At 50.2% G+C, this 70611-nt stretch overlaps 1 protein-coding gene across 1 annotated transcript; it reads right to left on the bottom strand.

Annotated features, from left to right (window-relative positions):
* Positions 1-14477: 14477 nt before the first annotated feature.
* LOC135513366 (uncharacterized) lies at positions 14478-18287 on the bottom strand. Its single transcript, XM_064936293.1, has 12 exons — positions 17776-18287; positions 17572-17665; positions 17347-17527; positions 17006-17270; positions 16695-16943; positions 16523-16635; positions 16282-16429; positions 15922-16068; positions 15614-15758; positions 15406-15569; positions 15096-15242; positions 14478-14934 (listed from the first exon to the last, which is right to left on the bottom strand). Exons 1-12 carry the CDS (start codon positions 18285-18287, stop codon positions 14478-14480), a joined length of 2622 nt encoding a protein of 873 aa, XP_064792365.1.
* Positions 18288-70611: the final 52324 nt, after the last annotated feature.

Raw genomic sequence — 70611 nt, 5'->3', positions numbered from 1 at the left:
TGGCCCAACACTCTAACCACTAGGCTACCTGCTGGTTATTGACCCAACGCTCTAACCACTAGGCTACCTGCTGGTTACTGGCCCAACACTCTAACCACTAGGATACCTGCTGGTTATTGGCCCAACACTCTAACCACTAGGCTACCTGCCACGTTTGCTAATTGAGGGGATACAGAGGACATATATTTTTCCCTTGCCCTTGTTCCTCCCCATTTGATAATGGACCATTCTAAATCAAAACTATTTTTTACACATTAGCAAAGACAAGATAAAAATGAGAATAGTCTGAAGGGTTAAGATGTGATCACTTGATGAGAGAACAGCTGTTGCAGCCTGAGGCAAGGAGCAGATCACAATCTTTTTATTTTTGCTACTTTCTCAAATCATCAATAGACTATACATCATGCAGCCCATATATGTTATGATTTCTAAGACATTCTCAGGTTTGTATCAGTCACATCTAAAGTTTCCAAATAACTCTAAATCTAGCATATAGGGCCCGTTTCAAATGATCACTTTTACACTAAACATAGACACTTCATATGCACACTGGCTCAAGAATGGAAAAATACCATTTCTATTTTATTCAGCTAAGTTCAATTATATTCTTCTTACTATAAAATGAAATAATGGCATAAAATAAAGCATATCTTGTCAACTAAACAAGCCTACAGCATATGAGATGGAGCATTGCCAGATAACTAACAGTAGGCCAAGTCATATTCTGCTCTTGGTGTTGGCCCTCAGATTCTCTAAAAGTTATACGGCTGCACCACTGAGAGCATCTTGACTGGCTGCCCCACTGAGACCATCTTGACTGGCTGCCCCACTGAGACCATCTTGACTGGCTGCCCCACTGAGACCATCTTGACTGGCTGCCCAACTGAGACCATCTTGACTGGCTGCCCCACTGAGAGCATCTTGACTGGCTGCACCACTGAGAGCATCTTGACTGGCTGCACCACTGAGAGCATCTTGACTGGCTGCCCCACTGAGAGCATCTTGACTGGCTGCACCACTGAGAGCATCTTGACTGGCTGCACCACTGAGAGCATCTTGACTGGCTGCACCACTGAGAGCATCTTGACTGGCTACATCACCGCTTGGTACGGCAACTGCAAGGCAACCGACCCGGAAGGTGCTACAGAAGGTGGTGAGCTCAGGCACCAGTACATCAAACTCTTAACAACTACTACCCCTTTTGAGATGTTGGTCAGATGGCGAGAAGCCAAACTGGTGAAACACGTCTCTCTCTCTCTCTCAAGTGGTTGAATTTGTGTCTCATACGGAACTCAGAGTTCCTGCAGATCCTTTGTTGCCACTGGTAACATCAGTGGCAAGGTAGGGTAGCCTAGTGGTTAGAGCGTTGGACTAGTAACCGGAAGGTTGCGAGTTCAAACCCCCGAGCTGACAAGGTACAAATCTGTCGTTCTGCCCCTGAACAGGCAGTTAACCCACTGTTCCCAGGCCGTCATTGAAAATAAGAATGTGTTCTTAACTGACTTGCCTGGTTAAATAAAGGTCAAATAAAAAATAAAAATAAAAACAAGGACACTGAATGCAGCATGAATACTCTGTTACCACGTGTGTGTTTACGTGGGCTGTTTAAAAAAGGAATATCCCCTCTGCCAGAAGAACAATAAAACTGCTGACCAGATGGACACCTTGGGAATATCCTCTCATAAAATTGGACATCCTTCACAGCCCTTTAAAAAAATATATCTGTCTTTGTTTATAGACCCTTATTGTTCTGTGTGTGTGAGAAGGAGACGTACCTCTACCAAGGCGTCAAATCGGGTTATGACCCTAAAGGTCCAGCCATCTACATATCCTCTGTGGTGTGAGCAGGCAGGGTCATTCCTCCTATGATCTCACAGTTGCCAGTTTATTGGGGTCTCCTTTGACTAACCGCAGGGGCCACTGAAGTGTTTCGGTTACAGCTAAGGGTGATATTCTATCTTGTAATTTGCTTTGTCAAACCATAAAACTGTATAAACACTGTATATCTTTAACGGGTTTCTCTAGCAGGAATCAACCCCCTCCTCCTGATGTTGTATATCTTTAACGGGTTTCTCTAGCAGGAATCAACCCCCTCATCCTGATGTTGTAAGCCTTTAATGGGTTTCTCTAGCAGGAATCAACCCCCTCGTCCTGATGTTGTATGTCGTTAACGGGTTTCTCTAGCAGGAATCAACCCCCAGGTTTCTCTAGCAGGAATCAACCCCCTCCTCCTGATGTTGTATGTCGTTAACGGGTTTCTCTAGCAGGAATCAACACCCTCGTCCTGATGTTGTATGTCGTTAACGGGTTTCTCTAGCAGGAATCAACCCCCAGGTTTCTCTAGCAGGAATCAACCCCCTCGTCCTGATGTTGTATGTCTTTAACGGGTTTCTCTAGCAGGAATCAACCCCCAGGTTTCTCTAGCAGGAATCAACCCCCTCGTCCTGATGTTGTATGTCTTTAACGGGTTTCTCTAGCAGGAATCAACCCCCAGGTTTCTCTAGCAGGAATCAACCCCCTCGTCCTGATGTTGTATGTCTTTAACGGGTTTCTCTAGCAGGAATCAACCCCCAGGTTTCTCTAGCAGGAATCAACCCCCTCCTCCTGATGTTGTATGTCGTTAACGGGTTTCTCTAGCAGGAATCAACCCCCAGGTTTCTCTAGCAGGAATCAACACCCTCGTCCTGATGTTGTATGTCTTTAACGGGTTTCTCTAGCAGGAATCAACCCCGTCATCCTGATGTTGTATGTCTTTAACGGGTTTCTCTAGCAGGAATCAGCACCCTCCTCCTGATGTTGTATGTCTTTAACGGGTTTCTCTAGCAGGAATCAACCCCGTCATCCTGATGTTGTATGTCTTTAACGGGTTTCTCTAGCAGGAATCAACACCCTCCTCCTGATGTTGTATGTCTTTAACGGGTTTCTCTAGCAGGAATCAACCCCGTCATCCTGATGTTGTATGTCTTTAACGGGTTTCTCTAGCAGGAATCAACACCCTCCTCCTGATGTTGTATGTCTTTAACGGGTTTCTCTAGCAGGAATCAACCCCCTCATCCTGATGTTGTAAGCCTTTAACGGGTTTAACGGGTTTCTCTAGCAGGAATCAACCCCGTCATCCTGATGTTGTATGTCTTTAACGGGTTTCTCTAGCAGGAATCAACCCCCTCATCCTGATGTTGTAAGCCTTTAACTGGTTCTCTAGCAGGAATCAACTCCCTCATCCTGATGTTGTATGTCTTTAACGGGTTTAACTGGTTCTCTAGCAGGAATCAACCTGATGTTGTAAGCACCATGCTTTACCAACTGAGCCACACAGTTGGTGTCACCCACTGAAAAAACCCATGACATCCGAGTTGAGAAATAACTGTCATTTAAAACGAATGATTCACGTTGTTTCTCAACAGTTTCTCTTACCACACCAGAGTACAGCCAGGCATGATGACCACCAGACCAAGACAGATATTTTTTTGATGTTTTTTTTTAAATATCCATATATATTTGTATTGAGCTTTTATTTGGACAGGAGGATCACCATTGAGAGCAGGGTCTAATCTGAAGGGAGCCCTTTGAACCTGAACACGCAACTTAATACGACCTAGTAGCACCCTCTACACGTTACAATAAACACAACCAGATTCATCAAATCAAACACAACTATCTCCCTCAAAATGTATCTGAACTGTTCAATGGAGACCAGGCTATCCCCCCCCAGTGGAGACCAGGCTATCCCCCCCCCAATGGAGACCAGGTTACCCCCCAATGGAGACCAGGCTACCCCCCCCCCCCCCAGTGGAGACCAGACTATCCCCCCCCCCAGTGGAGACCAGGCCACCCCCCCCCCCCAATGGAGACCAGGCTATCCCGCCACCCCCAATGGAGACCAGGCTATCCCCCTCCCCCCAATGGAGACCAGGCTATCCCCCCCCCAATGGAGACTAGGCTATCCCCCTCTCAGTGGAGACCGCGGGACCTCCAAAACCAGCAAGTCAAGAAGGCGGGTCTGAAAACTGCTGGATCTCCAGTGAATGCATGAGCTGAGGTAGTAGGAGGAGTCTCTGAAGAACCCTTCTGGTAGTCAGAGACTCCCAGCCGACAGAACCATTCAAAATGCAGTGATGTGAATGGGAATTGTCCCCAGTGATAAAGCACAGTGTTGAGTGATAGACTGTCTGAATCTAAAGGTCTCATATATGCAGATAATATCACCATAACTGGGTGAAGTGTTGCTTGTACAATCTTCCTTTCTACTTTCTGTAAAAGAAACCAATCCTAATTCTCTGTTTTTTTTTGTGTCAATTTTTCAATGTGTGTTTTAAAAGAGAGCTTGTCATCAACCCCCAAAAAAAAAAAAAAAGTACTGTTAGGTTCTAATCTTTCAGAGGAAATAACTCACGGACACTAGAGAAGCTGAACCAAGTTGAATTCATCCCAAAGGTTCGATACAGCTGTAATTTGGACACAGACAAGGCTTCCCCCGTAGTGGTATTAATACCCCACTTTGGGTGGTCTCCTTATCTCTAAACATCGCATCATCCCTGCTGAGCAGGGAACTTAGTGATATGAGCCTTCCACGGTTTCTCCACCTTATCAGTACTGTCACACATGATCATGTTCCCTGCACTCAGCCCCTCCCAAGCTTCATTATGGCCCCCTCTCATGTCTCTTTTGTAACTAATGTTCCTATACTCTGAGTATATGTCACGGCCGTCGTCGTGGAAATGACCGGACCAAGGTGCAGTGTGGTGAGCGTACATTTTCCTTTAATTCATTATAAATGTCGCCAACATAAACAAGAAACAAAGAAACGACCGTGAAGCTGACGAGGGCTATAGTCAAAGACAACTACACACAAACTACAAAAGAAAAAAGGCTGCCTAAGTATGATTCCCAATCAGAGACAACGATAGACAGCTGTCCCCGATTGAGAACCATACCTGGCCAAAACATAGAAACAGAAAACATAGAAATAAATAAACTAGAATGCCCACCCAAGTCACACCCTGGCCTACCCAAAATAGAGAATAAATGGCCAGGGCGTGATAGTATAACAATGTTCAAAGTTAACACAAGAATCCAATAGTACTTAAAATGGGGAACTTGCACAACTTGGGCTCCCTTCAATGTGCAAACGCACACGTCCTCAGAGAACAAAATACGTCTGGTTTTAATTCGCATTTAGCGCTAGTTTAAAAGATCAGTAAGTGATTTTTGAATCGAGTCAAAACCATGTTGAAGGTCCTAAATGGCCTGCTATACAGAGGGGGCACAGGAGTGAATCACTAGCCTCCACGTAGAAATGTATGTTACAGGTTTCAACAGGTAGACCAATGTTATTTATATAAATAGTGAAGAAAACAGGGTCCCAAAATCCACCCCTGCTGAAAACCTTCCCTGATATTGAGGAAACCACATTTCTACCGTCAGTAAGCACACGTTGTGTCCTGTCCGTTAGATCATCGTTGATTCCTGATCGAGGCTCATTTCAAACAACCTTTGAACAAGTAAGAAATGGTCAACTGTATCAAATGCCTTTTGACAGGTCAATAAATAAGGCAGCGCAATGATTTCTATGGTCTAAATAATATAGCACATCGTCTAAGACCTGTGTAGCTGCTGAAACGGTGTTATGTCCAGGTCTAACAACACCAGTCGAACACCAGTCGAACACCAGTCGAACACCAGTCTAACACCAGACACAACACCAGTCTAACACCAGACACAACACCAGTCTAACACCAGTCTAACACCAGTCGAACACCAGTCTAACACCAGACACAACACCAGTCTAACACCAGACACAACACCAGTCTAACACCAGTCGAACACCAGTCTAACACCAGACACAACACCAGACACAACACCAGACACAACACCAGACACAACACCAGTCTAACACCAGACACAACACCAGACACAACACCAGTCGAACACCAGTCTAACACCAGACACAACACCAGACACAACACCAGTCGAACACAAGTCTAACACCAGACACAACACCAGACACAACACCAGTCGAACACAAGTCTAACACCAGACACAACACCAGACACAACACCAGTCGAACACAAGTCTAACACCAGACACAACACCAGACACAACACCAGTCTAACACCAGACACAACACCAGTCTAACACCAGACACAACACCAGTCTAACACCAGACACAACATCAGTCTAACACCAGACACAACACCAGTCCAACACCAGACACAACACCAGTCTAACACCAGACACAACACCAGACACAACACCAGTCTAACACCAGACACAACACCAGACACAACACCAGTCTAACACCAGACACAACACCAGTCTAACACCAGACACAACACCAGTCTAACACCAGACACAACACCAGTCTAACACCAGACACAACACCAGACACAACACCAGTCTAACACCAGACACAACACCAGTCTAACACCAGACACAACACCAGTCTAACACCAGACACAACACCAGTCTAACACCAGACACAACACCAGTCGAACACCAGTCTAACACCAGACACAACACCAGACACAACACCAGTCTAACACCAGACACAACACCAGTCGAACACCAGTCTAACACCAGACACAACACCAGACACAACACCAGTCTAACACCAGACACAACACCAGTCTAACACCAGACACAACACCAGTCTAACACCAGACACAACACCAGACACAACACCAGTCTAACACCAGATACAACACCAGTCCAACACCAGACACAACACCAGTCTAACACCAAACACAACACCAGTCTAACACCAGTCTAACACCAGTCGAACACCAGACACAACACCAGTCTAACACCAAACACAACACCAGTCTAACACCAGACACAACACCAGTCTAACACCAGACACAACACCAGTCTAACACCAGACACAACACCAGTCTAACAGCAGACACAACACCAGTCTAACACCAGTCTAACACTAGACACAACACCAGTCTAACACTGGACACAACACCAGTCTAACACTAGACACAACACCAGTCTAACACCAGACACAACACCAGATTAACACTAGACACAACACCAGTCTAACACCAGTCTAACACCAGAAGTGACAAAAGTTCTCAGCTAAAAGTGATCGAGTGAGTCAGCCACAGTGGATTTGTTTCACATCAATCTTCAATAAGGCACTTAAGTACATCATAGACATCAAATGATTGAAATGTGGAAGTGGGGAGAAGAAAAGCACAGACAGAAGCAACACGACAACACAAGACGGTTGACCTTTAAACAGGACAATATGCACAAGGCCGCTGGGCTGGATGGATTACCAGGACATGTACTCCGAGCATGGCAAATATCTTCACTGACATTTCAACCTCTCCCTGTCCGAGTCTGTAATACCAACATGTTTCAAGCAGACCACCATAGTCCCTGTGCCCAAGAACACAAAGGTAACCTGACTAAATGACTACCGACCTGTAGCACTCACATCTGTAGCCATGAAGTGCTTTGAAAGGTTGGTCATGGCTTCCATCAACACCATTATCCCAGAAACCCTAGACCCACTCCAATTTCCATACAGCACCAACAGATCCACAGAGGATGAAATCTCTATTGTACTCCATACTGCCTTTTCCCACCTGAACAAAAGGAACACCTACTACAGCTCAGCATTCAACACCATAGTGCCCTCAAAGCTCATCATTAAGCTAAGGACCTTGGGACTAAACACCTCCCTCTGCAACTGGATCCTGGACTTCCGCCACGCTGGTCCTCAACATGACGGCCACTCAGGGGTGCGTGCTCAGTCCCTTCCTGTACTCCCTGCTCACTCATGACTGCACAGCCAGGCACGACTCCAACACTATCATTAAGTTTGCTCATGACACAACAGTGGTAGGCCTGATCACCGACAAGAACAAGACAGCCTATAGGGAGGAGGTCAGAGTCCTGGCCGTGTGGTGCCAGGACAACAACCTCTCCCTCAATGTGATCAAGACAAAGGAGATTATTGTGGACTACAGGAAAAAGAGGACCCGAGCACGCCCCCATTCTCATTGACGGGGCTGTAGTGGAGCAGGTTGAGAGCTTCAAATTCCTTGGTGTCCACATCACCCAAAAACGAATATGTCGTGGGTCCTCCGATCCTCAAAAGGTTTTACAGCTGCACCACCGAGAGCATCCTGACGGGTTGCATCACTGCCTGGTTTGGCAACTGTTCGGCCTCCGACCGCAAGGCACTACAGAGGGTAGTGTGACCAGCCCAGTACATCACCAGGGCTAAGTCTCTTGCCATCCAGGACCTCCATACCAGGCGGTGTCAGAGGAAGGCCCAAAAAATTGTCAAAGACTCAATCCACCCTAGTCATAGACTGTTCTCTCTGCTATCACACGGCAAGTGGTACCGGAGCGTGATGTCTAGGTCCAAGAGGTTTCTAAACAGCTTGTACCCCAAGCCATACGACTCCTGAACAGCTAATCAAATGGCTACCAGACTATTTGCATTGCCCACCCCCACTGCTACTCTCTGCTATTATCTATGCATAGCCACTTTTAGAACTCTACCTACATGTACATAATTACCTCAATTACCTCGGCACCAGTGTAACCGCACATTGACGCATTGACTCTGTACCGGTACCCTCTGCATATAGCCTCCACATTGACTCTGTACCGGTACCCCATGTATATAGCCTCCACATTGACTCTGTACCGGTACCCCCTGTATATAGCCTCCACATTGACTCTGTACCGGTACCCCCTGTATATAGCCTCCACATTGACTCTGTACCGGTACCCCCCTGTATATAGCCTCCACATTGACTCTGTACCGGTACCCCCCTGTATATAGCCTCCACATTGACTCTGTACCGGTACCCCCTGTATATAGCCTCCACATTGACTCTGTACCAGTACCCCCTGTATATAGCCTCCACATTGACTCTGTACCGGTACCCCCTGTATATAGCCTCCACATTGACTCTGTACCGGTTCCCCCTGTATATAGCCTCCACATTGACTCTGTACCGGTACCCCCTGTATATTGCCTCCACATTGACTCTGTACCAGTACCCCCTGTATATAGCCTCCACATTGACTCGGTACCGGTACCCCCTGTATATTGCCTCCACATTGACTCTGTACCGGTACCCCCCTGTATATAGCCTCCACATTGACTCTGTACCGGTACCCCCTGTATATAGCCTCCACATTGACTCTGTACCGGTACCCCCTGTATATAGCCTCCACAGTGACTCTGTACTGGTACCCCCTGTATATAGCCTCCACATTGACTCTGCACCGGTACCCCCTGTATATAGCCTCCACATTAACTCTGTACCGGTACCCCTTGTATATAACCTCCACACTGACTCTGTACCGGTACCCCCTGTATATAGCCTCCACATTGACTCTGTACCAGTACCCCCTGTATATAGCCTCCACATTGACTCTGTACCAGTACCCCCTGTATATAGCCTCCACATTGACTCTGTACCGGTACCCCCTGTATATAGCCTCCACATTAACTCTGCATTGTTGGTTTAGGGCTTGTAAGTAATCATTTCACTGTAAGGTGAAACACCTGTTGTATTCAGCATTTCACTGTAAGGTGAAACACCTGTTGTATTCAGCATTTCACTGTAAGGTGAAACACCTGTTGTATTCAGCATTTCACTGTAAGGTGAAACACCTGTTGTATTCAGCATTTCACTGTAAGGTAAAACACCTGTTGTATTCGACACATGTGACAAATAACATTTGATTTGATGCGACATGACAACACAAGACTGAAGCAACACGACAACACCAGACTGCGTCACAAGGAGACAGCGAAGAGGAACCATCGACGGATAGATAGACCCTTGACTCAGAACATTAAAACGCTCTGACAGTTAGTCAGTCACCATGTCTGGCCTATTCAGCTCTTCGGCTATAATTAAGTTCCTTGTAACAATGCAATGAGCTCTGAATTCCATGGAAAATAACGCTGTACTCAGACCAAAGTCATCAGAGGGGTGCAGCGTTACAATATGTCACTACTCAGGGTAATGATGCAGGGTATTTTTTATTTTACTAAGCAAGTCAGTTAAGAACAAATTCTTATTTTCAATGACGGCCTAGGAACAGTGGGTTAACTGCCTGTTCAGGGGAAGAACGACAGATTTGTACCTTGTCAGCTCGGGGGTTTGAACTTGCAACCTTTCGATTACTAGTCCAACACTCTAACCACTAGGCCACCCTGCCGCCCTGTAAGAGTCACAGTCTCTTGATTTGAGGGTGTGGACTGCACGGAGACCTCAAAGTGGGTTTCAAAATCGTTAAAGACAAATTATTTTAAACTGAAACATTTATCAAAGACATTTATAGTAGGATATTATGAGGACTTGGAATGACATGACTTCAGTGCTGGTCAGGCTCGTCATGGATGGATGGGGTTGGAGAACAGCTCAACTCTACCACTGAGGACTGGTCAGGCTCGTCATGGATGGATGGGGTTGGAGAACAGCTCAACTCTACCACTGAGGACTGGTCAGGCTCGTCATGGATGGATGGGGTTGGAGAACAGCTCAACTCTACCACTGAGGACTGGTCAGGCTCGTCATGGATGGATGGGGTTGTAGAACAGCTCAACTCTACCACTGAGGACTGGTCAGGCTCGTCATGGATGGATGGGGTTGTAGAACAGCTCAACTCTACCACTGAGGACTGGTCAGGCTCGTCATGGATGGATGGGGTTGGAGAACAGCTCAACTCTACCACTGAGGACTGGTCAGGCTTGTCATGGATGGATGGGGTTGGAGAACAGCTCAACTCTACCACTGAGGACTGGTCAGGCTCGTCATGGATGGATGGGGTTGGAGAACAGCTCAACTCTACCACAGAGGACTGGTCAGGCTCGTCATGGATGGATGGGGTTGGAGAACAGCTCAACTCTACCACTGAGGACTGGTCAGGCTCGTCATGGATGGATGGGGTTGGAGAACAGCTCAACTCTACCACTGAGGACTGGTCAGGCTCGTCATGGATGGATGGGGTTGGAGAACAGCTCAACTCTACCACAGAGGACTGGTCAGGCTCGTCATGGATGGATGGGGTTGGAGAACAGCTCAACTCTACCACTGAGGACTGGTCAGGCTCGTCATGGATGGATGGGGTTGGAGAATAGCTTAACTCTACCACTGAGGACTGGTCAGGCTCGTCATGGATGGATGGGGTTGGAGAACAGCTTAACTCTACCACTGAGGACTGGACAGGCTCGTCATGGATGGATGGGGTTGTAGAACAGCTCAACTCTACCACTGAGGACTGGTCAGGCTCGTCATGGATGGATGGGGTTGGAGAACAGCTCAACTCTACCACTGAGGACTGGTCAGGTTCGTCATGGATGGATGGGGTTGGAGAATAGCTTAACCATTGACAGCACTTCTCACAGTGCATTTACATTACATTTAAGTAATTTAGCAGACGCTCTTATCCAGAGCGACTTACAAATTGGTGAATTCACCTTCTGACATCCAGTGGAACAGCCACTTTACAATAGTGCATCTAAATCATTTAAGGGGGGGGGGTGAGAAGGATTACTTTATCCTATCCTAGGTATTCCTTGAAGAGGTGGAGTTTCAGGTGTCTCCGGAAGGTGGTGATTGACTCCGCTGTCCTGGCGTCGTGAGGGAGTTTGTTCCACCATTGGGGGGCCAGAGCAGCGAACAGTTTTGACTGGGCTGAGCGGGAACTGTACTTCCTCAGTGGTAGGGAGGCGAGCAGGCCAGAGGTGGATGAACGCAGTGCCCTTGTTTGGGTGTAGGGCCTGATCAGAGCCTGGAGGTACAGTGCTTGATCAACCTCTCTGATAATCTAATCAACCTCTCTGATAATCTAATCAACCTCTCTGATAATCTAATCAACTCTGATAAATGTATCAACCTCTCTGTTAATCTAACTTTTAATGGATGGTGTGACGGAAGCTATGAACATCCTTCTGAATTGATTTTGAACATCCCAGAGAAGACAATAGAGGCATCCATTTGCTCAGTAAGTAACGCATCGTAACGTGCAATTACTCTGCATACTGCTTGTAGTTACCCTTGGTAGTGGAACTTTCCCTCACATTGTGACCGCTTGCTTCGTCCCGCAACGACCCACTGCTTATTGCAATGTTCCCCCTTAAAAGCCAACTTCTTACTACATGCCCCCAAAAATGCAGAATCCCTGTTTCTTCTGACCTTCTCGTTGTGTTGCGCCGTTTGAATCGGCTTGAACCTTCGTCCATTTATGATCAATGCGACTTTTTCCCAAAAGCTTGAATCTAATGTGGGCAATGATAAGGAGCCCCCCCCCCCAACAACAAAAAAATCACTATATTGTTGTTAGCTTTAGCTAGTAATTTTGACGGAGAAAACTGCACTCTACTCAAGTTATCAGGGTGAATTTAAATAAATGTCACTAAATCGACTTAAAAATAATGTTTTAAAAACAAGAAAACATTGTGTAATCTCCCTCATGTAGTTTGAAGAAACTAATTTGACTTGAATAATATGTTCAACTATCTCAATCTATCCAACAATGTCACCAACTCACCAAGCTTCTAAATCACACATAGTGCCTGGTTCATTCCCTGATCCTTGATTGGATGGACAACATGTCAGTTCATACTGCAAAAGCTTTGAATGTTCCGGAGGAGGTCCTCCAGAAATCGTCATAATTACCAAGTGGAAGGGAGTGAGGAGCACGATCCTCGAACGGTTTGTATTTATGTGAGTGTAGCCAGAGGAGGATGGAAGCTAGCTGTCCTCCGGCTACACCATGGCGCTCCCCTAGAGGGTGCTGTTGAGGCTACTGTAGACCTTCATTGCAAAGCAGTGTGTTTTAATCTGTCACGTGTGCTCCCTGTCCGGCCTCTAGGTCACCAGGCAGCTGATTATTGCGCACAGCTGTCACCAACGTCACGAGCATCTGCTGGACTCCATCACCTCCTTGATTACCTGCCCTGTTTATGTCCCTCCCTTCGGTTCCTTCCCCAGGCGTTATTGTTTCTGTTTCAGTTTCCTGTCTGTCTGCTGTTATTGTTTCTGTTTCAGTTTCCTGTCTGTCTGCTGTTAGTGTTTCTGTTTCCTGTCTGTCTGCTGTTAGTGTTTCTGTTTCAGTTTCCTGTCTGTCTGCTGTTAGTGTTTCTGTTTCAGTTTCCTGTCTGTCTGCTGTTCGTGTTTCTGTTTCCTGTCTGTCTGCTGTTCGTGTTTCTGTTTCCTGTCTGTCTGCTGTTCGTGTTTCAGTTTCCTGTCTGTCTGCTGTTAGTGTTTCAGTTTCCTGTCTGTCTGCTGTTCGTGTTTCTGGTTTTGTATAATGTTCCGTTTATTTGTTAAATATTCCCTCCCTGTACTTGCTTCCCTGACTCTCAGTGCACATTCGTTACATCAGGTGAATATCAGGTGAATATGTTTAATTTTACAGTTTTATCTAAAAGTAAACAGCAATAATGATCTAAATCTATCTGAATTTCAACGCTTTGAGATTTCTTTACGTAATGAATAGCGCTATAAACATTGCAAAAAGTTTTTATTGTTATTGAGAAAATAACATTTTTTAATCGTTCATTATTTTACATTTTTCTGAAAATCACTGAGAAGCATGGTCCTACCCATCCTCCTCTGAGGACCCTCCACACGCACGCGCACACACACACACACACACACACACACACACACACACACACACACACACACACACACACACACACACACACACACACACACACACACACACACACACACACACACACACACACACACACACACACACACACACACACGCGCGCGCACACGCACACGCACGCACACACACACACACGCACACACACACACACACATACACATACACACACACACACGCACACACACACATACACACATGCGCACACACACACACACACATACGCACACACACACGCACACACACGCACACACACGCACACACACGCACACACACACACGCACACACACACGCACACACGCACACACACACGCACACGCACACGCACACACATACGCACACACACACACACACACACACACACACACACACACACACACACACACACACACACACACACACACACACACACACACACACACACACACACACAGGAAAAGGCCACCATCTAAGTATCAGAACATTTGGTTATAGCCCTGATGCAGATGTAAAGATGTCTGTTGATATTTGCACTGTGAAAGTCCTTTCATATGCAGGTTGGATACTCCGTTGCCAGGGAGACCGTGTGTATAGTATAGGGACACTGTCATACCGAAGTTGAGTAGTAGTTGGGGCGTCAGGGAAGGGGTTGGGGCTGAAGTGTGTGTGTGTGTGTGTGTGTGTGTGTGTGTGTGTGTGTGTGTGTGTGTGTGTGTGTGGTGTGTGTGTGTGTGTGTGTGTGTGTGTGTAGTGTGGAGGGATCCTGTATTCTAGAATGATTGAAATCTCTCTGTATACTGTAACCTGACCCCTCTCTGGTCGCCAGGTCGCTGCTGTCACACAGGGGTCGCTGGGCGTAGCAGTGTCAGGTCACGGAGGTCTCTGCTGTCTTCAGGGGTCGCTGGGCGTAGCAGAGTCAGGTCACAGATGTCTCTGCTGTCTTCAGGGGTCGCTGGGCGTAGCAGAGTCAGGTCACGGAGGTCTCTGCTGTCTTCAGGGGTCGCTGGGCGTAGCAGAGTCAGGACACGGAGGTCTCTGCTGTCTTCAGGGGTCGCTGGGCGTAGCAGAGTCAGGACACGGAGGTCTCTGCTGTCTTCAGGGGTCGCTGGGCGTAGCAGAGTCAGGACACGGAGGTCTCTGCTGTCTTCAGGGGTCGCTGGGCGTAGCAGAGTCAGGACACGGAGTTCTCTGCTGTCTTCAGGGGTCGCTGGGCGTAGCAGAGTCAGGACACGGAGGTCTCTGCTGTCTTCAGGGGTCGCTGGGCGTAGCAGAGTCAGGCCACGGAGGTCTCTGCTGTCACACAGGGGTCGCTGGGCGTAGCAGTGTCAGGACACGGAGGTCTTTGCTGTCTTCAGGGGTCGCTGGGCGTAGCAGAGTCAGGTCACGGAGGTCTCTGCTGTCTTCAGGGGTCGCAGGGCGTAGCAGAGTCAGGACACGGAGGTCTCTGCTGTCACACAGGGGTCGCTGGGCGTAGCAGAGTCAGGACACGGAGGTCTCTGTTGTCTTCAGGGGTCGCAGGGCGTAGCAGTGTCAGGACACGGAGGTCTCTGCTGTCTTCAGGGGTCGCTGGGCGTAGCAGTGTCAGGTCACGGAGGTCTCTGCTGTCACACAGGGGTCGCAGGGCGTAGCAGAGTCAGGACACGGAGGTCTCTGCTGTCACACAGGGGTCGCAGGGCGTAGCAGAGTCAGGACACGGAGGTCTCTGCTGTCACACAGGGGTCGCAGGGCGTAGCAGAGTCAGGCCACGGAGGTCTCTGCTGTCACACAGGGGTCGCTGGGCGTAGCAGTGTCAGGACACGGAGGTCTTTGCTGTCTTCAGGGGTCGCTGGGCGTAGCAGAGTCAGGTCACGGAGGTCTCTGATGTCTTCAGGGGTCGCAGGGCGTAGCAGAGTCAGGACACGGAGGTCTCTGCTGTCACACAGGGGTCGCTGGGCGTAGCAGAGTCAGGACACGGAGGTCTCTGCTGTCACACAGGGGTCGCTGGGCGTAGCAGAGTCAGGACACGGAGGTCTCTGTTGTCTTCAGGGGTCGCAGGGCGTAGCAGTGTCAGGACACGGAGGTCTCTGCTGTCTTCAGGGGTCGCTGGGCGTAGCAGTGTCAGGTCACGGAGGTCTCTGCTGTCACACAGGGGTCGCAGGGCGTAGCAGAGTCAGGACACGGAGGTCTCTGCTGTCACACAGGGGTCGCAGGGCGTAGCAGAGTCAGGACACGGAGGTCTCTGCTGTCACACAGGGGTCGCAGGGCGTAGCAGAGTCAGGCCACGGAGGTCTCTGCTGTCACACAGGGGTCGCTGGGCGTAGCAGTGTCAGGACACGGAGGTCTTTGCTGTCTTCAGGGGTCGCTGGGCGTAGCAGAGTCAGGTCACGGATGTCTCTGATGTCTTCAGGGGTCGCAGGGCGTAGCAGAGTCAGGACACGGAGGTCTCTGCTGTCACACAGGGGTCGCTGGGCGTAGCAGAGTCAGGACACGGAGGTCTCTGCTGTCTTCAGGGGTCGCTGGGCGTAGCAGAGTCAGGACACGGAGGTCTCTGCTGTCTTCAGGGGTCGCTGGGGGTAGCAGTGTCAGGTCACGGAGGTCTCTGCTGTCACACAGGGGTCGCAGGGCGTAGCAGAGTCAGGACACGGAGGTCTCTGCTGTCACACAGGGGTCGCAGGGCGTAGCAGTGTCAGGACACGGAGGTCTCTGCTGTCTTCAGGGGTCGCAGGGCGTAGCAGTGTCAGGTCACGGAGGTCTCTGCTGTCACACAGGGGTCGCAGGGCGTAGCAGAGCCAGGACACGGAGGTCTCTGCTGTCACACAGGGGTCGCAGGGCGTAGCAGAGTCAGGACACGGAGGTCTCTGCTGTCACACAGGGGTCGCAGGGCGTAGCAGAGTCAGGACACGGAGGTCTCTGCTGTCTTCAGGGGTCGCTGGGCGTAGCAGTGTCAGGTCACGGAGGTCTCTGCTGTCTTCAGGGGTCGCAGGGCGTAGCAGTGTCAGGTCACGGAGGTCTCTGCTGTCACACAGGGGTCGCAGGGCGTAGCAGAGTCAGGACACGGAGGCCTCTGCTGTCACACAGGGGTCGCTGGGCGTAGCAGTGTCAGGCCACGGAGGTCTCTGCTGTCTTCAGGGGTTGCTGGGCGTAGCAGTGTCAGGTCACGGAGGTCTCTGCTGTCTTCAGGGGTCGCTGGGCGTAGCAGTGTCAGGACACGGAGGTCTCTGCTGTCTTCAGGGGTCGCAGGGCGTAGCAGTGTCAGTACACGAAGGTCTCTGCTGTCTTCAGGGGTCGCAGGGCGTAGCAGAGTCAGGACACGGAGGTCTCTGCTGTCACACAGGGGTCGCAGGGCGTAGCAGAGTCAGGACACGGAGGAGGTCTCTGCTGTCACACAGGGGTCGCAGGGCGTAGCAGTGTCAGGTCACGGAGGTCTCTGCTGTCTTCAGGGGTCGCTGGGCGTAGCAGAGTCAGGTCACGGAGGTCTCTGCTGTCTTCAGGGGTCGCAGGGCGTAGCAGTGTCAGGTCACGGAGGTCTCTGCTGTCTTCAGGGGTCGCAGGGCGTAGCAGTGTCAGGTCACGGAGGTCTCTGCTGTCTTCAGGGGTCGCAGGGCGTAGCAGAGTCAGGTCACGGAGGTCTCTGCTGTCTTCAGGGGTCGCTGGGCGTAGCAGTGTCAGGTCACGGAGGTCTCTGCTGTCACACAGGGGTCGCAGGGCGTAGCAGTGTCAGGTCACGGAGGTCTCTGCTGTCTTCAGGGGTCGCTGGGCGTAGCAGAGTCAGGACACGGAGGTCTCTGCTGTCTTCAGGGGTCGCTGGGCGTAGCAGTGTCAGGTCACGGAGGTCTCTGCTGTCTTCAGGGGTCGCAGGGCGTAGCAGAGTCAGGACACGGAGGTCTCTGCTGTCACACAGGGGTCGCTGGGCGTAGCAGAGTCAGGACACGGAGGTCTCTGCTGTCACACAGGGGTCGCAGGGCGTAGCAGTGTCAGGTCACAGAGGTCTCTGCTGTCTTCAGGGATCGCAGGGCGTAGCAGAGTCAGGACACGGAGGTCTCTGCTGTCACACAGGGGTCGCAGGGCGTAGCAGAGTCAGGACACGGAGGTCTCTGCTGTCTTCAGGGGTCGCAGGGCGTAGCAGAGTCAGGTCACGGAGGTCTCTGCTGTCACACAGGGGTCGCAGGGCGTAGCAGTGTCAGGTCACGGAGGTCTCTGCTGTCTTCAGGGGTCGCAGGGCGTAGCAGTGTCAGGACACGGAGGTCTCTGCTGTCTTCAGGGGTCGCAGGGCGTAGCAGTGTCAGGTCACGGAGGTCTCTGCTGTCTTCAGGGGTCGCAGGGCGTAGCAGAGTCAGGACACGGAGGTCTCTGCTGTCTTCAGGGGTCGCTGGGCGTAGCAGAGTCAGGACACGGAGGTCTCTGCTGTCTTCAGGGGTCGCTGGGCGTAGCAGAGTCAGGTCACGGAGGTCTCCGCTGTCTTCAGGGGTCGCTGGGCGTAGCAGTGTCAGGTCACGGAGGTCTCTGCTGTCTTCAGGGGTCGCTGGGCGTAGCAGAGTCAGGACACGGAGGTCTCTGCTGTCTTCAGGGGTCGCAGGGCGTCGCAATGTCAGGACACGGAGGTCTCTGCTGTCTTCAGGGGTCGCAGGGCGTAGCAGTGTCAGGTCACGGGGCCATTGTGTGTCCATCACCGGACACAGGCAAGCGCACCTCAGATCAGGTATCCTGTTATTCAACACACTGCTGTTACTGTCTATGATCTATCCTTTACCCCTACCTACAGTATACTGCTGTTACTGTCTATTATCTATCCTTTACCCCTACCTACAGTATACTGCTGCTACTGTCTATTATCTATCCTTTACCCCTACCTACAGTATACTGCTGTTACTGTCTATTATCTATCCTTTACCCCTACCTACAGTATACTGCTGTTAATGTCTATTATCTATCCTTTACCCCTACCTACAGTATACTGCTGTTACTGTCTATTATCTATCCTTTACCCCTACCTACAGTATACTGCTGTTACTGTCTATTATCTATCCTTTACCCCTACCTACAGTATACTGCTGTTACTGTCTATGATCTATCCTTTACCCCTACCTACAGTATACTGCTGTTACTGTGTATTGTCTATCCTTTACCCCTACCTACAGTATACTGCTGTTACTGTCTATGATCTATTCTTTACCCCTACCTACAGTATACTGCTGCTACTGTCTATTATCTATCCTTTACCCCTACCTACAGTATACTGCTGTTACTGTCTATTATCTATCCTTTACCCCTACCTACAGTATACTGCTGTTACTGTCTATTATCTATCCTTTACCCCTACCTACAGTATACTGCTGCTACTGTCTATTATCTATCCTTTACCCCTACCTACAGTCCACTGCTGCTACTGTCTATTATCTATCCTTTACCCCTACCTACAGTATACTGCTGTTACTGTCTATTATCTATCCTTTACCCCTACCTACAGTATACTGTTGTTACTGTCTATTATCTATCCTTTACCCCTACCTACAGTATACTGCTGTTACTGTCTATTATCTATCCTTTACCCCTACCTACAATATACTGCTGTTACTGTCTATTATCTATCCTTTACCCCTACCTACAGTATACTGCTGTTACTGTCTATTGTCTATCCTTTACCCCTACCTACAGTATACTGCTGTTACTGTCTATGATCTATCCTGTTGCCTAGTCACTTTACCTATATGTACATAGCTACCTCAATTACCTCATACCCCTGCATATTGACTCAGTACTGGTACTTCCTGTATATAGCCATGTTATTACCTGGTACTTCCTGTGTATAGACATGTTATTACCTGGTACTTCCTGTATATAGCCATGTTATTACCTGGTACTTCCTGTGTATAGCCATGTTATTACCTGGTACTTCCTGTATATAGCCATGTTATTACCTGGTACTTCCTGTGTATAGCCATGTTATTACCTGGTACTTCCTGTGTATATGTTTCACTGTTAGTCTTCATCTGTTGAATAGGAATCATGTGACCAATAACGTTAGATTGACACACACAACAAAAACTGCCAGAGGCAGTCGACTCATTAACTGGCCTGGTCAGGAGGGTTGACCGTTACGTAACCTTGAAACACAGTGTGTGTGTGTGTGTGTGTGTGTGTTTATGTGTGTGCTTGGTAGCCCTGGGAGCGGTTTTGTTTCATCAGCTGATCAACTGGTGGACTTGGAGCCAGTGGGAAGATACAGTCAACTAGATGATATCCTACATATGATTATATCACCACCACATCACCTATTCTCTCTCTCTCCTGCCCCCCTCCTCTCTCTCTCTCTCTCCTCCTTCCTTTCTCCTGCCCCCTCTTCTCTCTCTCTCTCTCTCTCCTGCCCCTGTCCTCTTTCTCTTTCTCTCTCTCTCTCTCTCTCTCTCTCTCTCTCTCTCTCTCTCTCTCTCTCTCTCTCCTGCCCCCCTCCTCTCTCTCACCCTTCACTTCTCCTGCCCCCTCCTCTCTCTCAACCTTTCTCAACCCTCCTCTCTTTCCCTGCCTCCTCCTCTCTTTCCCTGCCTCCTCTCTCTCTCTCTCTCTCTCTCGCAGTCTCTCTCTCTCGCAGTCTCTCTCGCTCACACTCTCTCTCTCTCCCTGCCCCCTCCTCCACTCTCTCTCTCTCTCTCTCCCTTTCTCCCCCCTCTTCTCTCTCACTGCCCCCTCCTCTCGCTCTCTCCCTTTCTCCATGCCCCTACCCCCTCTCTCTCTCTCAATTCAATTCAATTCAATTCAAGAGGCTTTATTGGCATGGGAAACATGTGATAACATTGCCTAAGCAAGTGAGGTAGATAATATACAAAAGTGAAATAAACAATAAAAATTAACAGTAAATATTACACATACAGAAGTTTCAAAACAATAAAGACATTACAAATGTCATATTATATATATACATATACTTTTTTGTAACAATGTACAAATGGTTAAAGTACACTGTGGAATTTCACCCAGTAGATATGGGAGTTTATCAAAATGGGATTTGTTTTCAAATTCTTTGTGGATGTTTGTAATCTGAGGGAAATATGTCTCTCTAATATGGTCATACATTGGGCAGGAGGTTAGGAAGTATCTCTCTCTCCCACCCTTCCTCCCTGCCCTGCCCTCTCTCTCTCTCTCTCTCTCTCTCTCTCTCTCTCTCTCTCTCTCCTCTCTCCCTCTCTCTCCCTGCCCCTGCTCCCTCCTCTCTCTCTCTCTCTCTCTCTCTCCCTCCCTTCCTCCCTGCCCTGCCCTCTCTCTCTCTCTCTCTCTCCGTCTCCTCTCTCCCTCTCTCTCCCTGCCCCTGCCCACTCCCTCTCTCTCTCTCTCTCCCTCCCTTCCTCCCTGCCCTGCTCCCTCCTCTCTCTCTCTCCCTCCCTTTCTCCCTGCCCCCTCCTCTCTCTCTCCCTCCCTTTCTCCCTGCCCCCTCCCTCTCTCTCTCCCCCTTTCTCCCTGCCCTGCCCCCTCCTCTTTCTCTCTCTCTCTCTCCCTCCCTTTCTCCCTGCCCTGCCCCCTCCTCTCTCCCCCTCCCTTTCTCCCTGCCCCCTCCTCTCTCTCTCCCTCCCTTCCTCCCTGCCCCCTCCTCTCTCTCTCTCCCTCCCTTCCTCCCTGCCCCCTCCTCTCTCTCTCTCCCTCCCTTCCTCCCTGCCCTGCCCCCTCCTCTCTCTCTCCCTCCCTTCCTCCCTGCCCCCTCCCCCTCTCTCTCTCTCCCTCCCTTCCTCCCTGCCCTGCCCTGCCCCCTCCTCTCTCTCTCTCCCTCCCTTCCTCCCTGCCCCCTCCTCTCTCTCTATCCCTTCCTTCCTCCCTGCCCTGCCCCCCCCTCTCTCTCTCTCCCTCCCTTTCTCCATGCCCCCTCCCTCTCTCTCCCTCCCTTTCTCCCTGCCCCCTCCTCCTCTCTCTCTCTCTCTCTCTCTCTCTCTATCCCTTCCTTCCTCCCTGCCCTGCCCCCTCCTCTCTATCTCTCCCTCCCTTTCTCCTTGCCCCCTCCTCTCTCTCTCCCTCCTTTTCTCCCTGCCCCCTCCTCTCTCTCTCTCCCTCCCTTCCTCCCTGCCCTGCCCCCTCCTCTCTCTCTCTCTCCCTTCCACCCTGCCCCCTCCTCTCTCTCTCTCCCTCCCTTCCACCCTGCCCCCTCCTCTCTTTCTCTCTCCCTCCCTTCCTCCCTGCCCCCTCCTCTCTCTCTCTCCCTCCCTTCCTCCCTGCCCCCTCCTCTCTCTCTCCCTTTCTCCCCCTCCTCTCTCTCCCTGCCCCCTCCTCTCTCTCTCCCTTTCTCCCCCTCCTCTCTCTCCCTGCCCCCTCCTCTCTCTCTCTCCCTTTCTCCCCCTCCTCTCTCTCCCTGCCCCCTCCTCTCTGTCTATTTGTAAACTTAAGGGCTTTTTTTAGCATGGGAAACATGTGCTTACAGTGCCAAAGCAAGTGAAATAATAATAATATAAACAATAATAATAAACATAATAATAATAAACAAAAGTTCCAAAACAATTTAAAAAATGAACAGTAAACATCACACTCACAAAAGTTCCAAAAGAATAAAGAAATGTGAAATGTAATATGATGTCTATGTACAGTAACGATGTGCAAATAGTTAAAGGACACAAGATAAAATAAATAAGCATAAATATGGGTTGTATTTACAAGGGTGTTTGTTCTTCACTGGTTGCCCTTTTCTCGTGGCAACAGGTCACACATCTTGCTAATGTGATGGCACACTGTGGAATTTCACCCAGTAGATATGGGAGTCAAAATGATCAAAATTGGATTTGTTTTCAAATTCTTTGTGGATCTGTGTAATCTGAGGGAAATGTGTCTCTCTAATATGGTCATACATTGGGCAGAGGGTTAGGAAGTGCAGCTCAGTTTCCACCTCATTTTGTGGGCAGTGAGTACATAGGCTGTCTTCTCTTGAGAGACATGTCTGCCTACTGTGTTCTTTCTCAATAGCAAGGCTATGCTCACTAAGTCTGTACATAGTCAAAGCTTTCCTTAAGTTTGGGTCAGTCACAGTGGTCAGGTTTTCTGCCACTGTGTACTCTCTGTGTAGGGCCAAATGGCGTTCTAGTTTGCTCTGTTTTTTGTTAATTCTTTCCAATGTGTCAAGAAAAGTATCTTTTTGTTTTCTCATGATTTGGATCTAATTGTGCTGCTGTCCTGGGGCTCCGTGGGGTTTGTTTGTGTTTGTGAACAGAGCCCCAGGACCAGCTTACTTAGGGGACTCTTCTACAGGTTCATCTCTCTGTAGGTGATGGCTTTGTTATGGAAGGTTTGGGAATCACTTCCTCTCTCTCTCATACACATTCTCTCCCTCCTCACTCTCTCTTTCTCTCTCTCTCATACACATTCTCCCTCCACCCTCTCTTGCTCTCTCTCTCTATATATATATATATATATCTCATACACATTCTCCCTCCCCTCTCTCTTGCTCTCTCTCTCTCTCTCTCTCTCTCTCTCTCTCTCTCTCTCTCTCTCTCTCTCATACACATTCTCTCCCTCCCCACTCTCTCTCTCTTTCTCTTTCTCTCTCTCTCTCTCTCTCTCTCTCTCTCCCTCCCCACTCTCTCTTTCTCTCTTTCTCTCTCACACACTTTCTCTCCCTCCCTCTCTCTAATTAAGATAAGGCTGTCTGTTATTGAGGAAGGAGTCCGTCTCTGGTTTAAAGGAAGCACAGAGAGCTTTACCATGTTATCATTATCTACAATTAGATCAGACAGAAACAACATTGATTTAATGACTGCAATGACAGAATGTCTCTCTCTCTCTCTCTCTATTTCTCTCTCTTTCTCCCTCTCTCTGTTTCTCTTTCTCTCTCACTCTATTTCTCTCTCTTTCTCTCTCTCTGTTTCTCTCTCTCTCGCTCTATTTCTCTCTCTCTCTATTTCTCTCTCTCTCTCTCTTTCTCTCTCTCTGTTTCTCTCTCTCACTCTATTTCTCTCTCTTTCTCTCTCTCTGTTTCTCTCTCTCTCTCGCTCTATTTCTCTCTCTCTCTTTCTCTCTCTCTCTATTTCTCTCTCTCTCTTTCTCTATTTCTCTCTCTCTGTTTCTCTCTCTCTCTCTATTTCTCTCCCTTTCTCTCTCTCTGTCTCTCTCTCTCTATTTCTCTCTCTTTCTCTCTCTCTGTTTCTCTCTCTCTCTCTATTTCTCTCCCTTTCTCTCTCTCTCTCTCTGTCTCTCTCTCTCTATTTCTCTCTCTTTCTCTCTCTCTGTTTCTCTCTCTCTCTCACTCTATTTATCTCTCTTTCTCTCTCTCTGTTTCTCCCTTTCTCTGGTCTCTCTCTCTCAATTCAACTCAAAGGGGCTTTCTAAGTTGCGACAGCAAGTAAAATTAACAATAACTTAAAGTGAGAAGACACAAAACAACATCAACATTTCAAGTGTTATATTATCAGCTATGTACAGTTGTTTTAGCAATGTGCAAATATTTGTAGTGAGAAAATTAGAAGAAGAAAAACAGGTACATTTTGGTGGTATTTACAATGTTTGTGTTCCTCTGGTTGCAGTTTTCCCAGTATTCACTATAGTCTCAATTCTGCTCTGCCTGCATTGTTTGGGGTTCTGCGTTGTACACAAAGTATATTTTTGCAGAATTGTGCATGCAGAAATGGTTGTCCCATTTGTTAATTTTTGGTTGATGAGCGGATCCCAGACCTCACAACCATAGCGGGGAATGGATTCTATAACGGTTGAAGTATTTTTAGCCAGATCCTAATTGGGATGTCAAATTTTATGTTCCTTTTGATGGCATAGAAAGCCCTTCTTGCATTGTCTCTCAGTTTGTTCACAGACTTGTGAAAATTACCTGTGGTGTTGATATTTAGGCCGAGGTATGTATCGTTTTTTGTGTGCTCTAGGGCCACAGTTTCTAGATAGAATTTATATTTGTTGTACTGGCTACTGGACCTTTTTTGGAACACCATTATTTTTGTCTTACTGAGATTCACTGTCAGGGCCCAGGTCTAGGTGCTGCTGTAGGCCCTCCTTGGTTGGGAGCAGGTCTAGGTGCTGCTGAAGGCCCTCCTTGGTTGGGGGCAGGTTTAGGTGCTGCTGTAGGCCCTCCTTGGTTGGGGACAGGTCTAGGTGCTGCTGTAGGCCCTCCTTGGTTGGGGACAGGTCTAGGTGCTGCTGTAGGCCCTCCTTGGTTGGGAGCAGGTCTAGGTGCTGCTGTAGGCCCTCCTTGGTTGGGGACAGGTCTAGGTGCTGCTGTAGGCCCTCCTTGGTTGGGGACAGGTCTAGGTGCTGCTGTAGGCCCTCCTTGGTTGGGAGCAGGTCTAGGTGCTGCTGTAGGCCCTCCTTGGTTGGGGACAGGTCTAGGTGCTGCTGTAGACCCTCCTTGGTTGGGGACAGGTCTAGGTGCTGCTGTAGGCCCTCCTTGGTTGGGGACAGGTCTAGGTGATGCTGTAGGCCCTCCTTGGTTGGGGACAGGTCTAGGTGCTGCTGTAGGCCCTCCTTGGTTGGGAGCAGGTCTAGGTGCTGCTGTAGGCCCTCCTTGGTTGGGGACAGGTCTAGGTGCTGCTGTAGACCCTCCTTGGTTGGGAGCAGGTCTAGGTGCTGCTGTAGACCCTCCTTGGTTGGGGACAGGTCTAGGTGCTGCTGTAGACCCTCCTTGGTTGGGAGCAGGTCTAGGTGCTGCTGTAGGCCCTCCTTGGTTGGGGACAGGTCTAGGTGCTGCTGTAGGCCCTCCTTGGTTGGGGGCAGGTCTAGGTGCTGCTGTAGGCCCTCCTTGGTTGGGAGCAGGTCTAGGTGCTGCTGTAGGCCCTCCTTGGTTGGGAGCAGGTCTAGGTGCTGCTGTAGGCCCTCCTTGGTTGGGGACAGGTCTAGGTGCTGCTGTAGGCCCTCCTTGGTTGGGGACAGGTCTAGGTGCTGCTGTAGGCCCTCCTTGGTTGGGGACAGGTCTAGGTGCTGCTGTAGGCCCTCCTTGGTTGGGGGCAGGTCTAGGTGCTGCTGTAGGCCCTCCTTGGTTGGGAGCAGGTCTAGGTGCTGCTGTAGGCCCTCCTTGGTTGGGGACAGAAGCACCAGATCATCTGCAAACAGTAGACACTTTATTTGTGAGTCCAGAAGAGTGAGGCCGGGTGCTGCAAACCGTTCTAGTGCCCTCGCCAATTTATTGATTTATATATTGAAGAGAGGTGGGTGTTGGGGAAGATGCCAGAACAAAGGATGATTTTAAAGAGTTTTAGTAGAGCCAATTGGAATTGGTTGTCTGCGAGTTGGATTTGCATTGATCATAGTGTATTTCTGAACTGTTTCAGTGTAACACCGTAGTAAAGGAGGGGTCTGAAGTTTTCTGGCTCTCTGTGTTTTTGATTTTGGTTGGATAGGTTCCTCAATTCCTTTCTTAGGAAATAGTCTGGTGGCCATTTGATCAGCAGTTCAGCAGTCTTATGGCTTGCCATACCAGGCAGTGATGCTACCAGTCAGGTGTGCTTGGACCATGTTAGTTTGTTGGTGATGTGGACACCAAGGAACTTGAAGCTCTCAACCTGCTCCACTGCAGCCCTGTCGATGAGAATGGGGGTGTGCCCGGTCCTCTTTTTCCTGTAGTCCATAATCATCTCCTTTGTCTTCATCACGTTGAGGGAGAGGTTGTTGTCCTGGCATCACACGGCCAGGTCTCTGACCTCCTCACTATAGGCTGTCTCGTTGTTGTCGGTGATGAGGCATACCACTGTTGTGTCATCGGCAAACTTAATTATGGTGTTGGAGTTGTGCCTGGCTGTGCAGTCATGAGTGAACAGAGAGTACAGGAGCGGACTGGGCACGCAACCCTGAGGTGCCCCTGCGCTGAGGATCAGAGTTGCGGATGTGTTGTTACCTACCCTTACTACCTGGGTGTCGGCCCGTCAGGAAGTCCAGGATCCAGTTGCAGAGGGAGATGTTTAGTCCCAGTGTCCTTAGCTTATTGAATGAGCTTTTAGGGCACTATGGTGTTGAATGCTGAGCTGTAGTCAATGAATAGCATTCTCACATAGGTGTTCCTTTTGTCCAGGTGGGAAAGGACAGAGTGGAGTGCAATAGAGACTGCATCCTCTGTGGATCTGTTGGGGCGGTATGCAAATTGGAGTGTGTCTAGGGTGTCTGGGATAATGGTGTTGATGTGAGCCATGACCAGCCTTTTAAGCACTTCATGGCTACAGATGTGAGTGCTGCAGGTCGATAGTCATTTAGGCAGGTTATCTTAGTGTTCTTAGGCACAGGCACCATGGTGGTCTGTTGAAACATGTTGGTATTACAGGCTCGGAGAGGGAGAGGTTGAAAACGTCAGTGAAGACACTTGCCAGTTGGTCAGCCAATGCTCGCAGTACACGTCCTGGTAATCCATATGGCCCTGCTGCCTTATAAATGCTGACCTGTCTAAAGGTGTTACTCACATCGGCTGTGGAGAGCGTGATCACACAGTCTTCCGGTACAGCTGGTGCTCTCATGCATGTTTCAGTGTTATTTGCTTCAAAGCGAGCGTAGTAGTAGTTTAGCTCATCCGGTAGGCTCATGTCTCTGGGCAGCTCTCGGCTGTGCTTCCCTTTGTAGTCTGTAATGGTTTGCAGGCCCTGCCACATCCGACGAGCGTCAGTCGGTGTAGTACGACTCGGTCTTAGTCCTGTATAGACGCTTTACCTGTTTGATGGTTCGTAGGTGGGCATAGTGGAATTTCTTATAACCTTCCGGATTAGAGTCCCGCTCTTTGAAAGCGGCATCTCTAGCCTTTAGCTCAGTGCGTATGCTGCCTGTAATCCATGGCTTCTGGTTGGGATATGTGCGTACGGTCACTGTGGGGACGACGTCATCAATGCACTTATTGATGAAGCCAATGACTGATGTGGTGTACTCCTCAATGCCATTGGAGGAGTCCCAGAACATATTCCAGTCTGTGCAGAACAGTCCTGTAGCTCAGCATCTGCTTCCTCTGACCACTTTTTTTTATTGATCTAGTCACTGGTGCTTCCTGCTTTAATTTGTGCTTGTAAGCAGGAATCAGGAGGATGAAATTATGGTCAGATTTGCCAAATGGAGAGCGAGGGAGAGCTTTGTATGCATCTCTGTGTGGATTATAGGTGTTCCAGAGTTCTTTTCCCTCTGGTTGCACATTTAACATGCTGATAGAAATTTGGTGAACTGATTTAAGTTTCCCTGCATTAAAGTTCCCGGCTACGAGGAGCGCCGCCTCTGGGTGAGCGTTTTCTGGTTTGCTTGTGGTTGAATACAGCTCATTCAATGCTTTCTTAGTGCCAGCCTCTGACTGTGATGGTATGTAAACAGCTACAAAGAATACAGATGAAAACTCTCTTGGTAGGTAGTGTGGTCTACAGGTTATCATGAGAAACTCTACCTCAGGCTAGCAATAGCTTGAGAACTCCTTAAATATCGTGCACCAGCTGTTGTTTACAAAAATACATAGACCGCCGCCCCTTGTCTTACCAGACGTCGCTGTTCTATCCTGCTGGTACATCGTATAACCAGCCAGATATATGTTAATATTATCATCGTTCAGCCATGACTCCGTGAAGCATAAGATGTTACAGTTTTTAATGTCCCGTAGGTAGTTTAATCTGCCCTTTAACCCGTCCATTTTATTGTCCAAAGATTGCATGTTTGCTAGCAGAATTGAGGGAAGTGGGGGTTTATTCGATCGCCTCTGACTTCTCAGAAGGCAGACCGCTCTCTGGCCCCTCTTTCTCCGCATCCTCTTCACGCAGATCACTGTGGTCGGGGCCCTGTTCCCAAGGGAGCCGTATCTCCTCCGCCTCGGGCTCATCAGAGTCGTGAAAGAAGAAAAAGGATTCTGCTAGTCCGTGGTGAGTAATTGCAGTCCTGATGTCTAGAAGTTATTTTCAGTCATAAGAGATGGTAGAGGCAACATTATGTACAAAATGAGTAAAAAAAAAAAAGTTACGAATGAAAACATATATACGAACAAAAACACAATCGGTTGGGGGCATGTAAAACATCTGCCTTCTGCTCCGGCATTTCTTAATAGTATGCAGTTTGTGACCCATTTTTACACAGACCCCAAAGCAAATCAGGGGGAGAAAAATCTATTTATTCAAAGAGAACACATCATAGCTGTTATGCTGGGAAGTAGATGGTAGATGTTCATTCTTCCCTGTCCTTAATGATTCTCCACAGAACGACAGGATGTCATTTATAACCCAACCCTAACCTTTGGTTGACCAATTAGAATTCCTTGCAGTAAAATTGGGCCAATGAACAAATAACAAGTATCCCATTTCAGGCTCAATATATCGACAATTCGGACCAATGAGAAGTTGCCACATGTTGCTATGAGTCCAGGACTGAAACTCCTCCCATGTCTCTGTCGCATGAATCATTCATTCCCTGTTACAGAATAACAACTATTTCCATGAATCGTTAATTCCCTATTACAGAATAACAACTATTTCCATTAATCGTTAATTCCCTATTACAGAAAAACAACTATTTCCATTAATTGTTAATTCCCTATTACAGAAAAACAACTATTTCCATTAATTGTTAATTCCCTATTACAGAAAAACAACTATTTCCATTAATCGTTAATTCCCTATTACAGAAAAACAACTATTTCCATTAATCGTTAATTCCCTCTTACAGAATAACAACTATTTCCATTAATCGTTAATTCCCTATTACAGAAAAACAACTATTTCCATTAATCGTTAATTCCCTATTACAGAAAAACAACTATTTCCATTAATCATTAATCCCCTATTACAGAAAAACAACTATTTCCATTAATCGTTAATTCCCTCTTGAACTTTAGTCGTCTGCTTTGTATATTTATCTTAATTTAAAATATACTCACATTGAGAATGTCGGGATCTTGTCCAGTTCTGGCATTTAGGTCCTCACAGACTAGTACTGGTCCCTGGGCCTGGAAATGATCTCCCCCTGTAGGATGGAGGGTCATCATTAGAGTATGTGGATTCTAGTGGGGAGATATTCGGTGCATTCGGTTTTCAGACCCCTTCCCTTTTTCCACATCCTGTTAGGTTACAGCCTTATTGTAAAATGGCTTAAATACATTTTGTCTTCATCAATCTACACACAATACAACATAATGACAAAGTGAAAACAGGTTTTTTAGATTTCTTTAGCAAGTTTTATAAAAAAATAAAAAAACACATAACCCTTATTTACATAAGTATTCAGACCCTTTCCTATGTGACTCGAAATTGAGCTCAGGTGCATCCTGTTTCCATTGATCATCCTTGAGATGTTTCTACAATTTGATTAGAGTCCACCTGTGGTAAATTCAATTGATTGGACATGATTTAGTAAGGCACACACCTGTCTATATAAGGTCCCATTGTTGACAGTGTATGTCAGAGCAAAAACCAAGCCATGAGGTCAAAGAAACTGTCCATAGAGCTCCGAGACGGGATTGTGTCAAGGTACAGATCTGGGGAAGGATACCAAAAAATGTCTGCAGCATTGAAGCTTGCCAAGAACACAGTGGCCTCCATCATCCTTAAATGGAGGAAGTTTGGAACATCCCAGACTCTTCCTTGAGCTGTCCGCCCGGCCAAACTGAGCAATCAGGGGATAAGGGCCTTGGTCAGGGAGGTGACCAAGAACCTGATGGTCACTCTGTCAGAGATCCAGAGTTCCTCTGTGGAGATGGGGGAACCTTCCAGAAGGACAACAATGTCTGCAGCACTCCACCAATCAGGCCTTTATGGTAGAGTGGCCAGATGCAAACCACTCCTCAGTAAAAGACACATGAAAGCCCACTTGGAGTTTGCCAAAAGACACCTAAAGATTCTCAAACCATGTGAAACAAGATTCTCTGGTCTTATGAAACCAAGATTGGCCAAAATGCTAAGTATCACATCTGGAGGAAACCTGGCACCATCCCAACGGTGAAGCGTGGTGGTGGCAGCATCATGCTGTGGGGATGTTTTTCAGTAGCAGGGACTGGGAGACTAGTCAGGATGGAGGGAAAGAGGAACGGAGTAAAGTACAGAGAGATCTTTGATGAAAACCTGCTCCAGAGCACTCAGGACATCACTGGGGCGAAGGTTCACCTTCCAACAGGACAACGACCCTAAGCACACAACCAAGACAACGCAGGAGTGGCTTCGGGACAAGTCTCTGAATGTCTTTGAGAGGCCCAGCCAGAGCCCGGACTTGAACCCGATCTAACACCTCTGGAGAGACCTGAAAATAGCTGTGCAGCGACGCTCCCCATCCAACCTGACAGAGCTTGAGAGGATCTGCAGAGAAGAACGGGATAATCTCCCCAAATACAGGTGTACCAAGCTTGTCGCGTCATACCCAAGAAGACTCAATGCTGTAATTGCTGCCAAAGGTTCTTCAACAAATTACTGAACACTTATGTAAATTTGACATTTAAATTGTATAAAAATTTTAAAAAACATTTGCAAAAATGTCTAAACCTGTTTTTGCTTTATCATTATGGGTTATTGTGATGTCATTATGGGTTATTGTGTGTAGATTGATGAGGGGAAAAAACTATTTAATACATTTTAGAATAAGGCTTTAATGGATTTAATGGAGTTGGTTAAGTGTGATCTATTCACAAGTAGCATACCCCTTAGTCTCTTCCCTGTTTCACACCTGGTAGTTTGGTGGATGGGACGACCAGCTCTCTGTAACCTAGAGGGCAACCAGTGGATCCATCTCCTCTATGCCACCCACCTGGTAGTTTGGTGGATGGGACGACCAGCTCTCTGTAACCTAGAGGGCAACCAGTGGATCCATCTCCTCTATGCCACCCACTTGGTAGTTTGGTGGATGGGACGACCAGCTCTCTGTAACCTAGAGGGCAACCAGTGGATCCATCTCCTCTATGCCATGTTTCTTGCAGGATGATAACGTCTGTATTCATGATTTCTTTGGTGAAGTCTGGGTTCCTGCTCTTTAGGCCAAAAACAGATGACCTCAGACCTTGTATATTCCAGGATGAGCTGTGGGGGCACATCAAACGGTATCAAACACATCCATGTGGTTGATGTCCTTCCATTGACTCCATTCCATTGACTCCATTCCATTGACTCCATTCCATTGACTCCATTCCATTGACTCCATTCCAGCCATTATTATGAGCCGTCCTCCCCTCAGCAGCCTCCACTGAGGACGAGAGAGTAAAAGCTTTGTGGTCCATACTGTTATTTAAGTGGTTTCGGCTTGGACCAATAGTGAGTAGAGCATGCTGATTATCTGATACATGCCCCCCCCCTCTCTCTCTCTCTCTCTCTCTCTGTCTCTCTGTGTCTCTCTGTGTCTCTCTGTGTCTCTCTGTGTCTCTCTGTTTCTCTCTGTGTCTCTCTGTGTCTCTCTGTGTCTCTCTGTGTCTCTCTGTGTCTCTCTCTGTCTCTCTGTGTCTCTCTGTGTCTCTCTGTGTCTCTCTGTGTCTCTCTCTGTCTCTCTGTGTCTCTCTGTGTCTCTCTGTGTCTCTCTGTGTCTCTCTGTTTCTTTGCTTGGTTAGGTGGTTGGGTGGTTGGGTGGGTGGGTGGGTGGTTGTTGTGGCTGGGGGTTTCCACCCGTTGAGATACTGACTAACTGACGTCTTGATCATGTCTCACCCACACAGGAATATCCTAAATTTACTGAAACACTGTTTGATTAAACCCAGTGACATGGTTCTCATCCAACCTTCAGTTTCAACTTCTGTAGTTAGTAACATACTGGCGTAACCTACACCACAACTGATCTGTGGCACCTGCTGAACAATAGACAGTAGAAGAGGACCAAACATCCACCTGCTGAACACTAGACAGTAGAAGAGGACCAAACATCCACCTGCTGAACAATAGACAGTAGAAGAGGACCAAACATCCACCTGCTGAACGATAGGCATAGAAGAGGACCAAACATCCACCTGCTGGACAATAGACACTAGAAGAGGACCAAACATCCACCTGCTGAACAATAGACACTAGAAGAGGACCAAACATCCACCTGCTGGACAATAGACACTAGAAGAGGACCAAACAGCCACCTGCTGAACACTAGACAGTAGAAGAGGACCAAACATCCACCTGCTGGACAATAGACACTAGAAGAGGACCAAACATCCACCTGCTGAACACTAGACACTAGAAGAGGACCAAACATCCACCTGCTGGACAATAGACACTAGAAGAGGACCAAACATCCACCTGCTGAACGATAGGCATAGAAGAGGACCAAACATCCACCTGCTGGACAATAGACACTAGAAGAGGACCAAACATCCATCTGCTGAACAATAGACACTAGAAGAGGACCAAACATCCACCTGCTGAACAATAGACACTAGAAGAGGACCAAACATCCACCTGCTGGACATTAGACAGTAGAATCCTGTTTCCTCTCCCCAGAGTCAATAGGACAGTTGCATCAAGCTAATTGACATGGGTCATTGTGTTAAGAACCCTGTACTCTGTATGTACATTTTACATCAACCCAGGTCAGGTTGACCTCTTCATGACCTTTACACATACAAGTATGTCTTGTTTTTGTTTGGAATGTGTATATACTATGTACATCCGTTTTTGTATTGCCAATCAATTTAAATGTGCAGGATAAATTCTCCCTCTGGAGAAAACAAATAAAGTTATATTCTATTCTATGCGTTGTTTACTTCGTATAACAATAAAACGAATCCAGAAACGGGTCATCGTAACGCCGCTCTGAAGCATAACTCAGGCCCAGGACAGAACTGGGACCGGCTGTGGGTGTTCCAAGCGTTTCCTGTTCTCACATAAGTGCTGTTGAGGTCACTCACCTGTAAGTGAAGCTCAATTCAATTCAAAGGTGCATATGGAAACATATGCTAATGCAACGGGGGGTGAGTGTAACGGATGTGAAACGGCTAGCTTAGTTAGCGGTGGTGCGCGCTAAATAGCGTTTCAATCGGTGACGTCACTTGCTCTGAGACCTTGAAGTAGTAGTTCCCCTTGCTCTGCAAGGGCCGTGGCTTTTGTGGAGCGATGGGTAACGATGCTTCGTGGGTGACTGTTGTTAATGTGTGCAGAGGGTCCCTGGTTCGCGCCCGGGTATGGGCGAGGGGACGGGCTAAAGTTATACTGTTACACTAACATTGCCACAGCAAGTAAAATAAACTATCACAAAATAATAGTTAACATTAAACACAAAAGTTTCAAAAGAAAAAGATGTTTGAAATGTTAAATTATTAACTATCTATGAAAAACACAAAACAAGTGTAATCGATCCAGACCTGTACAGGCCGTCGGTCTATACCCTCAACAAAATAATATATAAAATAGCCTATAAATTAAGATAAACTAGCCGACAGACCAGTTCAACTACTCACACCTTACAGAACTAGCTGGCTCCACTAGGGCCCGCACAGCCAGCTGGCTCCACTAAAACCCGCTCAGCCAGCTGGCTCTACTACGGCCAGCTCAGCCAGCTGGCTCCACTAGGGCGAACTCAGCCAGTTGGCTCCACTAGGGCGAACTCAGCCAGTTGGCTCCACTAGGGCGAACTCAGCCAGTTGGCTCCACAAGGGCGAACTCAGCCAGTTGGCTCCACTCGGGCGAACTCAGCCAGTTGCCTCCACTAGGGCCCGCACAGCCAGCTGGCTCCACTAAAACCCGCTCAGCCAGCTGGCTCTACTACGGCCAACTCAGCCAGCTGGCTCCACTAGGGCCCACTAAGCCAGTTGGCTCCACTAGGGCCCACTAAGCCAGTTGGCTCCACTAGGGCGAACTCAGCCAGTTGGCTCCACTAGGGCCCGCTCAGTCAGCTGGCTCCACTAGGGCCCACTAAGCCAGCTGGCTCCACTAGGGCCCACTAAGCCAGTTGGCTCCACTAGGGCCCACTAAGCCAGTTGGCTCCACTCGGGCGAACTCAGCCAGTTGCCTCCACTAGGGCCCACTAAGCCAGCTGGCTCCACTAGGGCCCACTCAGTCAGCTGGCTCCACTAGGGCCCGCTCAGTCAGCTGGCTCCACTAGGGCCCACTAAGCCAGTTGGCTCCACTAGGGCCCACTAAGCCAGCTGGCTCCACTAGGGCCCGCTCAGTCAGCTGGCTCCACTAGGGCCCGCTCAGTCAGCTGGCTCCACTAGGGCCCACTAAGCCAGTTGGCTCCACTAGGGCCCACTAAGCCAGCTGGCTCCACTAGGGCCCACTAAGCCAGTTGGCTCCACTAGGGCCCACTAAGCCAGCTGGCTCCACTAGGGCCCGCTCAGTCAGCTGGCTCCACTAGGGCCCACTAAGCCAGCTGGCTCCACTAGGGCCCACTAAGCCAGTTGGCTCCACTAGGGCCCACTAAGCCAGCTGGCTCCACTAGGGCCCACTCAGCCAGCTGACTCCACTAGGGCCCACTCAGCCAGCTGGCTCCACTAGGGCCCGCTCAGTCAGCTGGCTCCACTAGGACCCACTCAGTCAGCTGGCTCCACTAGGGCCCACTCAGTCAGCTGGCTCCACTAGGACCCACTCAGTCAGCTGGCTCCACTAGGGCCCACTAAGCCAGTTGGCTCCACTAGGGCCCGCTCAGTCAGCTGGCTCCACTAGGGCCCACTAAGCCAGTTGGCTCCACTAGGACCCACTCAGCCAACCTTGAATAAGGGTTTCAAATTTGGGGAAATGACTCTCTAATTGTTTTATATTTTTGACATTTTGTCAGGAAATGCAGCTCCGTCTCAGGTTCTGCTGCGGTGCAGTGGTTACACAGCCTTTCCTCTACAGGGAGCCAGGTTTTCCTGGGTCAGGACACTCAGCCCCAGGACCAGCTGGATGAGGGTCCTGAGGCTTCAGTGTGTTAGTAGAACAGGTTAGTGAACTCAGCCCCAGGACCAGCTGGATGAGGGTGCAGTGGTTGCACAGCCCTTCCTCTACAGGGAGCCAGGTTTTCCTGGGTCAGGACACTCAGCCCCAGGACCAGCTGGATGAGGGTCCTGAGGCTTCAGTGTGTTAGTAGAACAGGTTAGTGAACTCAGCCCCAGGACCAGCTGGATGAGAGTCCTGAGGCTTCAGTGTGTTAGTAGAACAGGTTAGTGAACTCAGCCCCAGGACCAGCTGGATGAGGGTCCTGAGGTTTCAGTGTGTCAGTAGAACAGGTTAGTGAACTCAGCCCCAGGACCAGCTGGATGAGAGTCCTGAGGTTTCAGTGTGTTAGTAGAACAGGTTAGTGAACTCAGCCCCAGGACCAGCTGGATGAGGGTCCTGAGGTTTCAGTGTGTTAGTAGAACAGGTTAGTGAACTCAGCCCCAGGACCAGCTGGATGAGAGTCCTGAGGTTTCAGTGTGTTAGTAGAACAGGTTAGTGAACTCAGCCCCAGGACCAGCTGGATGAGAGTCCTGAGGTTTCAGTGTGTTAGTAGAACAGGTTAGTGAACTCAACCCCAGGACCAGCTGGATGAGGGTCCTGAGGTTTCAGTGTGTCAGTAGAACAGGTTAGTGAACTCAGCCCCAGGACCAGCTGGATGAGGGTCCTGAGGTTTCAGTGTGTTAGTAGAACAGGTTAGTGAACTCAGCCCCAGGACCAGCTGGATGAGGGTCCTGAGGCTTCAGTGTGTTAGTAGAACAGGTTAGTGAACTCAGCCCCAGGACCAGCTGGATGAGAGTCCTGAGGTTTCAGTGTGTCAGTAGAACAGGTTAGTGAACTCAGCCCCAGGACCAGCTGGATGAGAGTCCTGAGGTTTCAGTGTGTTAGTAGAACAGGTTAGTGAACTCAGCCCCAGGACCAGCTGGATGAGGGTCCTGAGGTTTCAGTGTGTTAGTAGAACAGGTTAGTGAACTCAGCCCCAGGACCAGCTGGATGAGAGTCCTGAGGCTTCAGTGTGTTAGTAGAACAGGTTAGTGAACTCAGCCCCAGGACCAGCTGGATGAGGTGACTCTTTTCTTTGCTCAGCTCTTGGCATTGCAGGGCTTGGTAATGATACGAGAGGGGGTCCCTGTATTTTAGATGTTGTAGAACAGTTCTGTATGCCAAATAGAATCAAATGCTTTTGGGGAGTCGATAAAGAAGAGTATATTTTGGTGGACATGTTTATCTATCAGGGTGTGTAAATATGATCAGTCGTGTGATGTTTTGGTATTATTCCAACTAGGCTTTTACTCAAGACATTGTGCTTATTAAGGAAGTTTAGAACTCTTACATTGATAATACTACAGAAAGCCTTCCCCAGGTTACTGTTCACACAAATGCCTCTGGAATTGTTCGGGTCAAATTTGTCTCCGTTCTTAAAGATTGGGGTTATGAGTCCTTGATTCCAGATGTCAGGGAAATAACCTACACTCAGGGTCAAATTGAACAGTTTTAACACAGCCAATTGACATTTTGCACTAGTGAGTTTGAGCATCTCATTTAGGATGCCGTCAGGTCCGCAGGCCTTTTTACATTTGAGAGCCTGAAGTTTCTTATAGAGATCCTGGTCAGTAACTGGGAGTCCAATGGATTTTGATTGTCCTCTAAAGCTTCATCTAATCCATTCAACTCCTCATGAATTTGTCATTCTGCGTTTGTGTCAGTTTGAACGGTGTTGTAGAGTGTTTTAAAATGAGTTAAACATATGTTACCATTTTGTATTGATAATTCCTCTCGTTTCGATTTTTTACATTTTTTTCAACTTTTTTTTGCCAGGAGTTGTTTGTGTTTATGGACTCCTCAATTAGAGTCAGCTGCTTGCTGCTTGCTGTTGAACGGTGCTTTTTTTTATTCTGTGTGTACGTTTAAGGTATTAAAGTCTCACAGTAATATGTCTCTGAACAATAAACCACAATATATTATAAAGACATGACTTCTAGATAATAGCTGTCATTTAATAGAGGAAGTTTGAGGGGGAAATAGGGTGGATGGTTTAACAATCCAACCACAGTCAAGTCCCATGGGGACAGATACAGGATGTGACATCACAGAATTGAAACCCACAAGGCACTCATTTCCTCTGACTCGGGAAGGGGTGTGTGTGTGTGTGTGTGTGTGTGTGTGTGTGTGTGTGTGTGTGTGTAAACATTGTGTTATTGAGATTACAGGCAGAGATAGCGAGCTAGATAGATAGAGAGAGATTGAGACTCTGCATGCAGAATTCTGCAAAAATATCTTCAGTGTACAAAGTAAAACACCAAATAATGCATGCAGAGCAGAATTAGGCCGATACCCACTAATGATCAAAATCCAGATATGCCGTTCAATTCTACAACCACCCAAAAGGAAGCGATTCCCAAACTTTTCATAACAAAGCCATCACCTACAGAGAGATGAACCTGGAAAAGAGTCCCCTAAGCAGAGCTGGTCCTGGGGCTCTGTTCACAAACACACCCCACAGAGCCCCAGGACAGCAGCACAATTAGACCCAACCACATCATGAGAAAACAAAAAGATAATTACTTGACATATTGGAAAGAATTAACAAATGAACAGATCAAACTAGAATGCTATTTTGCTCTAAACTGTCACGTTCTGACCATAGTTCTTTTGTGTTTTCTTTGTTTTAGTGTTGGTCAGGACGTGAGCTGAGTGGGCATTCTATATTGTGTGTCTAGTTTTCCCGTTTCTATGTTTGGCCTGATATGGTTCTCAATCAGAGGCAGGTGTTAGTCATTGTCTCTGATTGGGAACCATATTTAGGTAGCCTGTTTTGTGTTTGGTTTTGTGGGTGGTTGTCTTCTGTCTTCGTGTGTCTGCACCAGACAGAACTGTTTCGGTTTTTCACATTTTTTTGTTGTTGTATTTTGTAGTGTTTATTGTCTTTATTAAACATGATGAACACCAACCACGCTGCGCTTTGGTCCTCTCCTTCGTCCACAGAAGAAAGCTGTTACAGAAGCAGAGTACACAGTGGCAGAATACCTGACCACTGTGACTGACCCAAACTTAAGGAAAGCTTTGACTATGTACAGACTCAGCGAGCATAGCCTTGCGATTGAGAAAGGCCGCCGTAGGCAGACATGGCTTCAAGAGAAGACAGGCTGTGTGCTCACTGCCCACAAAATGAGGTGGAAACTGAGCTGCACTTCCTAACCTCCTGCCAAATGTATGACCATATTAGAGACTGTAGAGCACCTTATCGTTGCCTCCGTCCCCAGGGTCCTGTCCCTCTGAGAGATGTGAGGGCTCTCCTGTAGAGCACCTTATCGTTGCCTCCGTCCCCAGGGTCCTGTCCCTCTGAGAGATGTGAGGGCTCTCCTGTAGAGCACCTTATCGTTGCCTCCGTCCCCAGGGTCCTGTCCCTCAGCCCTCCTCCACTCTGTGTATGAATGTATGTGTGTGTTTGTGTCTTCACTGGTCAGTTCAGTGGGTTTCTCAGACCCATAGGAAGAGACTGAGTCTCAGTCCCTAATGACACCCTATTCCCTATATAGTGCACTATAGGCCCTGGTCTATAGTAGTGCACTGTGGGCCCTGGTCTATAGTAGTGCACTGTGGGCCCTGGTCTATAGAAGTGCACTATGGGCCCTGGTCTATAGTAGTGCACTATGGGCCCTGGTCTATAGTAGTGCACTGTGGGCCCTGGTCTATAGTAGTGCACTATGGGCCCGGGTCTATAGTAGTGCACTATGGGCCCTGGTCTATAGTAGTGCACTGTGGGCCCTGGTCTATAGTAGTGCACTGTAGGCCCTGGTCTATAGTAGTGCACTGTGGGCCCTGGTCTATAGAAGTGCACTATGGGCCCTGGTCTATAGTAGTGCACTATGGGCCCTGGTCTATAGTAGTGCACTGTGGGCCCTGGTCTATAGTAGTGCACTATGGGCCCGGGTCTATAGTAGTGCACTATGGGCCCTGGTCTATAGTAGTGCACTGTGGGCCCTGGTCTATAGTAGTGCACTGTAGGCCCTGGTCTATAGTAGTGCACTGTAGGCCCTGTTCTATAGTAGTGCACTGTAGGCTCTGGTCTATAGTAGTGCACTGTAGGCCCTGTTCTATAGTAGTGCACTGTAGGCCCTGGTCTATAGTAGTGCACTGTAGGCCCTGTTCTATAGTAGTGCACTGTAGGCCCTGGTCTATAGTAGTGCACTGTAGGCCCTGTTCTATAGTAGTGCACTGTAGGCTCTGGTCTATAGTAGTGCACTGTAGGCCCTGGTCTATAGTAGTGCACTGTAGGCCCTGGTCTATAGTAGTGCACTGTAGGCCCTGTTCTATAGTAGTGCACTGTAGGCTCTGGTCTATAGTAGTGCACTGTAGGCCCTGTTCTATAGTAGTGCACTGTGGGCCCTGGTCTATAGTAGTGCACTGTAGGCCCTGGTCTATAGTAGTGCACTGTAGGCCCTGGTCTATAGTAGTGCACTGTGGGCCCTGGTCTATAGTAGTGCACTGTAGGCCCTGGTCTATAGTAGTGCACTATGGGCCCTGGTCTATAGTAGTGCACTGTGGGCCCTGGTCTATAGTAGTGCACTGTCGGCCCTGGTCTATAGTAGTGCACTGTGGGCCCTGTTCTATAGTAGTGCACTGTGGGCCTTGGTCTATAGTAGTGCACTGTGGGCCCTGGTCTATAGTAGTGCACTGTGGGCCCTGGTCTATAGAAGTGCACTGTGGGCCCGGGTCTATAGTAGTGCACTGTAGGCCCTGGTCTATAGTAGTGCACTGTAGGCCCTGGTCTATAGTAGTGCACTGTAGGCCCTGGTCTATAGTAGTGCACTGTAGGCCCTGTTCTATAGTAGTGCACTGTAGGCTCTGGTCTATAGTAGTGCACTGTAGGCCCTGTTCTATAGTAGTGCACTGTAGGCCCTGGTCTATAGTAGTGCACTGTAGGCCCTGTTCTATAGTAGTGCACTGTAGGCCCTGGTCTATAGTAGTGCACTGTAGGCCCTGTTCTATAGTAGTGCACTGTAGGCTCTGGTCTATAGTAGTGCACTGTAGGCCCTGGTCTATAGTAGTGCACTGTAGGCCCTGGTCTATAGTAGTGCACTGTAGGCCCTGGTCTATAGTAGTGCACTGTAGGCCCTGGTCTATAGTAGTGCACTGTGGGCCCTGGTCTATAGTAGTGCACTGTGGGCCCTGGTCTATAGTAGTGCACTGTGGGCCCTGGTCTATAGTAGTGCACTGTGGGCCCTGGTCTATAGTAGTGCACTGTGGGCCCTGTTCTATAGTAGTGCACTGTGGGCCCTGGTCTATAGTAGTGCACTGTAGGCCCTGGTCTATAGTAGTGCACTGTAGGCCCTGGTCTATAGTAGTGCACTGTAGGCCCTGGTCTATAGTAGTGCACTGTAGGCCCTGGTCTATAGTAGTGCACTGTAGGCCCTGGTCTATAGTAGTGCACTGTAGGCCCTGGTCTATAGTAGTGCACTGTAGGCCCTGTTCTATAGTAGTGCACTGTGGGCCCTGTTCTATAGTAGTGCACTGTGGGTCTTGGTCTATAGTAGTGCACTGTAGGCCCTCTTCTATAGTAGTGCACTGTGGGCCCTGTTCTATAGTAGTGCACTGTGGGCCCTGTTCTATAGTAGTGCACTGTAGGCCCTGTTCTATAGTAGTGCACTGTAGGCCCTGGTCTATAGTAGTGCACTGTAGGCCCTGGTCTATAGTAGTGCACTGTGGGCCCTGTTCTATAGTAGTGCACTGTAGGCCCTGGTCTATAGTAGTGCACTGTGGGCCCTGGTCTATAGTAGTGCACTGTAGGCCCTGGTCTATAGTAGTGCACTGTAGGCCCTGGTCTATAGTAGTGCACTGTGGGCCCTGGTCTATAGTAGTGCACTGTGTGCCCTGGTCTATAGTAGTGCACTGTGGGCCCTTGTCTATAGTAGTGCACTGTGGGCACTGGTCTATAGTAGTGCACTGTGGGCACTGGTCTATAGTAGTGCACTGTAGGCCCTGGTCTATAGTAGTGCACTGTGGGCCCTGGTCTATAGTAGTGCACTGTGGGCCCTGGTCTATAGTAGTGCACTGTAGGCCCTGGTCTATACTAGTGCACTGTGGGCCCTGGTCTATAGTAGTGCACTGTGGGCCCTGGTCTATAGTAGTGCACTGTGGGCCCTGGTCTATAGTAGTGCACTGTGGGCCCTGGTCTATAGTAGTGCACTGTGGGCCCTGGTCTATAGTAGTGCACTGTGGGCCCTGGTCTATAGTAGTGCACTGTAGGCCCTGGTCTATAGTAGTGCACTGTAGGCCCTGGTCTATACTAGTGCACTGTGGGCCCTGGTCTATAGTAGTGCACTGTAGGCCCTGGTCTATAGTAGTGCACTATGGGCCCTGGTCTATAGTAGTGCACTGTGGGCCCTGGTCTATAGTAGTGCACTGTAGGCTCTGGTCTATAGTAGTGCACTGTAGGCCCTGGTCTATAGTAGTGCACTGTAGGCCCTGGTCTATAGTAGTGCACTGTAGGCCCTGGTCTATAGTAGTGCACTGTGGGCCCTGGTCTATAGTAGTGCACTGTAGGCCCTGGTCTATAGTAGTGCACTGTGGGCCCTGGTCTATAGTAGTGCACTGTAGGCCCTGGTCTATAGTAGTGCACTATGGGCCCTGGTCTATAGTAGTGCACTGTGGGCCCTGGTCTATAGTAGTGCACTGTCGGCCCTGGTCTATAGTAGTGCACTGTGGGCCCTGTTCTATAGTAGTGCACTGTGGGCCTTGGTCTATAGTAGTGCACTGTGGGCCCTGGTCTATAGTAGTGCACTGTGGGCCCTGGTCTATAGAAGTGCACTGTGGGCCCGGGTCTATAGTAGTGCACTGTAGGCCCTGGTCTATAGTAGTGCACTGTAGGCCCTGGTCTATAGTAGTGCACTGTAGGCCCTGGTCTATAGTAGTGCACTGTAGGCCCTGTTCTATAGTAGTGCACTGTAGGCTCTGGTCTATAGTAGTGCACTGTAGGCCCTGTTCTATAGTAGTGCACTGTAGGCCCTGGTCTATAGTAGTGCACTGTAGGCCCTGTTCTATAGTAGTGCACTGTAGGCCCTGGTCTATAGTAGTGCACTGTAGGCCCTGTTCTATAGTAGTGCACTGTAGGCTCTGGTCTATAGTAGTGCACTGTAGGCCCTGGTCTATAGTAGTGCACTGTAGGCCCTGGTCTATAGTAGTGCACTGTAGGCCCTGGTCTATAGTAGTGCACTGTAGGCCCTGTTCTATAGTAGTGCACTGTGGGCCCTGTTCTATAGTAGTGCACTGTGGGTCTTGGTCTATAGTAGTGCACTGTAGGCCCTCTTCTATAGTAGTGCACTGTGGGCCCTGTTCTATAGTAGTGCACTGTGGGCCCTGTTCTATAGTAGTGCACTGTAGGCCCTGTTCTATAGTAGTGCACTGTAGGCCCTGGTCTATAGTAGTGCACTGTAGGCCCTGGTCTATAGTAGTGCACTGTGGGCCCTGTTCTATAGTAGTGCACTGTAGGCCCTGGTCTATAGTAGTGCACTGTGGGCCCTGGTCTATAGTAGTGCACTGTAGGCCCTGGTCTATAGTAGTGCACTGTAGGCCCTGGTCTATAGTAGTGCACTGTGGGCCCTGGTCTATAGTAGTGCACTGTGTGCCCTGGTCTATAGTAGTGCACTGTGGGCCCTGGTCTATAGTAGTGCACTGTGGGCCCTGGTCTATAGTAGTGCACTGTAGGCCCTGGTCTATAGTAGTGCACTGTGGGCCCTGGTCTATAGTAGTGCACTGTGGGCCCTGGTCTATAGTAGTGCACTGTAGGCCCTGGTCTATACTAGTGCACTGTGGGCCCTGGTCTATAGTAGTGCACTGTGGGTCCTGGTCTATAGTAGTGCACTGTGGGCCCTGGTCTATAGTAGTGCACTGTGGGCCCTGGTCTATAGTAGTGCACTGTGGGCCCTGGTCTATAGTAGTGCACTGTGGGCCCTGGTCTATAGTAGTGCACTGTAGGCCCTGGTCTATAGTAGTGCACTGTAGGCCCTGGTCTATACTAGTGCACTGTGGGCCCTGGTCTATAGTAGTGCACTGTAGGCCCTGGTCTATAGTAGTGCACTATGGGCCCTGGTCTATAGTAGTGCACTGTGGGCCCTGGTCTATAGTAGTGCACTGTAGGCTCTGGTTTATAGTAGTGCACTGTAGGCCCTGGTCTATAGTAGTGCACTGTAGGCCCTGGTCTATAGTAGTGCACTGTAGGCCCTGGTCTATAGTAGTGCACTGTGGGCCCTGGTCTATAGTAGTGCACTGTAGGCCCTGGTCTATAGTAGTGCACTGTGGGCCCTGGTCTATAGTAGTGCACTGTGGGCCCTGGTCTATAGTAGTGCACTGTAGGCCCTGGTCTATAGTCGTGCACTGTGGGCCCTGGTCTATAGTAGTGCACTGTAGGCCCTGGTCTATAGTAGTGCACTGTGGGCCCTGGTCTATAGTAGTGCACTGTAGGCCCTGGTCTATAGTAGTGCACTGTAGGCCCTGGTCTATAGTAGTGCACTGTGGGCCCTGGTCTATAGTAGTGCACTGTGTGCCCTGGTCTATAGTAGTGCACTGTAGGCCCTGGTCTATAGTAGTGCACTGTAGGCCCTGTTCTATAGTAGTGCACTGTGGGCCCTGTTCTATAGTAGTGCACTGTGGGTCTTGGTCTATAGTAGTGCACTGTAGGCCCTCTTCTATAGTAGTGCACTGTGGGCCCTGTTCTATAGTAGTGCACTGTGGGCCCTGTTCTATAGTAGTGCACTGTAGGCCCTGTTCTATAGTAGTGCACTGTAGGCCCTGGTCTATAGTAGTGCACTGTAGGCCCTGGTCTATAGTAGTGCACTGTGGGCCCTGTTCTATAGTAGTGCACTGTAGGCCCTGGTCTATAGTAGTGCACTGTGGGCCCTGGTCTATAGTAGTGCACTGTAGGCCCTCTTCTATAGTAGTGCACTGTGGGCCCTGTTCTATAGTAGTGCACTGTGGGCCCTGTTCTATAGTAGTGCACTGTAGGCCCTGTTCTATAGTAGTGCACTGTAGGCCCTGGTCTATAGTAGTGCACTGTAGGCCCTGGTCTATAGTAGTGCACTGTGGGCCCTGTTCTATAGTAGTGCACTGTAGGCCCTGGTCTATAGTAGTGCACTGTGGGCCCTGGTCTATAGTAGTGCACTGTAGGCCCTGGTCTATAGTAGTGCACTGTGGGCCCTGTTCTATAGTAGTGCACTGTGGGCCCTGTTCTATAGTAGTGCACTGTAGGCCCTGTTCTATAGTAGTGCACTGTAGGCCCTGGTCTATAGTAGTGCACTGTAGGCCCTGGTCTATAGTAGTGCACTGTGGGCCCTGTTCTATAGTAGTGCACTGTAGGCCCTGGTCTATAGTAGTGCACTGTGGGCCCTGGTCTATAGTAGTGCACTGTAGGCCCTGGTCTATAGTAGTGCACTGTAGGCCCTGGTCTATAGTAGTGCACTGTGGGCCCTGGTCTATAGTAGTGCACTGTGTGCCCTGGTCTATAGTAGTGCACTGTGGGCCCTGGTCTATAGTAGTGCACTGTGGGCACTGGTCTATAGTAGTGCACTGTGGGCACTGGTCTATAGTAGTGCACTGTAGGCCCTGGTCTATAGTAGTGCACTGTGGGCCCTGGTCTATAGTAGTGCACTGTGGGCCCTGGTCTATAGTAGTGCACTGTAGGCCCTGGTCTATACTAGTGCACTGTGGGCCCTGGTCTATAGTAGTGCACTGTGGGCCCTGGTCTATAGTAGTGCACTGTGGGCCCTGGTCTATAGTAGTGCACTGTGGGCCCTGGTCTATAGTAGTGCACTGTGGGCCCTGGTCTATAGTAGTGCACTGTGGGCCCTGGTCTATAGTAGTGCACTGTAGGCCCTGGTCTATAGTAGTGCACTGTAGGCCCTGGTCTATACTAGTGCACTGTGGGCCCTGGTCTATAGTAGTGCACTGTAGGCCCTGGTCTATAGTAGTGCACTATGGGCCCTGGTCTATAGTAGTGCACTGTGGGCCCTGGTCTATAGTAGTGCACTGTAGGCTCTGGTCTATAGTAGTGCACTGTAGGCCCTGGTCTATAGTAGTGCACTGTAGGCCCTGGTCTATAGTAGTGCACTGTAGGCCCTGGTCTATAGTAGTGCACTGTGGGCCCTGGTCTATAGTAGTGCACTGTAGGCCCTGGTCTATAGTAGTGCACTGTGGGCCCTGGTCTATAGTAGTGCACTGTAGGCCCTGGTCTATAGTAGTGCACTATGGGCCCTGGTCTATAGTAGTGCACTGTGGGCCCTGGTCTATAGTAGTGCACTGTCGGCCCTGGTCTATAGTAGTGCACTGTGGGCCCTGTTCTATAGTAGTGCACTGTGGGCCTTGGTCTATAGTAGTGCACTGTGGGCCCTGGTCTATAGTAGTGCACTGTGGGCCCTGGTCTATAGAAGTGCACTGTGGGCCCGGGTCTATAGTAGTGCACTGTAGGCCCTGGTCTATAGTAGTGCACTGTAGGCCCTGGTCTATAGTAGTGCACTGTAGGCCCTGGTCTATAGTAGTGCACTGTAGGCCCTGTTCTATAGTAGTGCACTGTAGGCTCTGGTCTATAGTAGTGCACTGTAGGCCCTGTTCTATAGTAGTGCACTGTAGGCCCTGGTCTATAGTAGTGCACTGTAGGCCCTGTTCTATAGTAGTGCACTGTAGGCCCTGGTCTATAGTAGTGCACTGTAGGCCCTGTTCTATAGTAGTGCACTGTAGGCTCTGGTCTATAGTAGTGCACTGTAGGCCCTGGTCTATAGTAGTGCACTGTAGGCCCTGGTCTATAGTAGTGCACTGTAGGCCCTGGTCTATAGTAGTGCACTGTAGGCCCTGGTCTATAGTAGTGCACTGTGGGCCCTGGTCTATAGTAGTGCACTGTGGGCCCTGGTCTATAGTAGTGCACTGTGGGCCCTGGTCTATAGTAGTGCACTGTGGGCCCTGGTCTATAGTAGTGCACTGTGGGCCCTGTTCTATAGTAGTGCACTGTGGGCCCTGGTCTATAGTAGTGCACTGTAGGCCCTGGTCTATAGTAGTGCACTGTAGGCCCTGGTCTATAGTAGTGCACTGTAGGCCCTGGTCTATAGTAGTGCACTGTAGGCCCTGGTCTATAGTAGTGCACTGTAGGCCCTGGTCTATAGTAGTGCACTGTAGGCCCTGGTCTATAGTAGTGCACTGTAGGCCCTGTTCTATAGTAGTGCACTGTGGGCCCTGTTCTATAGTAGTGCACTGTGGGTCTTGGTCTATAGTAGTGCACTGTAGGCCCTCTTCTATAGTAGTGCACTGTGGGCCCTGTTCTATAGTAGTGCACTGTGGGCCCTGTTCTATAGTAGTGCACTGTAGGCCCTGTTCTATAGTAGTGCACTGTAGGCCCTGGTCTATAGTAGTGCACTGTAGGCCCTGGTCTATAGTAGTGCACTGTGGGCCCTGTTCTATAGTAGTGCACTGTAGGCCCTGGTCTATAGTAGTGCACTGTGGGCCCTGGTCTATAGTAGTGCACTGTAGGCCCTGGTCTATAGTAGTGCACTGTAGGCCCTGGTCTATAGTAGTGCACTGTGGGCCCTGGTCTATAGTAGTGCACTGTGTGCCCTGGTCTATAGTAGTGCACTGTGGGCCCTGGTCTATAGTAGTGCACTGTGGGCCCTGGTCTATAGTAGTGCACTGTAGGCCCTGGTCTATAGTAGTGCACTGTGGGCCCTGGTCTATAGTAGTGCACTGTGGGCCCTGGTCTATAGTAGTGCACTGTAGGCCCTGGTCTATACTAGTGCACTGTGGGCCCTGGTCTATAGTAGTGCACTGTGGGTCCTGGTCTATAGTAGTGCACTGTGGGCCCTGGTCTATAGTAGTGCACTGTGGGCCCTGGTCTATAGTAGTGCACTGTGGGCCCTGGTCTATAGTAGTGCACTGTGGGCCCTGGTCTATAGTAGTGCACTGTAGGCCCTGGTCTATAGTAGTGCACTGTAGGCCCTGGTCTATACTAGTGCACTGTGGGCCCTGGTCTATAGTAGTGCACTGTAGGCCCTGGTCTATAGTAGTGCACTATGGGCCCTGGTCTATAGTAGTGCACTGTGGGCCCTGGTCTATAGTAGTGCACTGTAGGCTCTGGTTTATAGTAGTGCACTGTAGGCCCTGGTCTATAGTAGTGCACTGTAGGCCCTGGTCTATAGTAGTGCACTGTAGGCCCTGGTCTATAGTAGTGCACTGTGGGCCCTGGTCTATAGTAGTGCACTGTAGGCCCTGGTCTATAGTAGTGCACTGTGGGCCCTGGTCTATAGTAGTGCACTGTGGGCCCTGGTCTATAGTAGTGCACTGTAGGCCCTGGTCTATAGTCGTGCACTGTGGGCCCTGGTCTATAGTAGTGCACTGTAGGCCCTGGTCTATAGTAGTGCACTGTGGGCCCTGGTCTATAGTAGTGCACTGTAGGCCCTGGTCTATAGTAGTGCACTGTAGGCCCTGGTCTATAGTAGTGCACTGTGGGCCCTGGTCTATAGTAGTGCACTGTGTGCCCTGGTCTATAGTAGTGCACTGTGGGCACTGGTCTATAGTAGTGCACTGTGGGCCCTGGTCTATAGTAGTGCACTGTAGGCCCTGTTCTATAGTAGTGCACTGTAGGCCCTGGTCTATAGTAGTGCACTGTAGGCCCTGTTCTATAGTAGTGCACTGTAGGCCCTGGTCTATAGTAGTGCACTGTAGGCCCTGTTCTATAGTAGTGCACTGTAGGCTCTGGTCTATAGTAGTGCACTGTAGGCCCTGGTCTATAGTAGTGCACTGTAGGCCCTGGTCTATAGGAGTGCACTGTAGGCCCTGTTCTATAGTAGTGCACTGTAGGCTCTGGTCTATAGTAGTGCACTGTAGGCCCTGTTCTATAGTAGTGCACTGTGGGCCCTGGTCTATAGTAGTGCACTGTAGGCCCTGGTCTATAGTAGTGCACTGTGGGCCCTGGTCTATAGTAGTGCACTGTGGGCCCTGGTCTATAGTAGTGCACTGTAGGCCCTGGTCTATAGCAGTGCACTGTAGGCCCTGGTCTATAGTAGTGCACTGTAGGCCCTGTTCTATAGTAGTGCACTGTAGGCCCTGGTCTATAGTAGTGCACTGTAGGCCCTGGTCTATAGTAGTGCACTGTAGGCCCTGGTCTATAGTAGTGCACTGTAGGCCCTGGTCTATAGTAGTGCACTGTAGGCCCTGGTCTATAGTAGTGCACTGTAGGCCCTGGTCTATAGTAGTGCACTGTGGGCCCTGGTCTATAGTAGTGCACTGTAGGCCCTGGTCTATAGTAGTGCACTGTGGGCCCTGGTCTATAGTAGTGCACTGTGGGCCCTGGTCTATAGTAGTGCACTGTAGGCCCTGGTCTATAGTAGTGCACTGTGGGCCCTGGTCTATAGTAGTGCACTGTAGGCCCTGGTCTATAGTAGTGCACTGTGGGCCCTGGTCTATAGTAGTGCACTGTAGGCCCTGGTCTATAGTAGTGCACTGTAGGCCCTGGTCTATAGTAGTGCACTGTGGGCCCTGGTCTATAGTAGTGCACTGTGTGCCCTGGTCTATAGTAGTGCACTGTGGGCCCTGGTCTATAGTAGTGCACTGTGGGCCCTGGTCTATAGTAGTGCACTGTAGGCCCTGTTCTATAGTAGTGCACTGTAGGCCCTGGTCTATAGTAGTGCACTGTAGGCCCTGTTCTATAGTAGTGCACTGTAGGCCCTGGTCTATAGTAGTGCACTGTAGGCCCTGTTCTATAGTAGTGCACTGTAGGCTCTGGTCTATAGTAGTGCACTGTAGGCCCTGGTCTATAGTAGTGCACTGTAGGCCCTGGTCTATAGTAGTGCACTGTAGGCCCTGTTCTATAGTAGTGCACTGTAGGCTCTGGTCTATAGTAGTGCACTGTAGGCCCTGTTCTATAGTAGTGCACTGTGGGCCCTGGTCTATAGTAGTGCACTGTAGGCCCTGGTCTATAGTAGTGCACTGTAGGCCCTGGTCTATAGTAGTGCACTGTGGGCCCTGGTCTATAGTAGTGCACTGTGGGCCCTGGTCTATAGTAGTGCACTGTGGGCCCTGGTCTATAGTAGTGCACTGTGGGCCCTGTTCTATAGTAGTGCACTGTGGGCCCTGGTCTATAGTAGTGCACTGTAGGCCCTGGTCTATAGTAGTGCACTGTAGGCCCTGGTCTATAGTAGTGCACTGTAGGCCCTGGTCTATAGTAGTGCACTGTAGGCCCTGGTCTATAGTAGTGCACTGTAGGCCCTGGTCTATAGTAGTGCACTGTAGGCCCTGGTCTATAGTAGTGCACTGTAGGCCCTGTTCTATAGTAGTGCACTGTGGGCCCTGTTCTATAGTAGTGCACTGTGGGCCTTGGTCTATAGTAGTGCACTGTAGGCCCTGTTCTATAGTAGTGCACTGTGGGCCCTGTTCTATAGTAGTGCACTGTGGGCCCTGTTCTATAGTAGTGCACTGTAGGCCATGTTCTATAGTAGTGCACTGTAGGCCCTGGTCTATAGTAGTGCACTGTAGGCCCTGGTCTATAGTAGTGCACTGTGGGCCCTGTTCTATAGTAGTGCACTGTAGGCCCTGGTCTATAGTAGTGCACTGTGGGCCCTGGTCTATAGTAGTGCACTGTAGGCCCTGGTCTATAGTAGTGCACTGTAGGCCCTGGTCTATAGTAGTGCACTGTGGGCCCTGGTCTATAGTAGTGCACTGTGGGCCCTGGTCTATAGTAGTGCACTGTGGGCCCTGGTCTATAGTAGTGCACTGTGGGCCCTGGTCTATAGTAGTGCACTGTAGGCCCTGGTCTATAGTAGTGCACTGTTGGCCCTGGTCTATAGTAGTGCACTGTGGGCCCTGGTCTATAGTAGTGCACTGTAGGCCCTGGTCTATACTAGTGCACTGTGGGCCCTGGTCTATAGTAGTGCACTGTGGGCCCTTGTCTATAGTAGTGCACTGTGGGCCCTGGTCTATAGTAGTGCACTGTGGGCCCTGGTCTATAGTAGTGCACTGTGGGCCCTGGTCTATAGTAGTGCACTGTAGGCCCTGGTCTATAGTAGTGCACTGTAGGCCCTGGTCTATACTAGTGCACTGTGGGCCCTGGTCTATAGTAGTGCACTGTAGGCCCTGGTCTATAGTAGTGCACTATGGGCCCTGGTCTATACTAGTGCACTGTGGGCCCTGGTCTATAGTAGTGCACTGTAGGCCCTGGTCTATAGTAGTGCACTGTGGGCCCTGGTCTATAGTAGTGCACTGTGGGCCCTGGTCTATAGTAGTGCACTGTGGGCCCTGGTCTATAGTAGTGCACTGTAGGCCCTGGTCTATAGTAGTGCACTGTGGGCCCTGGTCTATAGTAGTGCACTGTGTGCCCTGGTCTATAGTAGTGCACTGTGGGCCCTGGTCTATAGTAGTGCACTGTGTGCCCTGGTCTATAGTAGTGCACTGTAGGCCCTGGTCTATAGTAGTGCACTGTAGGCCCTGTTCTATAGTAGTGCACTGTGGGCCCTGTTCTATAGTAGTGCACTGTGGGTCTTGGTCTATAGTAGTGCACTGTAGGCCCTCTTCTATAGTAGTGCACTGTGGGCCCTGTTCTATAGTAGTGCACTGTGGGCCCTGTTCTATAGTAGTGCACTGTAGGCCCTGTTCTATAGTAGTGCACTGTAGGCCCTGGTCTATAGTAGTGCACTGTAGGCCCTGGTCTATAGTAGTGCACTGTGGGCCCTGTTCTATAGTAGTGCACTGTAGGCCCTGGTCTATAGTAGTGCACTGTGGGCCCTGGTCTATAGTAGTGCACTGTAGGCCCTCTTCTATAGTAGTGCACTGTGGGCCCTGTTCTATAGTAGTGCACTGTGGGCCCTGTTCTATAGTAGTGCACTGTAGGCCCTGTTCTATAGTAGTGCACTGTAGGCCCTGGTCTATAGTAGTGCACTGTAGGCCCTGGTCTATAGTAGTGCACTGTGGGCCCTGTTCTATAGTAGTGCACTGTAGGCCCTGGTCTATAGTAGTGCACTGTGGGCCCTGGTCTATAGTAGTGCACTGTAGGCCCTGGTCTATAGTAGTGCACTGTGGGCCCTGTTCTATAGTAGTGCACTGTGGGCCCTGTTCTATAGTAGTGCACTGTAGGCCCTGTTCTATAGTAGTGCACTGTAGGCCCTGGTCTATAGTAGTGCACTGTAGGCCCTGGTCTATAGTAGTGCACTGTGGGCCCTGTTCTATAGTAGTGCACTGTAGGCCCTGGTCTATAGTAGTGCACTGTGGGCCCTGGTCTATAGTAGTGCACTGTAGGCCCTGGTCTATAGTAGTGCACTGTAGGCCCTGGTCTATAGTAGTGCACTGTGGGCCCTGGTCTATAGTAGTGCACTGTGTGCCCTGGTCTATAGTAGTGCACTGTGGGCCCTGGTCTATAGTAGTGCACTGTGGGCACTGGTCTATAGTAGTGCACTGTGGGCACTGGTCTATAGTAGTGCACTGTAGGCCCTGGTCTATAGTAGTGCACTGTGGGCCCTGGTCTATAGTAGTGCACTGTGGGCCCTGGTCTATAGTAGTGCACTGTAGGCCCTGGTCTATACTAGTGCACTGTGGGCCCTGGTCTATAGTAGTGCACTGTGGGCCCTGGTCTATAGTAGTGCACTGTGGGCCCTGGTCTATAGTAGTGCACTGTGGGCCCTGGTCTATAGTAGTGCACTGTGGGCCCTGGTCTATAGTAGTGCACTGTGGGCCCTGGTCTATAGTAGTGCACTGTAGGCCCTGGTCTATAGTAGTGCACTGTAGGCCCTGGTCTATACTAGTGCACTGTGGGCCCTGGTCTATAGTAGTGCACTGTAGGCCCTGGTCTATAGTAGTGCACTATGGGCCCTGGTCTATAGTAGTGCACTGTGGGCCCTGGTCTATAGTAGTGCACTGTAGGCTCTGGTCTATAGTAGTGCACTGTAGGCCCTGGTCTATAGTAGTGCACTGTAGGCCCTGGTCTATAGTAGTGCACTGTAGGCCCTGGTCTATAGTAGTGCACTGTGGGCCCTGGTCTATAGTAGTGCACTGTAGGCCCTGGTCTATACTAGTGCACTGTGGGCCCTGGTCTATAGTAGTGCACTGTAGGCCCTGGTCTATAGTAGTGCACTATGGGCCCTGGTCTATAGTAGTGCACTGTGGGCCCTGGTCTATAGTAGTGCACTGTAGGCTCTGGTCTATAGTAGTGCACTGTAGGCCCTGGTCTATAGTAGTGCACTGTAGGCCCTGGTCTATAGTAGTGCACTGTAGGCCCTGGTCTATAGTAGTGCACTGTAGGCCCTGGTCTATAGTAGTGCACTGTAGGCCCTGGTCTATAGTAGTGCACTGTGGGCCCTGGTCTATAGTAGTGCACTGTAGGCCCTGGTCTATAGTAGTGCACTATGGGCCCTGGTCTATAGTAGTGCACTGTGGGCCCTGGTCTATAGTAGTGCACTGTCGGCCCTGGTCTATAGTAGTGCACTGTGGGCCCTGTTCTATAGTAGTGCACTGTGGGCCTTGGTCTATAGTAGTGCACTGTGGGCCCTGGTCTATAGTAGTGCACTGTGGGCCCTGGTCTATAGAAGTGCACTGTGGGCCCTGGTCTATAGTAGTGCACTGTAGGCCCTGGTCTATAGTAGTGCACTGTAGGCCCTGGTCTATAGTAGTGCACTGTAGGCCCTGGTCTATAGTAGTGCACTGTAGGCCCTGTTCTATAGTAGTGCACTGTAGGCTCTGGTCTATAGTAGTGCACTGTAGGCCCTGTTCTATAGTAGTGCACTGTAGGCCCTGGTCTATAGTAGTGCACTGTAGGCCCTGTTCTATAGTAGTGCACTGTAGGCCCTGGTCTATAGTAGTGCACTGTAGGCCCTGTTCTATAGTAGTGCACTGTAGGCTCTGGTCTATAGTAGTGCACTGTAGGCCCTGGTCTATAGTAGTGCACTGTAGGCCCTGGTCTATAGTAGTGCACTGTAGGCCCTGGTCTATAGTAGTGCACTGTAGGCCCTGGTCTATAGTAGTGCACTGTGGGCCCTGGTCTATAGTAGTGCACTGTGGGCCCTGGTCTATAGTAGTGCACTGTGGGCCCTGGTCTATAGTAGTGCACTGTGGGCCCTGGTCTATAGTAGTGCACTGTGGGCCCTGTTCTATAGTAGTGCACTGTGGGCCCTGGTCTATAGTAGTGCACTGTAGGCCCTGGTCTATAGTAGTGCACTGTAGGCCCTGGTCTATAGTAGTGCACTGTAGGCCCTGGTCTATAGTAGTGCACTGTAGGCCCTGGTCTATAGTAGTGCACTGTAGGCCCTGGTCTATAGTAGTGCACTGTAGGCCCTGGTCTATAGTAGTGCACTGTAGGCCCTGTTCTATAGTAGTGCACTGTGGGCCCTGTTCTATAGTAGTGCACTGTGGGTCTTGGTCTATAGTAGTGCACTGTAGGCCCTCTTCTATAGTAGTGCACTGTGGGCCCTGTTCTATAGTAGTGCACTGTGGGCCCTGTTCTATAGTAGTGCACTGTAGGCCCTGTTCTATAGTAGTGCACTGTAGGCCCTGGTCTATAGTAGTGCACTGTAGGCCCTGGTCTATAGTAGTGCACTGTGGGCCCTGTTCTATAGTAGTGCACTGTAGGCCCTGGTCTATAGTAGTGCACTGTGGGCCCTGGTCTATAGTAGTGCACTGTAGGCCCTGGTCTATAGTAGTGCACTGTAGGCCCTGGTCTATAGTAGTGCACTGTGGGCCCTGGTCTATAGTAGTGCACTGTGTGCCCTGGTCTATAGTAGTGCACTGTGGGCCCTGGTCTATAGTAGTACACTGTGGGCCCTGGTCTATAGTAGTGCACTGTAGGCCCTGGTCTATAGTAGTGCACTGTGGGCCCTGGTCTATAGTAGTGCACTGTGGGCCCTGGTCTATAGTAGTGCACTGTAGGCCCTGGTCTATACTAGTGCACTGTGGGCCCTGGTCTATAGTAGTGCACTGTGGGTCCTGGTCTATAGTAGTGCACTGTGGGCCCTGGTCTATAGTAGTGCACTGTGGGCCCTGGTCTATAGTAGTGCACTGTGGGCCCTGGTCTATAGTAGTGCACTGTGGGCCCTGGTCTATAGTAGTGCACTGTAGGCCCTGGTCTATAGTAGTGCACTGTAGGCCCTGGTCTATACTAGTGCACTGTGGGCCCTGGTCTATAGTAGTGCACTGTAGGCCCTGGTCTATAGTAGTGCACTATGGGCCCTGGTCTATAGTAGTGCACTGTGGGCCCTGGTCTATAGTAGTGCACTGTAGGCTCTGGTTTATAGTAGTGCACTGTAGGCCCTGGTCTATAGTAGTGCACTGTAGGCCCTGGTCTATAGTAGTGCACTGTAGGCCCTGGTCTATAGTAGTGCACTGTGGGCCCTGGTCTATAGTAGTGCACTGTAGGCCCTGGTCTATAGTAGTGCACTGTGGGCCCTGGTCTATAGTAGTGCACTGTGGGCCCTGGTCTATAGTAGTGCACTGTAGGCCCTGGTCTATAGTCGTGCACTGTGGGCCCTGGTCTATAGTAGTGCACTGTAGGCCCTGGTCTATAGTAGTGCACTGTGGGCCCTGGTCTATAGTAGTGCACTGTAGGCCCTGGTCTATAGTAGTGCACTGTAGGCCCTGGTCTATAGTAGTGCACTGTGGGCCCTGGTCTATAGTAGTGCACTGTGTGCCCTGGTCTATAGTAGTGCACTGTGGGCACTGGTCTATAGTAGTGCACTGTGGGCCCTGGTCTATAGTAGTGCACTGTAGGCCCTGTTCTATAGTAGTGCACTGTAGGCCCTGGTCTATAGTAGTGCACTGTAGGCCCTGTTCTATAGTAGTGCACTGTAGGCCCTGGTCTATAGTAGTGCACTGTAGGCCCTGTTCTATAGTAGTGCACTGTAGGCTCTGGTCTATAGTAGTGCACTGTAGGCCCTGGTCTATAGTAGTGCACTGTAGGCCCTGGTCTATAGGAGTGCACTGTAGGCCCTGTTCTATAGTAGTGCACTGTAGGCTCTGGTCTATAGTAGTGCACTGTAGGCCCTGTTCTATAGTAGTGCACTGTGGGCCCTGGTCTATAGTAGTGCACTGTAGGCCCTGGTCTATAGTAGTGCACTGTGGGCCCTGGTCTATAGTAGTGCACTGTGGGCCCTGGTCTATAGTAGTGCACTGTAGGCCCTGGTCTATAGCAGTGCACTGTAGGCCCTGGTCTATAGTAGTGCACTGTAGGCCCTGTTCTATAGTAGTGCACTGTAGGCCCTGGTCTATAGTAGTGCACTGTAGGCCCTGGTCTATAGTAGTGCACTGTAGGCCCTGGTCTATAGTAGTGCACTGTAGGCCCTGGTCTATAGTAGTGCACTGTAGGCCCTGGTCTATAGTAGTGCACTGTAGGCCCTGGTCTATAGTAGTGCACTGTGGGCCCTGGTCTATAGTAGTGCACTGTAGGCCCTGGTCTATAGTAGTGCACTGTGGGCCCTGGTCTATAGTAGTGCACTGTGGGCCCTGGTCTATAGTAGTGCACTGTAGGCCCTGGTCTATAGTAGTGCACTGTGGGCCCTGGTCTATAGTAGTGCACTGTAGGCCCTGGTCTATAGTAGTGCACTGTGGGCCCTGGTCTATAGTAGTGCACTGTAGGCCCTGGTCTATAGTAGTGCACTGTAGGCCCTGGTCTATAGTAGTGCACTGTGGGCCCTGGTCTATAGTAGTGCACTGTGTGCCCTGGTCTATAGTAGTGCACTGTGGGCCCTGGTCTATAGTAGTGCACTGTGGGCCCTGGTCTATAGTAGTGCACTGTAGGCCCTGTTCTATAGTAGTGCACTGTAGGCCCTGGTCTATAGTAGTGCACTGTAGGCCCTGTTCTATAGTAGTGCACTGTAGGCCCTGGTCTATAGTAGTGCACTGTAGGCCCTGTTCTATAGTAGTGCACTGTAGGCTCTGGTCTATAGTAGTGCACTGTAGGCCCTGGTCTATAGTAGTGCACTGTAGGCCCTGGTCTATAGTAGTGCACTGTAGGCCCTGTTCTATAGTAGTGCACTGTAGGCTCTGGTCTATAGTAGTGCACTGTAGGCCCTGTTCTATAGTAGTGCACTGTGGGCCCTGGTCTATAGTAGTGCACTGTAGGCCCTGGTCTATAGTAGTGCACTGTAGGCCCTGGTCTATAGTAGTGCACTGTGGGCCCTGGTCTATAGTAGTGCACTGTGGGCCCTGGTCTATAGTAGTGCACTGTGGGCCCTGGTCTATAGTAGTGCACTGTGGGCCCTGTTCTATAGTAGTGCACTGTGGGCCCTGGTCTATAGTAGTGCACTGTAGGCCCTGGTCTATAGTAGTGCACTGTAGGCCCTGGTCTATAGTAGTGCACTGTAGGCCCTGGTCTATAGTAGTGCACTGTAGGCCCTGGTCTATAGTAGTGCACTGTAGGCCCTGGTCTATAGTAGTGCACTGTAGGCCCTGGTCTATAGTAGTGCACTGTAGGCCCTGTTCTATAGTAGTGCACTGTGGGCCCTGTTCTATAGTAGTGCACTGTGGGCCTTGGTCTATAGTAGTGCACTGTAGGCCCTGTTCTATAGTAGTGCACTGTGGGCCCTGTTCTATAGTAGTGCACTGTGGGCCCTGTTCTATAGTAGTGCACTGTAGGCCATGTTCTATAGTAGTGCACTGTAGGCCCTGGTCTATAGTAGTGCACTGTAGGCCCTGGTCTATAGTAGTGCACTGTGGGCCCTGTTCTATAGTAGTGCACTGTAGGCCCTGGTCTATAGTAGTGCACTGTGGGCCCTGGTCTATAGTAGTGCACTGTAGGCCCTGGTCTATAGTAGTGCACTGTAGGCCCTGGTCTATAGTAGTGCACTGTGGGCCCTGGTCTATAGTAGTGCACTGTGGGCCCTGGTCTATAGTAGTGCACTGTGGGCCCTGGTCTATAGTAGTGCACTGTGGGCCCTGGTCTATAGTAGTGCACTGTAGGCCCTGGTCTATAGTAGTGCACTGTTGGCCCTGGTCTATAGTAGTGCACTGTGGGCCCTGGTCTATAGTAGTGCACTGTAGGCCCTGGTCTATACTAGTGCACTGTGGGCCCTGGTCTATAGTAGTGCACTGTGGGCCCTTGTCTATAGTAGTGCACTGTGGGCCCTGGTCTATAGTAGTGCACTGTGGGCCCTGGTCTATAGTAGTGCACTGTGGGCCCTGGTCTATAGTAGTGCACTGTAGGCCCTGGTCTATAGTAGTGCACTGTAGGCCCTGGTCTATACTAGTGCACTGTGGGCCCTGGTCTATAGTAGTGCACTGTAGGCCCTGGTCTATAGTAGTGCACTATGGGCCCTGGTCTATACTAGTGCACTGTGGGCCCTGGTCTATAGTAGTGCACTGTAGGCCCTGGTCTATAGTAGTGCACTGTGGGCCCTGGTCTATAGTAGTGCACTGTGGGCCCTGGTCTATAGTAGTGCACTGTGGGCCCTGGTCTATAGTAGTGCACTGTAGGCCCTGGTCTATAGTAGTGCACTGTGGGCCCTGGTCTATAGTAGTGCACTGTGTGCCCTGGTCTATAGTAGTGCACTGTGGGCCCTGGTCTATAGTAGTGCACTGTGTGCCCTGGTCTATAGTAGTGCACTGTAGGCCCTGGTCTATAGTAGTGCACTGTAGGCCCTGTTCTATAGTAGTGCACTGTGGGCCCTGTTCTATAGTAGTGCACTGTGGGTCTTGGTCTATAGTAGTGCACTGTAGGCCCTCTTCTATAGTAGTGCACTGTGGGCCCTGTTCTATAGTAGTGCACTGTGGGCCCTGTTCTATAGTAGTGCACTGTAGGCCCTGTTCTATAGTAGTGCACTGTAGGCCCTGGTCTATAGTAGTGCACTGTAGGCCCTGGTCTATAGTAGTGCACTGTGGGCCCTGTTCTATAGTAGTGCACTGTAGGCCCTGGTCTATAGTAGTGCACTGTGGGCCCTGGTCTATAGTAGTGCACTGTAGGCCCTCTTCTATAGTAGTGCACTGTGGGCCCTGTTCTATAGTAGTGCACTGTGGGCCCTGTTCTATAGTAGTGCACTGTAGGCCCTGTTCTATAGTAGTGCACTGTAGGCCCTGGTCTATAGTAGTGCACTGTAGGCCCTGGTCTATAGTAGTGCACTGTGGGCCCTGTTCTATAGTAGTGCACTGTAGGCCCTGGTCTATAGTAGTGCACTGTGGGCCCTGGTCTATAGTAGTGCACTGTAGGCCCTGGTCTATAGTAGTGCACTGTGGGCCCTGTTCTATAGTAGTGCACTGTGGGCCCTGTTCTATAGTAGTGCACTGTAGGCCCTGTTCTATAGTAGTGCACTGTAGGCCCTGGTCTATAGTAGTGCACTGTAGGCCCTGGTCTATAGTAGTGCACTGTGGGCCCTGTTCTATAGTAGTGCACTGTAGGCCCTGGTCTATAGTAGTGCACTGTGGGCCCTGGTCTATAGTAGTGCACTGTAGGCCCTGGTCTATAGTAGTGCACTGTAGGCCCTGGTCTATAGTAGTGCACTGTGGGCCCTGGTCTATAGTAGTGCACTGTGTGCCCTGGTCTATAGTAGTGCACTGTGGGCCCTGGTCTATAGTAGTGCACTGTGGGCACTGGTCTATAGTAGTGCACTGTGGGCACTGGTCTATAGTAGTGCACTGTAGGCCCTGGTCTATAGTAGTGCACTGTGGGCCCTGGTCTATAGTAGTGCACTGTGGGCCCTGGTCTATAGTAGTGCACTGTAGGCCCTGGTCTATAGTAGTGCACTGTGGGCCCTGTTCTATAGTAGTGCACTGTGGGCCCTGTTCTATAGTAGTGCACTGTAGGCCCTGTTCTATAGTAGTGCACTGTAGGCCCTGGTCTATAGTAGTGCACTGTAGGCCCTGGTCTATAGTAGTGCACTGTGGGCCCTGTTCTATAGTAGTGCACTGTAGGCCCTGGTCTATAGTAGTGCACTGTGGGCCCTGGTCTATAGTAGTGCACTGTAGGCCCTGGTCTATAGTAGTGCACTGTAGGCCCTGGTCTATAGTAGTGCACTGTGGGCCCTGGTCTATAGTAGTGCACTGTGTGCCCTGGTCTATAGTAGTGCACTGTGGGCCCTGGTCTATAGTAGTGCACTGTGGGCACTGGTCTATAGTAGTGCACTGTGGGCACTGGTCTATAGTAGTGCACTGTAGGCCCTGGTCTATAGTAGTGCACTGTGGGCCCTGGTCTATAGTAGTGCACTGTGGGCCCTGGTCTATAGTAGTGCACTGTAGGCCCTGGTCTATACTAGTGCACTGTGGGCCCTGGTCTATAGTAGTGCACTGTGGGCCCTGGTCTATAGTAGTGCACTGTGGGCCCTGGTCTATAGTAGTGCACTGTGGGCCCTGGTCTATAGTAGTGCACTGTGGGCCCTGGTCTATAGTAGTGCACTGTGGGCCCTGGTCTATAGTAGTGCACTGTAGGCCCTGGTCTATAGTAGTGCACTGTAGGCCCTGGTCTATACTAGTGCACTGTGGGCCCTGGTCTATAGTAGTGCACTGTAGGCCCTGGTCTATAGTAGTGCACTATGGGCCCTGGTCTATAGTAGTGCACTGTGGGCCCTGGTCTATAGTAGTGCACTGTAGGCTCTGGTCTATAGTAGTGCACTGTAGGCCCTGGTCTATAGTAGTGCACTGTAGGCCCTGGTCTATAGTAGTGCACTGTAGGCCCTGGTCTATAGTAGTGCACTGTGGGCCCTGGTCTATAGTAGTGCACTGTAGGCCCTGGTCTATAGTAGTGCACTGTGGGCCCTGGTCTATAGTAGTGCACTGTAGGCCCTGGTCTATAGTAGTGCACTATGGGCCCTGGTCTATAGTAGTGCACTGTGGGCCCTGGTCTATAGTAGTGCACTGTCGGCCCTGGTCTATAGTAGTGCACTGTGGGCCCTGTTCTATAGTAGTGCACTGTGGGCCTTGGTCTATAGTAGTGCACTGTGGGCCCTGGTCTATAGTAGTGCACTGTGGGCCCTGGTCTATAGAAGTGCACTGTGGGCCCGGGTCTATAGTAGTGCACTGTAGGCCCTGGTCTATAGTAGTGCACTGTAGGCCCTGGTCTATAGTAGTGCACTGTAGGCCCTGGTCTATAGTAGTGCACTGTAGGCCCTGTTCTATAGTAGTGCACTGTAGGCTCTGGTCTATAGTAGTGCACTGTAGGCCCTGTTCTATAGTAGTGCACTGTAGGCCCTGGTCTATAGTAGTGCACTGTAGGCCCTGTTCTATAGTAGTGCACTGTAGGCCCTGGTCTATAGTAGTGCACTGTAGGCCCTGTTCTATAGTAGTGCACTGTAGGCTCTGGTCTATAGTAGTGCACTGTAGGCCCTGGTCTATAGTAGTGCACTGTAGGCCCTGGTCTATAGTAGTGCACTGTAGGCCCTGGTCTATAGTAGTGCACTGTAGGCCCTGGTCTATAGTAGTGCACTGTGGGCCCTGGTCTATAGTAGTGCACTGTGGGCCCTGGTCTATAGTAGTGCACTGTGGGCCCTGGTCTATAGTAGTGCACTGTGGGCCCTGGTCTATAGTAGTGCACTGTGGGCCCTGTTCTATAGTAGTGCACTGTGGGCCCTGGTCTATAGTAGTGCACTGTAGGCCCTGGTCTATAGTAGTGCACTGTAGGCCCTGGTCTATAGTAGTGCACTGTAGGCCCTGGTCTATAGTAGTGCACTGTAGGCCCTGGTCTATAGTAGTGCACTGTAGGCCCTGGTCTATAGTAGTGCACTGTAGGCCCTGGTCTATAGTAGTGCACTGTAGGCCCTGTTCTATAGTAGTGCACTGTGGGCCCTGTTCTATAGTAGTGCACTGTGGGTCTTGGTCTATAGTAGTGCACTGTAGGCCCTCTTCTATAGTAGTGCACTGTGGGCCCTGTTCTATAGTAGTGCACTGTGGGCCCTGTTCTATAGTAGTGCACTGTAGGCCCTGTTCTATAGTAGTGCACTGTAGGCCCTGGTCTATAGTAGTGCACTGTAGGCCCTGGTCTATAGTAGTGCACTGTGGGCCCTGTTCTATAGTAGTGCACTGTAGGCCCTGGTCTATAGTAGTGCACTGTGGGCCCTGGTCTATAGTAGTGCACTGTAGGCCCTGGTCTATAGTAGTGCACTGTAGGCCCTGGTCTATAGTAGTGCACTGTGGGCCCTGGTCTATAGTAGTGCACTGTGTGCCCTGGTCTATAGTAGTGCACTGTGGGCCCTGGTCTATAGTAGTGCACTGTGGGCCCTGGTCTATAGTAGTGCACTGTAGGCCCTGGTCTATAGTAGTGCACTGTGGGCCCTGGTCTATAGTAGTGCACTGTGGGCCCTGGTCTATAGTAGTGCACTGTAGGCCCTGGTCTATACTAGTGCACTGTGGGCCCTGGTCTATAGTAGTGCACTGTGGGTCCTGGTCTATAGTAGTGCACTGTGGGCCCTGGTCTATAGTAGTGCACTGTGGGCCCTGGTCTATAGTAGTGCACTGTGGGCCCTGGTCTATAGTAGTGCACTGTGGGCCCTGGTCTATAGTAGTGCACTGTGGGCCCTGGTCTATAGTAGTGCACTGTGGGCCCTGGTCTATAGTAGTGCACTGTAGGCCCTGGTCTATAGTAGTGCACTGTAGGCCCTGGTCTATACTAGTGCACTGTGGGCCCTGGTCTATAGTAGTGCACTGTAGGCCCTGGTCTATAGTAGTGCACTATGGGCCCTGGTCTATAGTAGTGCACTGTGGGCCCTGGTCTATAGTAGTGCACTGTAGGCTCTGGTCTATAGTAGTGCACTGTAGGCCCTGGTCTATAGTAGTGCACTGTAGGCCCTGGTCTATAGTAGTGCACTGTAGGCCCTGGTCTATAGTAGTGCACTGTGGGCCCTGGTCTATAGTAGTGCACTGTAGGCCCTGGTCTATAGTAGTGCACTGTGGGCCCTGGTCTATAGTAGTGCACTGTAGGCCCTGGTCTATAGTAGTGCACTATGGGCCCTGGTCTATAGTAGTGCACTGTGGGCCCTGGTCTATAGTAGTGCACTGTCGGCCCTGGTCTATAGTAGTGCACTGTGGGCCCTGTTCTATAGTAGTGCACTGTGGGCCTTGGTCTATAGTAGTGCACTGTGGGCCCTGGTCTATAGTAGTGCACTGTGGGCCCTGGTCTATAGAAGTGCACTGTGGGCCCGGGTCTATAGTAGTGCACTGTAGGCCCTGGTCTATAGTAGTGCACTGTAGGCCCTGGTCTATAGTAGTGCACTGTAGGCCCTGGTCTATAGTAGTGCACTGTAGGCCCTGGTCTATAGTAGTGCACTGTAGGCCCTGGTCTATAGTAGTGCACTGTAGGCCCTGTTCTATAGTAGTGCACTGTGGGCCCTGTTCTATAGTAGTGCACTGTGGGTCTTGGTCTATAGTAGTGCACTGTAGGCCCTCTTCTATAGTAGTGCACTGTGGGCCCTGTTCTATAGTAGTGCACTGTGGGCCCTGTTCTATAGTAGTGCACTGTAGGCCCTGTTCTATAGTAGTGCACTGTAGGCCCTGGTCTATAGTAGTGCACTGTAGGCCCTGGTCTATAGTAGTGCACTGTGGGCCCTGTTCTATAGTAGTGCACTGTAGGCCCTGGTCTATAGTAGTGCACTGTGGGCCCTGGTCTATAGTAGTGCACTGTAGGCCCTGGTCTATAGTAGTGCACTGTAGGCCCTGGTCTATAGTAGTGCACTGTGGGCCCTGGTCTATAGTAGTGCACTGTGTGCCCTGGTCTATAGTAGTGCACTGTGGGCCCTGGTCTATAGTAGTGCACTGTGGGCCCTGGTCTATAGTAGTGCACTGTAGGCCCTGGTCTATAGTAGTGCACTGTGGGCCCTGGTCTATAGTAGTGCACTGTGGGCCCTGGTCTATAGTAGTGCACTGTAGGCCCTGGTCTATACTAGTGCACTGTGGGCCCTGGTCTATAGTAGTGCACTGTGGGTCCTGGTCTATAGTAGTGCACTGTGGGCCCTGGTCTATAGTAGTGCACTGTGGGCCCTGGTCTATAGTAGTGCACTGTGGGCCCTGGTCTATAGTAGTGCACTGTGGGCCCTGGTCTATAGTAGTGCACTGTAGGCCCTGGTCTATAGTAGTGCACTGTAGGCCCTGGTCTATACTAGTGCACTGTGGGCCCTGGTCTATAGTAGTGCACTGTAGGCCCTGGTCTATAGTAGTGCACTATGGGCCCTGGTCTATAGTAGTGCACTGTGGGCCCTGGTCTATAGTAGTGCACTGTAGGCTCTGGTTTATAGTAGTGCACTGTAGGCCCTGGTCTATAGTAGTGCACTGTAGGCCCTGGTCTATAGTAGTGCACTGTAGGCCCTGGTCTATAGTAGTGCACTGTGGGCCCTGGTCTATAGTAGTGCACTGTAGGCCCTGGTCTATAGTAGTGCACTGTGGGCCCTGGTCTATAGTAGTGCACTGTGGGCCCTGGTCTATAGTAGTGCACTGTAGGCCCTGGTCTATAGTCGTGCACTGTGGGCCCTGGTCTATAGTAGTGCACTGTAGGCCCTGGTCTATAGTAGTGCACTGTGGGCCCTGGTCTATAGTAGTGCACTGTAGGCCCTGGTCTATAGTAGTGCACTGTAGGCCCTGGTCTATAGTAGTGCACTGTGGGCCCTGGTCTATAGTAGTGCACTGTGTGCCCTGGTCTATAGTAGTGCACTGTGGGCACTGGTCTATAGTAGTGCACTGTGGGCCCTGGTCTATAGTAGTGCACTGTAGGCCCTGTTCTATAGTAGTGCACTGTAGGCCCTGGTCTATAGTAGTGCACTGTAGGCCCTGTTCTATAGTAGTGCACTGTAGGCCCTGGTCTATAGTAGTGCACTGTAGGCCCTGTTCTATAGTAGTGCACTGTAGGCTCTGGTCTATAGTAGTGCACTGTAGGCCCTGGTCTATAGTAGTGCACTGTAGGCCCTGGTCTATAGGAGTGCACTGTAGGCCCTGTTCTATAGTAGTGCACTGTAGGCTCTGGTCTATAGTAGTGCACTGTAGGCCCTGTTCTATAGTAGTGCACTGTGGGCCCTGGTCTATAGTAGTGCACTGTAGGCCCTGGTCTATAGTAGTGCACTGTGGGCCCTGGTCTATAGTAGTGCACTGTGGGCCCTGGTCTATAGTAGTGCACTGTAGGCCCTGGTCTATAGCAGTGCACTGTAGGCCCTGGTCTATAGTAGTGCACTGTAGGCCCTGTTCTATAGTAGTGCACTGTAGGCCCTGGTCTATAGTAGTGCACTGTAGGCCCTGGTCTATAGTAGTGCACTGTAGGCCCTGGTCTATAGTAGTGCACTGTAGGCCCTGGTCTATAGTAGTGCACTGTAGGCCCTGGTCTATAGTAGTGCACTGTAGGCCCTGGTCTATAGTAGTGCACTGTGGGCCCTGGTCTATAGTAGTGCACTGTAGGCCCTGGTCTATAGTAGTGCACTGTGGGCCCTGGTCTATAGTAGTGCACTGTGGGCCCTGGTCTATAGTAGTGCACTGTAGGCCCTGGTCTATAGTAGTGCACTGTGGGCCCTGGTCTATAGTAGTGCACTGTAGGCCCTGGTCTATAGTAGTGCACTGTGGGCCCTGGTCTATAGTAGTGCACTGTAGGCCCTGGTCTATAGTAGTGCACTGTAGGCCCTGGTCTATAGTAGTGCACTGTGGGCCCTGGTCTATAGTAGTGCACTGTGTGCCCTGGTCTATAGTAGTGCACTGTGGGCCCTGGTCTATAGTAGTGCACTGTGGGCCCTGGTCTATAGTAGTGCACTGTAGGCCCTGTTCTATAGTAGTGCACTGTAGGCCCTGGTCTATAGTAGTGCACTGTAGGCCCTGTTCTATAGTAGTGCACTGTAGGCCCTGGTCTATAGTAGTGCACTGTAGGCCCTGTTCTATAGTAGTGCACTGTAGGCTCTGGTCTATAGTAGTGCACTGTAGGCCCTGGTCTATAGTAGTGCACTGTAGGCCCTGGTCTATAGTAGTGCACTGTAGGCCCTGTTCTATAGTAGTGCACTGTAGGCTCTGGTCTATAGTAGTGCACTGTAGGCCCTGTTCTATAGTAGTGCACTGTGGGCCCTGGTCTATAGTAGTGCACTGTAGGCCCTGGTCTATAGTAGTGCACTGTAGGCCCTGGTCTATAGTAGTGCACTGTGGGCCCTGGTCTATAGTAGTGCACTGTGGGCCCTGGTCTATAGTAGTGCACTGTGGGCCCTGGTCTATAGTAGTGCACTGTGGGCCCTGTTCTATAGTAGTGCACTGTGGGCCCTGGTCTATAGTAGTGCACTGTAGGCCCTGGTCTATAGTAGTGCACTGTAGGCCCTGGTCTATAGTAGTGCACTGTAGGCCCTGGTCTATAGTAGTGCACTGTAGGCCCTGGTCTATAGTAGTGCACTGTAGGCCCTGGTCTATAGTAGTGCACTGTAGGCCCTGGTCTATAGTAGTGCACTGTAGGCCCTGTTCTATAGTAGTGCACTGTGGGCCCTGTTCTATAGTAGTGCACTGTGGGCCTTGGTCTATAGTAGTGCACTGTAGGCCCTGTTCTATAGTAGTGCACTGTGGGCCCTGTTCTATAGTAGTGCACTGTGGGCCCTGTTCTATAGTAGTGCACTGTAGGCCATGTTCTATAGTAGTGCACTGTAGGCCCTGGTCTATAGTAGTGCACTGTAGGCCCTGGTCTATAGTAGTGCACTGTGGGCCCTGTTCTATAGTAGTGCACTGTAGGCCCTGGTCTATAGTAGTGCACTGTGGGCCCTGGTCTATAGTAGTGCACTGTAGGCCCTGGTCTATAGTAGTGCACTGTAGGCCCTGGTCTATAGTAGTGCACTGTGGGCCCTGGTCTATAGTAGTGCACTGTGGGCCCTGGTCTATAGTAGTGCACTGTGGGCCCTGGTCTATAGTAGTGCACTGTGGGCCCTGGTCTATAGTAGTGCACTGTAGGCCCTGGTCTATAGTAGTGCACTGTGGGCCCTGGTCTATAGTAGTGCACTGTGGGCCCTGGTCTATAGTAGTGCACTGTAGGCCCTGGTCTATACTAGTGCACTGTGGGCCCTGGTCTATAGTAGTGCACTGTGGGCCCTTGTCTATAGTAGTGCACTGTGGGCCCTGGTCTATAGTAGTGCACTGTGGGCCCTGGTCTATAGTAGTGCACTGTGGGCCCTGGTCTATAGTAGTGCACTGTAGGCCCTGGTCTATAGTAGTGCACTGTAGGCCCTGGTCTATACTAGTGCACTGTGGGCCCTGGTCTATAGTAGTGCACTGTAGGCCCTGGTCTATAGTAGTGCACTATGGGCCCTGGTCTATACTAGTGCACTGTGGGCCCTGGTCTATAGTAGTGCACTGTAGGCCCTGGTCTATAGTAGTGCACTGTGGGCCCTGGTCTATAGTAGTGCACTGTGGGCCCTGGTCTATAGTAGTGCACTGTGGGCCCTGGTCTATAGTAGTGCACTGTAGGCCCTGGTCTATAGTAGTGCACTGTGGGCCCTGGTCTATAGTAGTGCACTGTGTGCCCTGGTCTATAGTAGTGCACTGTGGGCCCTGGTCTATAGTAGTGCACTGTGGGCCCTGGTCTATAGTAGTGCACTGTAGGCCCTGGTCTATAGTAGTGCACTGTGGGCCCTGGTCTATAGTAGTGCACTGTGGGCCCTGGTCTATAGTAGTGCACTGTAGGCCCTGGTCTATACTAGTGCACTGTGGGCCCTGGTCTATAGTAGTGCACTGTGGGCCCTGGTCTATAGTAGTGCACTGTGGGCCCTGGTCTATAGTAGTGCACTGTGGGCCCTGGTCTATAGTAGTGCACTGTGGGCCCTGGTCTATAGTAGTGCACTGTGGGCCCTGGTCTATAGTAGTGCACTGTAGGCCCTGGTCTATAGTAGTGCACTGTAGGCCCTGGTCTATACTAGTGCACTGTGGGCCCTGGTCTATAGTAGTGCACTGTAGGCCCTGGTCTATAGTAGTGCACTATGGGCCCTGGTCTATAGTAGTGCACTGTGGGCCCTGGTCTATAGTAGTGCACTGTAGGCTCTGGTCTATAGTAGTGCACTGTAGGCCCTGGTCTATAGTAGTGCACTGTAGGCCCTGGTCTATAGTAGTGCACTGTAGGCCCTGGTCTATAGTAGTGCACTGTGGGCCCTGGTCTATAGTAGTGCACTGTAGGCCCTGGTCTATAGTAGTGCACTGTGGGCCCTGGTCTATAGTAGTGCACTGTGGGCCCTGGTCTATAGTAGTGCACTGTAGGCCCTGGTCTATAGTAGTGCACTGTGGGCCCTGGTCTATAGTAGTGCACTGTAGGCCCTGGTCTATAGTAGTGCACTGTGGGCCCTGGTCTATAGTAGTGCACTGTGTGCCCTGGTCTATAGTAGTGCACTGTGGGCCCTGGTCTATAGTAGTGCACTGTGGGCCCTGGTCTATAGTAGTGCACTGTAGGCCCTGTTCTATAGTAGTGCACTGTAGGCCCTGGTCTATAGTAGTGCACTGTAGGCCCTGTTCTATAGTAGTGCACTGTAGGCCCTGGTCTATAGTAGTGCACTGTAGGCCCTGTTCTATAGTAGTGCACTGTAGGCTCTGGTCTATAGTAGTGCACTGTAGGCCCTGGTCTATAGTAGTGCACTGTAGGCCCTGGTCTATAGTAGTGCACTGTAGGCCCTGTTCTATAGTAGTGCACTGTAGGCTCTGGTCTATAGTAGGGCACTGTAGGCCCTGTTCTATAGTAGTGCACTGTGGGCCCTGGTCTATAGTAGTGCACTGTAGGCCCTGGTCTATAGTAGTGCACTGTAGGCCCTGGTCTATAGTAGTGCACTGTGGGCCCTGGTCTATAGTAGTGCACTGTGGGCCCTGGTCTATAGTAGTGCACTGTAGGCCCTGGTCTATAGTAGTGCACTGTAGGCTCTGGTCTATAGTAGTGCACTGTAGGCCCTGGTCTATAGTAGTGCACTGTAGGCCCTGGTCTATAGTAGTGCACTGTAGGCCCTGGTCTATAGTAGTGCACTGTGGGCCCTGGTCTATAGTAGTGCACTGTAGGCCCTGGTCTATAGTAGTGCACTGTGGGCCCTGGTCTATAGTAGTGCACTGTGGGCCCTGGTCTATAGTAGTGCACTGTAGGCCCTGTTCTATAGTAGTGCACTGTAGGCCCTGGTCTATAGTAGTGCACTGTAGGCCCTGTTCTATAGTAGTGCACTGTAGGCTCTGGTCTATAGTAGTGCACTGTAGGCCCTGGTCTATAGTAGTGCACTGTAGGCCCTGGTCTATAGTAGTGCACTGTAGGCCCTGTTCTATAGTAGTGCACTGTAGGCTCTGGTCTATAGTAGGGCACTGTAGGCCCTGTTCTATAGTAGTGCACTGTGGGCCCTGGTCTATAGTAGTGCACTGTAGGCCCTGGTCTATAGTAGTGCACTGTAGGCCCTGGTCTATAGTAGTGCACTGTGGGCCCTGGTCTATAGTAGTGCACTGTGGGCCCTGGTCTATAGTAGTGCACTGTAGGCCCTGGTCTATAGTAGTGCACTGTAGGCTCTGGTCTATAGTAGTGCACTGTAGGCCCTGGTCTATAGTAGTGCACTGTAGGCCCTGGTCTATAGTAGTGCACTGTAGGCCCTGGTCTATAGTAGTGCACTGTGGGCCCTGGTCTATAGTAGTGCACTGTAGGCCCTGGTCTATAGTAGTGCACTGTGGGCCCTGGTCTATAGTAGTGCACTGTGGGCCCTGGTCTATAGTAGTGCACTGTAGGCCCTGGTCTATAGTCGTGCACTGTGGGCCCTGGTCTATAGTAGTGCACTGTAGGCCCTGGTCTATAGTAGTGCACTGTGGGCCCTGGTCTATAGTAGTGCACTGTAGGCCCTGGTCTATAGTAGTGCACTGTAGGCCCTGGTCTATAGTAGTGCACTGTGGGCCCTGGTCTATAGTAGTGCACTGTGTGCCCTGGTCTATAGTAGTGCACTGTGGGCCCTGGTCTATAGTAGTGCACTGTGGGCCCTGGTCTATAGTAGTGCACTGTAGGCCCTGTTCTATAGTAGTGCACTGTAGGCCCTGGTCTATAGTAGTGCACTGTAGGCCCTGTTCTATAGTAGTGCACTGTAGGCCCTGGTCTATAGTAGTGCACTGTAGGCCCTGTTCTATAGTAGTGCACTGTAGGCTCTGGTCTATAGTAGTGCACTGTAGGCCCTGGTCTATAGTAGTGCACTGTAGGCCCTGGTCTATAGTAGTGCACTGTAGGCCCTGTTCTATAGTAGTGCACTGTAGGCTCTGGTCTATAGTAGTGCACTGTAGGCCCTGTTCTATAGTAGTGCACTGTGGGCCCTGGTCTATAGTAGTGCACTGTAGGCCCTGGTCTATAGTAGTGCACTGTAGGCCCTGGTCTATAGTAGTGCACTGTGGGCCCTGGTCTATAGTAGTGCACTGTGGGCCCTGGTCTATAGTAGTGCACTGTGGGCCCTGGTCTATAGTAGTGCACTGTGGGCCCTGGTCTATAGTAGTGCACTGTGGGCCCTGGTCTATAGTAGTGCACTGTGGGCCCTGTTCTATAGTAGTGCACTGTGGGCCCTGGTCTATAGTAGTGCACTGTAGGCCCTGGTCTATAGTAGTGCACTGTAGGCCCTGGTCTATAGTAGTGCACTGTAGGCCCTGGTCTATAGTAGTGCACTGTAGGCCCTGGTCTATAGTAGTGAACTGTAGGCCCTGGTCTATAGTAGTGCACTGTAGGCCCTGGTCTATAGTAGTGCACTGTAGGCCCTGTTCTATAGTAGTGCACTGTGGGCCCTGTTCTATAGTAGTGCACTGTGGGCCTTGGTCTATAGTAGTGCACTGTAGGCCCTGTTCTATAGTAGTGCACTGTGGGCCCTGTTCTATAGTAGTGCACTGTGGGCCCTGTTCTATAGTAGTGCACTGTAGGCCCTGTTCTATAGTAGTGCACTGTAGGCCCTGGTCTATAGTAGTGCACTGTAGGCCCTGGTCTATAGTAGTGCACTGTGGGCCCTGGTCTATAGTAGTGCACTGTAGGCCCTGGTCTATACTAGTGCACTGTGGGCCCTGGTCTATAGTAGTGCACTGTAGGCCCTGGTCTATAGTAGTGCACTATGGGCCCTGGTCTATAGTAGTGCACTGTGGGCCCTGGTCTATAGTAGTGCACTGTAGACCCTGGTCTATAGTAGTGCACTGTGGGCCCTGGTCTATAGTAGTGCACTGTGGGCCCTGGTCTATAGTAGTGCACTGTGGGCCCTGGTCTATAGTAGTGCACTGTAGGCCCTGGTCTATAGTAGTGCACTGTGGGCCCTGGTCTATAGTAGTGCACTGTGTGCCCTGGTCTATAGTAGTGCACTGTGGGCCCTGGTCTATAGTAGTGCACTGTGGGCCCTGGTCTATAGTAGTGCACTGTAGGCCCTGGTCTATAGTAGTGCACTGT

The sequence above is a fragment of the Oncorhynchus masou genome, chromosome 24 (genome assembly GCF_036934945.1).
Source record: "Oncorhynchus masou masou isolate Uvic2021 chromosome 24, UVic_Omas_1.1, whole genome shotgun sequence".
Lineage (NCBI taxonomy): Eukaryota > Metazoa > Chordata > Actinopteri > Salmoniformes > Salmonidae > Oncorhynchus > Oncorhynchus masou.
Note: the sequence above shows the minus strand (reverse complement) of the source record. Positions and strands in the feature narration are given on the sequence as shown.

Excerpts from the sequence above, each read along its gene's own strand:
- LOC135513366 (XM_064936293.1), bottom strand. The coding sequence starts at position 18,287 with ATGGACACACAATGGCCCCGTGACCTGACACTGCTACGCCCTGCGACC. Across the intron at positions 17,528-17,571 it reads TGCTACGCCCTGCGACCCCT|CGACCCCTGTGTGACAGCAG; the intron begins GTGTGACAGCAG and ends TGCTACGCCCAG. Across the intron at positions 16,069-16,281 it reads CTACGCCCTGCGACCCCTGT|CAGAGACCTCCGTGTCCTGA; the intron begins GTGACAGCAGAG and ends CCTGTGTGACAG.